This window comes from Anas platyrhynchos, chromosome Z (assembly GCF_047663525.1).
Source record: "Anas platyrhynchos isolate ZD024472 breed Pekin duck chromosome Z, IASCAAS_PekinDuck_T2T, whole genome shotgun sequence".
Classification (NCBI taxonomy): Eukaryota; Metazoa; Chordata; class Aves; order Anseriformes; family Anatidae; genus Anas; species Anas platyrhynchos.
The window spans coordinates 63,914,764-63,986,657 of record NC_092621.1 but is presented as its reverse complement, the minus strand read 5'-3'; the positions used below and the strand labels follow the sequence as shown (position 1 = coordinate 63,986,657).

The window sequence follows — 71,894 nt, the reverse complement described above, 5'->3', positions numbered from 1 at the left end:
AGCTCCACAGACAAGGAATTTCTGAACTGATGACTTCTTTCTTCCTCTGAGACTTTTTGACACAGTGGACAGAGATTTCCCATTATTTACGTTGGAAAGACTATCAAAATTACACGTGGGAAACAAAACTTGTAGACCTTTTTTAAGCCATGAATTTGTCACTCTGAATTATTAAAGTGACTTTTTCCCACAGTCTGGAGCTGCATAGGCAGCTTTAACAGGTGAAATGGCATCTATAGCACAACTGCTGCGTGTAATTTGAAAGGTACACCATGAAAATGCCTTTCTAAAGAGATCTCAGCATTCAGCCCTTAGAAATGTTACAAGACTGAAGCCTCAATGCAATGATACTCATAGCAATTGTGGATTACTTGGAGAACATATTTAGATTCATTTGAAATGTCTTTCCATTAGGAAGAGAAGGACAGAACAGTATGATGCTTTGCATTTAGTTCCAAGTATCTGAAGGATTAATACCTTCACTTTTATGTTGTGTTATCTTAACCTAAGAAACAGACTGTCTTTTTGAGAATAAATGAAATTCTCTAATGAGAAAAAAAATGTATACAAAATCAGGAAAGGCATTACCATAACAATATGCATTCCAATTTCCAAGTTTCAAATTGCTTTACCCGTCCTAGCTTTTACTCAGGCTAAGTCTCTGTGTGAGCATGTCTGAAGATGGTGTATGTAACTCTGGTAAGGTCCCATGAATTTACTTGCACGGGAGATGCAAAATGACAGGTATCTTTATTCGGTACTGATACCACAACTTTATAAGCCTGCTATGAAGAGGTAGAGATTGTTATTATTTGCTGAAGTAATTCCTTGAATGCTTTCTAGCTACTACTTGAGTCTAAGGACGTGCTGTAATAAAGCCATGAAAAGAGAATTGCTGCACCCAGAGCATGTTGGATCAGGCCCTCCTGATATGTTCTCCGATGCCACAACATTTGAGGCAGCACTTGAATAGACATGGCTATTTATTTATTCATTTTTTTTTCTCACTGACACTGCATCTGCCTGTGTAAATACCAGCTCGCTTTGTGGCTGCAGTCCATAATCCCCCAGCTAACATTAAACCAGCTCTAACTAACCACAGGGAAATTAGTTAGTGTGACTCCTCAGGTTTCAGCAACTTAAATAGGATTTCTGGCAGATCTGTGCATGTCAGGTACATTCTGCTGCAGCTGCACTGCTGTCAGTACCCAAGGGCTTAGCATGCAGAACAGAGCCCTTAATTGTTTAGTCACTAGCTATAGAGATAACCAGACCAACTGTGTAGATGTCAACAGGATAATAACAGCCAAGAGACGGTGCTGATTAAATCAGAGAAGCCCACTGTGTGCCCAGGAAATGCATGCTGTGAGGCTAGGGAAGTGTCAAATATACCTGAAAGTTAAAACTCTGTTATTGGTTCTTCAGTCAACCTAGAGGAAGATACTCAGCACATTTACAGCCTCCTAAGGCAGCAGAAAAATTGAGCTGAAACATATCATTATATGCATGTCACAAACTGCATTCAATTCTGAGGGAATCGAAACAATCCATATTCAAGTATTTATCCTAAGTAATTTTTTTGTTTTACTAAGGAAAGCTAGGTTTGGCCTCCAACTTCTTGCTCTGCTGGCACCCAAGTTCTGAGCTTAAAGAGATGTCTTGGGCTGTTCCCTGTAGCAGTCAATAGAACCTCTCTGTAGAGGTTCTCCTTGACAGAGAAATCCATTTCCCGGCCATTTTTCTTCAGAAATTGAATTGCTTCTTGATTTATATATGTATTTATTTATTTATTCAGAGAAAAAAGGCAGGATATCTGTCCCCTCTTTTCCTTTTCCCCCAGCTATTTGAAAAACCATACACGTTGTTTCAGATTCAGGCTTTTATTTTTCCTTTGGAAACAATGTAAATTGGATAGGAACAAGAGAAAGAAGTGTTCCTGTTGCTGCCATTACAACTGTTTGAAATGCAGCAGACCTCTTGCTCCTGTGGAGGTGCAACATGTCGCTTATTAGCCACTTCATTAAACCCTTACAGAAACTGAGAACAAAAAATTCTTTGCTGTTTGGTGTAGAGAAAGATAAATATTTTTTAAAAAAGTCATTTCCCAGAGAAGCACTGGCAAAAGGAACATTCTTGCAAGTCCAAAGTGTTTATTCTGGGAAGCTCTGCTCTCTTTAAAATTTCAGAGCTCCAGTTTCCCTCGGGGAACTTTTGCAGATTAATTGACCTAATGGTAAAGGACTGGTGTGTGTTATCTACAACCTCAATTCAACCCTCACTGGAGTTAATGGATTTACTACTGACATTAAAGAATGCAGGATGGAGCCTGCAAGGCCACCTCTCAAGGCACACAGGACTCCAGACAGCGCCGTGGGACACGGCTCCCTGGGCTGGAGTCTGGTGAGAACTGCCTGAACATCTACCTGGGCTTCCTGCTGTGCTTCTTGAGAGCCCTACCCACCCATCGTGCCTATCTCAGTCCTAACTTACAGCTTATTTCATGTTTGACCTAAGCTCTGAAAGCTGAAAATGTACCCTCGCTTGGTCCGTGCCTGTGCCTCGTCTCTCTCAGGAAACATTGCCATCCAAATATTTGCTGGTCTACGAGCCCCAGCCAGAAAAAGCATACTTTTGCTGGCAAGTCTTCCAGTGTAGACCAGCTCTAACAAACAGTGCCCTGATCTTTGCCAGGGCCTCTGCTCATTGCTGCAGTGCTGACAAAAGCAAGAGGAAGAACATGGAGCTAAAACTGCTGACATTTGTCTCTCCCTTCATTTGCCCAGCTGAAGAGGGCTGACAACACCTCATCAGCAAAAATCCTCTGAACAGTTGAGGATAATTTGAATAGGGTCTTGTTTAAAGAACGCCTATTATAACTACACATCTGACTACTTTTATTATTTTGTGCCCAGAAAATGAAATGCTGAAAGGATATGAGGGCATTGACATGTTTACCCATTTGGAAAAAAATATCTCCCAGAAGGAAAAAAGCTTAAAGGGCTCCAGATGGTAAAATAAAAGCCTTTTTTTTTTTTTTTTTTTTTCAGTTAAAGAGATCAATAAGTGAAATTAACAGATGCCATTCATAGCAGAAGTTACATGATGGGGCAGACAAGAGTGGAGCCCTTTTCTGCAAACATCTGTTAGATGTACAGGCTGGAAAGGAAAAGATACCTGGCACGTGTATACTCAGCATGTTTTCAGTCCATTCCTTTGCTCTTGTCCTGGTGTGAGCTTCCAGGCAAAGGCAGGCACTGTGCTGTATGGTGGTCATTTTCCTGTCAGCTCTGACTGTGTTTTACCAGCTACCCTTCCTTTCCTATTTCCCTCTCTGCTTTTCCCTTCAGAAGCTCAGTCAGTACCTCTAAAGGATTTGCAATAAGCAAGGGCAGAGGGTGAGTCTTGTCTGCTACAACTGCCTCACATGACATGAATATTATCATCTTATGGGGACAATAACTTCTGTAATTGACTAGTTTAACACATTTACTATTTTAGTGTATATTTAAATTTATTTCTTTTTACACTGCAACAGTAAAAACAAAAAGTAAAAAAGCAAAGGCCCATGTATTTATTTAGATAATGTAAACAGCTGTTTAAGCATTGTAATGTTTGATGTATTTTAGAGCAGATATCGTTGCTTTTGTTTAGATATCATGGAATAACAAGTAAGTATCCTAATATTCTTCTTTAATAAAAGGTTCTGAAAGATATTTAATATATCGACAAAAGCCTAGAAAATGATAATGCCCCCAAGACTAATGAAACAGATCATTTGGACTGAAGATTTTAGTTTTCTTCTTCCTGATCCACATCAATACTAATCTAAGGTGTTATATTCTTACTTTTATATAGCCAGAACTTTAAAAAGTACCCAGAAACCAACCTTTTGCTGGTACCAGTGAGACTTAGAGCCCTGTACATTTCAGGACTGGGCATAAAATTTTCATTAGGCAAAAATGCAAGCTATCAGTCCAAGTCAAATTAGATTATTTAATTGAATGTTATATCAATATCAGATTATTCCTTACTTTTATTTTCCAGAAGAGAACTAAAGTTTATGCAGCCTTAATTTTTTATATTGATCCTTATGTTGGATGGTATTTTATTCAAAACATAAATACTGTTATGCTCTAGTCTGCTTATAATCTAGGCGATTATGACGATAACAGCAGTTAAAACTCCCTAATTCTGTATGCACCAAGTGTTTTCAGTCTGGTTTATTTAGACTAGCTGGGATACGGCTATGTCATTAATATTTTTGGAGTGCACAGTGTTCTGGAGAAGTTCTGCAAGCAATGCATAAAATCTGTAATACTGATCCATCCTTGGCTTTTCGACAACTGGCTTTTGCTCAGTCATTTCAATTTAAAATGTAACAATTATTGCTTAAAATCAAATTTTCAATTATATTCACTACTAGTAGTGGTGCAGATGTAGGGAAATACACAATTATTCCTGTTAATAGTCCTGGTAATCAGGGGAAGATCTCTTTTAGTTTAAGCAAGGAGCAATTGAATTTGGAGCACAAGAGGCCAAGTTGGTTATACCACCCACAGTGCAGATTTGAATGGGAATAGGAACACAGCCCTTTAGAAGTCTTGTGCAAAATAACATGCCCAAACTCATCTTAAAAGTGTATTTTTCTACTTGTTATGGGTATTAAAAAATATGATCCTCATATGCTCTTAGCACAGGCATCTGAAACTCAGTAGGTGTTGTCTATATTTTTAAGTAAAAAGTCAACAATTCTTTTGACGTAAAGTCCGCAATTGTATTTCCCAAATACCACTTAAACACAATAAAAGGTACTTTAATTTAATTATTTCTTGCTTCCCATAGCAGACCAGTTCTGTAAAGTTATGTAACACACTGAAATGCACTGGGTATAACACACGCCCAGGTTTCTAAGGAAAGATGTTGCTTCCATTATGTAGGTTCCCATACAAAGCTTTCCCTGTGGGAGGAAGGTTCAGGTGACTGCAAGTGTCACGTAAGGCAGCTATGACACAGGTCACCTAATACAATTTTGTATCACATTTACTTGCAGACCACCTTTTGGGTCAGCTGGAGGCTAGTTCAGAAGAATTGTGTATTGTGAACGATATCTGATTCACTGGGAAGCACATTATGAGTGAAACTTTTAATAATTTTGTTGCTGTGGATGAAAAGCTTTGAGAACCGGATGTTCATGTTTTGGATTACTATGAGTTCCTTTGTGTTGTGACTCAGGAGATGCACTGGGGAGACACACAACCGTCTGTAGATTATCTTACCATTGTTTTTTCCTCTTTGCTGATCATCACCCAAGCAAATGTCTTTTTTTTTCTTTTTCCTTTTTTTTTTTTTCCTTCCCTTTCTCCTTTGGAATCATTTTTGAGAGGATTTCAATTTTTCCTTTCTGCAGAAAGTAAATCTAAGCCTGCAAGAAGACAAAATGCATATCTGAACTTCTAATTCATATTCCTGATACACAAAAATTAAACTGAAATTGTCTAATCACTCTTTAAAAATAGATTTACAAATATAACTCTCCCTTCTGGCTGGACTCACAAAGTTCAGTAGCAGGTTAGGTATGTAAGAAGAAAGGAAAGGTAGACCACAGCTTTCTTGAATTTATTCTTGCACACTAGACACAGCAATAGAAGGAAAGAACTTTGATGTTGCACAACGAAGAGAGATAAGATAGAGGTGTTAGATAACAAATGATAGGCAAGGCTATTTTCAGGAGTGTTTGAAACTATATTTATGTATCAGTAGGTTTCTGAATGAATATGTCTTGAGGATAGTTATCAGCCCTGGGATAGGGATTGTGTAACATTCTCCTCAATATCTTGGAGTCCAAGACTACAAATATTTGCTTTATGGGGGACGTCCTCAACCTTGTCAAGTTACCTATGCGTGTACCTGGTTTTGGGATTTGGCACTTGGACTAGGATTTACATCTGAGACAGATTGCATGTGACACGATCCAGCGGACAGGAACAGGCTCAGTCTGAACGGCTCTCTCTGTGGCCATCAAGCAGCTCTTCTCACACAAGTGGTCCAGCAGCAGTGGCAGGACATTGTTATCATCTGCTGCTTCATCTACAAGGTAAAATCTCATCTGATAAAAGCAAAACAATGTAAAAGCTGTACAAAATGAAAGGGTTAAAGTATATTTTGGTCACTTCTTATTTGGCTGTTTCTAAGACTAACTTCTGAGGTGACAATTAGAGACAGATTTGAAAGGCCTAGCTTTTCATTTTGACTTCATGGCTGTGGACACAGCACTCTGCCTGTCCCTTTAGGCCTACAGAAATCTGTGTTCGTGTAAACATGACAGGAGCAATTGGCACATGAAAAATAACCAAGCATCTAGACAGTCATATCACATTCGGTGCACCCAAAAGGAGACTGAAGGCAGAATAGAAAGGAAAACCACAGATGCTGAGGTGTAGATAAGCCATGCTCCCCAAGGGGGTAACTCATCAAGCCAGATCCCCATCAAGCTCAGCTGCTCCCAGGTGCGTGGACTCCGACACTTCCAAACATCCTTCTCCTGCAGCCACGTGCCCTACGCCCGCAGCTGGGAAATGTGGAAGAGACATGGTGTCAGCTCTTTGCCAGATGGGACACTGATGCATAGAGAAAATCCTTCAGGGTAATTTTAGCCAGCTTTGGGAGAAGACTCAAGGTGACCTTCATGCGTGGTAAGATCTAACACTGCAGACAAAAAGTAGAATGTTAGGATTGCTTTTGTATAGAAGGAGGTACTGAAATAGTAATATGTACACATAGATGTGTTAAAATGTGCCTCCAACATAAGATCAGACATAAGCATAAAATAATGGGACTTTCTGCCCTGCTGTGTGTCCTTTGAGGCACTCAGGCCATAGAGAGATAATGGAGAAGACACACATCACTGGGCAGGTGTGTTCTCCGGGTGGGTGAACTACTACTACAAGTTAATAGAGGGACTATAATCTAAAAAAAATAAGAAAGGGGGATGAGGGTGGGGATGAAACAACTCCTAGTACCCTGTCATGTACATTAACTGTGATTAGCACTTCAGGATACAATTAGGATACTAAAGGTTCTCTGCAGGGTGGCACACCATAATAAATCGTATGATGCATCTGACCTACAGGAATGGTCAGGATCCAGATTTTTTCTTCTTGAAAGAAAACATAATTAATGGGAATAGCTCTTGATAGATGTCAGAAGTGAGATGATGGAACAGAGGGAGCATATCAGTCCTACTGGAGTTCTACAATAAAACAGCAAAATGACAGTAGGAAAAAAAATACTTTAAAAATACCTTAGCTTGGAAATGGAGAAGGTTGCCTGAGAAGGTGTCTCAGAGTGTATAACAGTTTGTTTAGTGGTGTAGTTGCACAGTGAAATGATTTCCAAGGAGAATATTGATCTTGAGGGATGTGTTCCAGCCTTACCATATGCCAATCTGGAATACGTTACCAAATAGACTTTTCCATCCTCTGTGGTTTAATGCCTCTCTCTACATAGATTCAGTGAAACATCTGCAAAGGATGTCAATTTGCATTTTGTTGTGCTTGAATAATAACTACTATTCATTTATCTACAGGACAGTGACAGTGTGTGTGCACTGCCATACAGACATGTGCCTTCTGACAAGAGCAAATCCCTGGAGTCCTGCAGCTCACTGTGGGTTCCCTCTCCAGTGGGTATGGAAGTGATCAGCCAGGAGGCACGGAGAAGAGCAGCATGGGCAAGAACAGCTTTAAGCCATCTTCAGTGCTCCCTCAGTGCTGGGGATTGCTGATGTGAATGGAGTTCAGAAGTGTCGTGTAAATATTTACGTGTGAAGTGGATGCTGCTTGTGACTGGTACCCATGGGAAATACACCAAAAAAGTGGAAAGCTGTGGTTGTTATTAGCAGCAGCAGCGCTACGGAGCAGCCTGCACTGTCACACATCTGTTTGGCAGCTGCTTTTGTGAGCATATTACTCTCACCACATTTAAACCACTTGTAACATGGCCCTGACCTTTAGATTTTGGTCTGTATTCATACATAGTTAAAAACATGTAATTATCCCGATCTGTCTCCTGATGAATCATCCTTGCAAATTTCACCATTAACAGTCCCACCTGCTTGTATTATTCCGAAACTGCAGATTACTGCTCAATGTAGTTTTGTCCCCAGGCTGCCAGAGAGCTCTGTAAGTTATGACCAGGCTTCTCCTCTTCCTCACACCTCTCATTTACCAAGAGTATGTAAGGCAGATTAATTTGTGTCACATGTGTAATTAACAATGTTACCCTTACATGTTTCATTGAGGGAAAAAAAAAAAAAAACAAACAACACCTTATGGATTTCTGCATTTCCTTATCAATTGCCCAAAGTGTGCTTCAGCCTGGTACAAGATACTGTTTGTGAGGGCTAAGAACCCCTCAGTTTCTCTGTTCTGCCCCACTACTTCGTTTGTTTTTTGGTAGAACATATTTCTGCTAATTTTCTAACTAAGGACTGCTGTGACCTCCAGGCTGGCAGTCTGTTACCTAGCAAGGACAGGGTACTATACATGAACTCTACATATGTTTGTGTATTTTTTTTTTTTTTCTAAATCACATATTTTATAGGTGTGATTAACAGCAGTTCAGGCACAAATACAGATGTGGCTACTTACTCGATCTTGTGTGCTGCAAAGTGAGTGGTTAGCAGAATGCTGACTCTCAGGTCTGTCACTCCTACAGCACTCAGCAATTACCCAGCACTGCCCACCCAACCTCTCCAAGCACTATGCACACACAAGGAGTGTATGTTCCCAGTGCAGGGAAGGGAGATGCCTTTGTGACCTGCCACCGGTCCCTCAGCAAATCGGCGGCTGTGCTGGAGGCAGCAGTGATGTCCTCCGAAGCTCCACTGCAGTTGCATGTCTGCTGCATTGCCCTGCCTCCACCATGAGCTATTCCAGTCCAGCCACCTCCAGTGCCTTGCATATTTGATACCACATTATGCATGTTAAAACATTCTGCACCTACATGTAAGTGACTGTGTTTCATACATCCTGATAGCCCATCCAATTTCACTGAAAATAACAGCTTGGTATTTTACTGTTCTGCCAACGTGCAGGGACTAATCAAAAGTGCTCTGCATTCATTTTCTGCTTGGAAAGGGACAAGACTGATATCTCAGGAAAAGCAAGCAAGAAAAAAAAGTGAACGCCACAAATTACCAATCCCAGTTTGACCCTGGGATATTTGCTGATATGGCCTTCACAACTTTGGTGAGCACAACATTTATCTCACAATGAAGGTTTCTGACAGTACTACTAATATTCCTTGGGTTCAGTTTCACTTTTAGCTACTTCCAAACTTTGTCTACTTTCTTTCTACTGCATGTAGAAACCAATCATGCCCATGCTCATACTTCTAAGGTAGTTAACAATCTAAGAAAAAAAAATAATCTTCTCACTTGATGTTCCTTGTTGGCCAAATACGGAAGCAATCAGTGTCTTCAAACAGACCTGCAAATCATCTGTGCAGAGTATTTTCAGGTTCTCATCACAGCCTCAGCTGCTGGAAACAACAAGACCAGTGTCTTGGAGGCTAAAAGGCACTGCTACAGGCACAGCTTTGCTGGAATGCCAAGCAGGCTCTCAGATCAGTCCCTGCGAATATCAACCTGCAGTATCTCCTTGCCTTATTTTCTCATCTGCTTCTGCTTGTAAGGTTTTTCCACTGAGGTTCTTCTGGCTCCAGGTATTGTGTAAATTGTGTAAGTATTGTGTAAAAATGTCTGGCTCCGGACAATTGTGTAAATTAAGGGCTTTGCAGCCTCCTGAACTCTCTCTTTCTTCTTGTAGCTTGTGAATTCTGCTTCTCCAGTATTTGTGATTGAGACCTGACCACAAGTACTCCTAAAGCCCAGAGGTAGTGTTACAAGCCTGAAAAACCTGTCAAAAACCTAAGTAAAATGCATCAAGTTAGACAGAAATGGTGTTTGTGTCAACTTGTTCAGTGACTTCAATTAGTTCTTATCTCATGTGGAGTGTACTAAGTTGTAGGAGAGATCAGTGGAAACATGGCAATGTGTTGAGGATATCCTTTCCTCTAAAATTGTATCAGTATCACACCTTGCACCCACAAAAACCTACTGTTCATTTTGGCAGACCACTTATTTGAACTGATATAGGTACAGACAGGTACATTCTTGCAGCTCCTGTCATGTGTTAGAGCAAACTGTTCTGAGGCCAGGTGTGAAACTAGACACAATGTTTAATACCGTCTGGAAAGTGTTTCTCTTTCACAAATCAGTACAGATGAAAGAATACTCACTAAATGTGAGTAAAACCTGTGAGTAAACCACTTGTTTTCATTGCAAGAGCAGATCTGTGAAACCCTCAGTGTTTCTGTTTTAACTCAGTGTTACTGAAATTTGGAATAATCTGCGAGATTGGCATGGCTTTATGGTGGGTATGGCTATATTAACTGTTGTCCCCATGCAAGCAAAAGTTGTGGCTGGGATTGGCTGTGCATGTTGCTGTACTGGTCTGTGTAGTTACATTCCCAGTTGATACACATGTCCAGCCAGCTGCTTAAGCATGGGAAATTACAAATGAAACAAATATTAGAAATGTAGCTTTTTAACTCTGGTCTCTACTGCTGTAATCACTGAACTCCTACAGCTACCGCAGCAAGCTGTAAGGACTAGAAGTGAGAAAAGTTAGACATAACAATTTAGAGCTTTATTGCGTCCGTTATGAAATCAATGCAAAACTCTAAAAAACTTTGTTGTATCTATATCAGGCCATAAATCTGTGACATTATGCGAGTGATTATCTTTATGGGGGAACATCAGTTTTTTCTTGTACACAAATATCCTTGCGCTTGCTCAAGGATATTTGAGCTAAGCTCCGCCCGCCAGACATTTTCCTGATGTACTCAGGAAACTTTCTATTTCTGCAGGGCACACTTCCCTAGAGAATCTTCATTATAATTTTACATCCTTCTGCTTTATCTGCCTGACTTATCTGAGGTTTTTGGAGTGCTGCTGACGCTGGCTGGAGTTAGTGGATGCTTAGCCTTTACGTGACAGAAGGAAGTAAAGCCCCTGACAGGCCCAAGTGGGCAGAGTTTTTCACAGAAGCTGCAGAAAAGGCCAATGAAAGGGAATGCCTAAGAAACTGCATCGCAATTGACTGCACTAATAACCAATTACAGAAAAGTAACATAGGAGCTGATAATTTAAAAACTCACGATGAAACAGAAGTGGCAGAGACAGCTGCTGAGTAAGGTCTTGAAGCTCCAGCATGACTGATGCTGTCAGCAGTGTGACCTATGCAGTGTGCCAGTTTCAAATACAAGCAGCTGCTAAGGTTGTTGATTGAATATACAAATGTGTACCAGGGAGAGCATTCAATCTCAACATTGCTGTGTTGAGGTTTGGCCAAGCCTAAAACTGTCTGTAATTTTGGCAGAGCACACTTCTATCCTCTGCTTTCCAGATCTAGGATGGAAGATATTTTGGAAGATGAAGCTGAACTTAGAACTATCACCTTAATCGCATTCAGAAAGGTTTTTAAAAAGCCTTTGAGACGTAAGAAACAGATTAGGAAGTGCTGTATTTTACTGGCCTGCCTGCTACCTCTTGTTGTGTGTTTGCTTCAAGTATGGTTGTGGGAAACATTTTCTTCTTCCTTTTATAACAATTGAGGGAGAAGAACAATGAAAGAATCACAGAAGAGTCAGGAACTAAGAGAAGATGGGAAAATACATGAGTAAATTCTAAAGAATGGGGGGGGGGGGGGGGGGGGGGGGAGAGGGGAAGACATAAAAGAATTGGAGGGGAAAAAAGGAAAGAATAAGATGAATTATTAAGGGGTCATTACTTCAGTTCATTTGGGAACCTTGCATTTGCCAAGGTTATTTGTTCATTTTTTCATTTCCCTTTTGATCTTCCATTTTTTTCTATGACGTCTAGACTATTATCAGGGTTCAAGTAAAGGTTTATTTTCTTGAAAGATAAAGTCTATATTTCACAAAAGGTAAAGGAAATAGTAGTTTAGATGAGCAGATATTACTGGGGAAGAAATAAAGACTGCTCTTTTATCTTTCTCATCTTTTCTTTCATTTTTCTTTTCTTTTTTTTTCTTTTTTTTTCTTTCTTTTTTTCTTTTTTATTTTCTTTATCACTGCCATCTGTATTCCATATCTAGAGACATTTACTAAAGCTAACCTATTGATCAGGCCTTTCTCTGCATCTTGTTCTCTTTGTAGAGTCCTTCTGCACAGAATGAAACGTGAAAGCCAGGCTATCACTGCCTACCGTTGTGCTACCACCCAAGTCTCTTCTACCTAAAACACAGATTTACACAAAAATGAGTTGGGATGAGTAGACTAGGTACTTGTCTGGGGATCAAAAAAGGGGATCTTCTATACAGCTACATCTGTACAACTGTCTAGCCTGGAGCTCCTCCACTTCTGACAGGAGAAGGCCATGGGGCTTTGGGCAACCTGGTCTAGTGGGAGGTGTCCCTGCCTGTGGCAGGGGGGCTGGAATTTGATGTCTTGAAGGTCCTTTCCACCCCAAGACATGCTGTGAGTCTATGATTCTACGGTACTGGAGGACAGCGACGCTGAGCTGCAGCTATGGAGCAGCAAGCACCTGTGTGCCTGGGCTACCTCACTGCTAGCCCTGCAGGACAGCTCTCAACAGAGATGATGACAGCTCTGTGCCCACCAGATGAAGGGGAGCAGATGGCTCCAGTACAGGGCCAGGTCAGATCTTTCTGTAAAGAGGGATACAGACTGCCACGGGGCTATGTTACTATGTCTATGTTACTTACAGGCTATGTTACTGCAGAGTTGCTGTTGGTTGCTGGAAAGAAGATATGACGGCCATGCCTTCAGCAGCTATCAGGTGCTTCTCAGATGACACCTGGTGGACAAAAGACTACTGTGCAGAGCTGCATCCTAGCCGATATCTGCACTGCTGCACTTACTGCTGGTGTCCTCGGTATCCTGATGTGTTATTGCAGCACCTCAGAACAACCGAATATGCACATATCATATCTGTATCTGCCACAGCTATTTCTTTTTTCTTTTTTCTTTTTTTTTTTCATATTTGCATTTTTTCATATTCTATCTGATGCTCAGAGTTGGTTTAATTCTGACCACTGAGTATGAGACTATGCTATCAGATTAGGCTAGAATGAACATGTTGTTTTTAGGAATAAAAATACAAGGAAAGCCCATGCTGTTACCAGTGACTTGGTGCTTTTCTAGTTCAGGATACCTAGACAATTTTATAGACCCTTATACAAGTGGATATTTGTATCCACAAGGCTAGACACTTTCATTTCCTTTGATCACTAATGCACACTTTCCTTTTGAAATTGCTTCAAGTTTTGGTATTACTTGTCTAAAAAAACTGTCTTTTCTGCTTGGTGCTTTACAACTGCCCTACAGCATTCTTGTTGAGGATGTGGGGGAAACAATTTAAAAAACAAAACAAAACAAAACAAACAAACAAAGAAAAACACTCTGAGTTCACCTGGAAAGAAACATCTGCACAGGCAAGTCTTTCTTTCTGGGGGTCCACACCAGGTGCGTGTGTGTTGATGTCTCCTGGTAAGATAGGTGGTTTCCCCAAGGATTGCATGGGTGGCAATACAGTGTTATTGCACTGTCCTTTTTCTCTATTTGGCTTGAAGGATTTCAGGAAAATAGGAGATATTGGTCAATTAACACTGTAAGAGATGAGGCTCCTTCCATACAGCACTGGAGCTGTGATCAATGCTTTCATGGCCAGCACTGCATCTTCCAGATGAACGGGTGTTTTTTTCAGTTGTTTGGACTCTTTTGTTCTATGTGTAGCCCGTTCCTTTAACGTTTAACAGTTTTATTGTTTCTTTGTGTACTTTCATGTCCTCCCTCACTACATCAAGTGTCCATTCTTGGGGCTACAGCAGGTTAAAACTTCCTCCCCTCAGGTGCTCTCAGGTCTTATGACACCAACGTCAAAGAGACCACGTAGTTAGTGATATCAAAGTTGTCACCAGTGCCAGAAATAACTGAGGGTGAAGTGGGGTCTGTCTGTGAAAAGGAAGATTGCAGCCTTTTTCAGAACAAATCCAGGCCAGGATACCTCTACTTTTTGAAGTGGTTATTTTTTCAGCCCTCTCCTGGCAAGGTAGGTAGGGCTTTTATGGCCTTTTTTTTTTTATCTTTTTCTCAGAACAAACATGCCTGCCCAAGCTGACACAGGAAATATGTGGCAAAGAGAAGAAGCAAACCCAATTCTCTGAAGTCCTAATCTCAGTTCAGATGCCTTCTGCTTACAGTTATGAGAGTGACAGCGTTCAAGCTCTCTCTGCAGACTTCTCTGTATGCAAGAGTGAGGTCTGTCACTGCTATCCACAGCTGCCAGAGCAATGCAAACATTTTCTGCAAACAGGATGTCATATGTCCAAATTCAGAAACAGTTTTGTGGTTTTCAATCAGATTTTGCCCAGAGAGAGGCTGTGTGAAAAACCTCAGGATGTGGCCTATTCTGCTGAGATGTGAAATGCTATCATACTGTGCACCCAAAGAGATGTACATTCCAGCATATACAGAGGATTCAGATAACCACATTAAAACACTGGCAGCTGCATAAACCCTGTTTGCGCTTGCATTTCAGCCTCTACAGCAGTTGCATCAGCGACAGAAACTGCGCTGGACAGATTAACCAAAGCAGCTTGTAATTTCATGAGAATTCTACTTGGTTGAACACAATTTATCACTTGCTGGTAGGAAGTATGGTTTTCAGTACTGTTTAACTCCTATGCCTTTACTAGAAGAATTATCTGTGTTCAAAGTAGTTTTATTTTCTATTCATTTTTAATAGATTTTTACCTTAATCAGCTGCTGGTCCTGCCTGAGCAGTTCCTGACTTTTCTAAACATCCCTTCACCAGATCTTGCCATCAGGTTTAGCTTGGCACAGACATGATTGGGAAGAGACGGAGACAATGCACAGCTTGTTTTGGATTCCCTGCACCCAACCATTGCCATGCCCAGACCCTAACCCTCTGTCATGTGTAGGCCAGCCAAAAGCTCTTCAGAAGTGCTGAGCATGTTCAGCTTTGCGGGATTTCAGCAAGAGAAACAATTGCTTAACCGCATGGAAAAGTACAGAAAAGACATCTCATGCCAGCAGCCACAACACTGAAGCATTGTACATCCAAAAGTTTTGGCCTGAATACCTCCACCACTCAAATCTTCTTCTCCACTTGCAGGTATTGCATCTCACTCACTCTTAAGAGAGAGCATGAAACTGCACTATTCCTTCCATGTATTTTTTCCTGCTTAATAACTAATAGCAGGCAGTAAACAAAATTATTCTCGTTCTGGGCAAAAAGGGGGAAGGGGGTGCAAAATCTTGAAAGCTTTTATCAAGCACAGCTGTCACAGAAATCAAGGGTTTCCCATAGTAGTTCAAACACCAAACTAAGTGGAGAAATAGAGACTGTGCAAGAGAACAGAATATAATTACATCATGCAATTGCCTAGCTGTTTTCTTGTGGATACAGATTAATAGTTAACAAAAAGTACACAGATGTCACCCTCTGTTGTGCCACATTTTGACTTGGATGAGTCCTATCCCATACAGGAATGATGTAAGGTCCTGGCTCAGCTGAAAGCCAGGGTTTACCCCTATACCAGCTTCACAACTTGAGGCCTGACCCCTCCCAATGCTTAGAACTAGCAAAGTCTATTCAGACACCTAAAATACCTCTGCACATGATTTCAGACATCTCCTACAAAGCCCTCAGGATTCTGAGTTACTCATGAGTAGGATGTGTGGCAAACAGTAATAACATGGATTCACCTTTCAGAAACTGATGAACTACTGAAGTGTTTGAATTACATTATGAGCAGAGTCATTTTGATAAAACTGCTTGCAGAATATGGTAGCTTAACCCCATGCAGTTATCAGTTTGCTGATCCTAATATCAGATACTTTAATAGGGCTCACCAAAGAAAAACAAATACAAACAAGTTCTAGAAGATACGCTTCTTTCTCTTGCATCAAATAATGGAGGAGAAGACAAAGAAGAGTTTGAAACACTGCTACAGAAAGAACACTTCTATAAGCCATTTCAGGTAGCAATCTGTGAGAACAATCCTCTTTAATTTATGCTGATGAATATTTTCAGGTTTTGAAATGTTCTACTTTACTTGTTAATTTCTATTCAGCAAATACAAAGAAATCAAATGTAAGCACAGCCATAAAATATAAAAAGGAAAAATATATCAGGAAAGTGCTTTTAAAAACATCAATTAGGCAATAAAATGTCTTCAGCTTAGGCCATTTGGTTAGCATCTGTGAATGCTTTTGTGTTCTACAGCTGGGAAAACACCAGATCATAAAATCTTTTTAGCTAGCAAAGCCACTGCATGAATAGCTTATTTCTATTCTGCAGAAATGTTAATTAGCAACTCCTTAAAAGTTTGATTGGTATATGTGAGTGAAAAACAAAATCTTGAGAGTTCAAAAATGCATTGAATAATATGAAGCTCTTTATTTCCTGTCAGGATAATGAGGATGTAGTCTGGTCTTCCTGAAGGAAGTAATCAATACAAAACCCTAAATCCTGACATAAATAAAACCTGAGCCAGTCATAAGCATGCTCCATGAATTTGAAAGAGTAAGAAAGAGACTGTGTTTAATCAAACATCCAAGACAGTGAATCAGTCGTAGCCAAATTGCAACCATACACAGCTCGTCCCAGTTAAAACCAGCCCTTGAGGGAAAAGCAGGATACGGTGACACCAGACAGCAAGCATCACTTGCTGCTCTGCATTTGATGGATCTTCATACACATGTCCCTAGATGCGTACACACCTCAGGTCAGCTTTGGCTACTGGATGTTGAGTACATTGCTCTGAGGAGACTCCTGCTTGTGACATTAGGTCTGTGGCTTCAGCTCATCAAACAAGCTCAGGGGAGTTAAATGGCATCGGTCAGATAGTCTGGGGCCTTTGGAGTCTGTTGTCTTTTCCACACTGTCATCAGCTTGAGTATACGCCTGCAAGGCTTGGAAGGTCATGGGCACTTCGGATTACAACTTTCTCACCCAAAGCAAGGGTGGCTGGGAGCATAACGTAGTCACTGTCTGCTGACGAGGTGGTGAAGGCCTTTTGAACATCCCCCCACATGCTTCTTTTGAAATCCCAGGATTTCAGGACTCTTTCCTCAGGTCAGATTTCCCTTTCAGATCCCTGTAGGCTTTGGGGCTTTGGGTGACCACCACTCCCTAAGGAGCCAGCAGGTCTGTGTCAGGACCGCTTGAGTCCCCCATCATGTCACACCGCTTCTTATAAAGCCACAGAGAGCTGGCCAAGCTCAAAAGATGGCCACTGTGGAACCGCGGAAACAGACAGGGTTTTAGGTCCAAAGTATTATTATTTGTTGTTGTTGCTGTTGTGGCTGTTGTTAACTCCTTTCACTGTCCCCCTCAGGCAGCGTGGCTAGAAACGCCTCCAGGGACGCCCTACCGCGGCCAGCCTTTATCACTACGGTAACTACCAACGCCAGGCACTCCTATCCCCACGGAGCCCGGACAGACACCCAGACACCGTGGCAGACAGACAGACACAGACAGACACAGACACGGGGGCTGCGGGGCTCCCCGCCCGCCTCCATCTCCCGGCGGGGCGGGGCGGGGCGGGCGGCGGCTGCCCGCAGCCAACATGGCTGCGCTGGCAACGGCCGTGGCGGCGGCGGCCGGCGGGCAGCAGCAGCAGCAGCAGCAGGTAAAGGCTGAGGGCTGAGGCAGGGGCCGCTGGCTCGCCAGGCGAGCAGCAGAGAGAGAGAGAGCAGCAGGCAGCGTCATACAAACCCGTGGCTGTCAGCAGTCCCAGTGTGTGGTGTCTTCGGGCTGCCTGGGGTTGCTGTCAGGGAGAGGTGGCAGTCTGCAGGGCGGCTTGAGCAGTTTCATCATGCTAAGCGAGTGATTTCCTCGAGCGAGATGAAGTGGGGGTAGTCCGCCTAATGCAGATTAACATGTAGATAACATCAGATTACATAGTCAGGTAGCGAGTTACCTCCGAATCTCCAAAAACCAGCTATTTTGATTTAGTGTGATGCATACTGTGATCAGCAGCACCCGCTAAAGCAAGTTGATGTCGCATTCTTTCCATTTTTCCTTTGAAGAACATATTTTTATGTACACTCATCATCACTTCAATTTTATACCCATGTGACTTAAAATTATTTGAATTACTGTAGTGTAAAAAACAGAAGTAGTGCTTTTGTTATCTGCACTGTGGTGTTGTCCGCTTAAAAGTATCCTGAGTATTTAAAAATAAAATACTGTTTGTGAATAATACTCCATTTTGTTGTGTACAGAATGACAGCTGTTTCAGTACTGCAGGTTCTGGTAAGCAGTGTCAGAACTGGAAGATGAAAGCTGAACAAGCTAAGAAAGCAGAATTCGTAAGAACAGCAGAAAAGCTAAGAACTCAGTAAGTAAAAGACAACCGTAACTGTATTTTCATGCTGTTCTGGAGATAGTATAACTCAAGGTTTAAGGTAAGAATTCATGGTAATAAAATTTTAGGCAAAGGTTTCCTTTTTTTTTCAGGACTTCAGGTAGATTATTACAGTTGTAGTTGTTTAGGATAGGATCATGAGCTTCAAAATCACCCGTTTTTCTAATTACTACTGGGACCTCAGTCAGTTATTTTGTTTAGTTTGCTGTTGCACCAGTTGATAACACAAGAATGAAAGTGTCCATGGCATTACTTAGTTCCCAGCTTTCCTACTCAGCTGTGCAGTGCATGTGGCATTCTTGAGTTCTTAGTTTTCCTACTCAGCTGTGCTTACCGTTCTAATGAACTAAAGCCTATAAAAGATGTCTACAAAATCAAAATTGTAGTAGCATTACAACAGCTTCCTCAGAGAAGATTGAGAGCAATTCTAGATTATCTAGGCCATTGCTTTGGAATATGGGAGTTCAAGACAGCTCAAGCACAGACGTGATTTAAATGTGTTTCCCCACATCTTGACTAATGACTTTAATAACTATACAGGTAGTTGAAAGAACAGTGAGGTTTCTGCATGCACAAATGAGCTTTCTGAGGAAGAGCTGGCCTAGCCAGTGGGCTCAAGGAGGCAGGTTTGTAGTTAGGAATCCTGAATGAACTGTGACACTGAAGTCTCGCAGCAGCATTTTACTCTGACTGAATCCTCTTAGTTCTGGATCCTGGGTAGTGTCTCAAAAAGTTGACTGCTTGGTAATGTAGAGATTCCCGAGCAGTTTTAAATGAGGCAGTTTGGATGCCATTTAACTATGGCAAGTTGTCCTTCTGCAGTTGTGTTCTTAAGGTTTCTAGTGCACTCTCTGAGATTTTGTTACTCAGGTTGGTTCACTCCAGTGAACAGCAAAGCATTTAAGTTACGAAGGCATCTTCATGTATAGGATTGAACTATATAGCAGCAATAGCCTACTGTAGAACCAACCTCCTACTGAGAGACAGAGTATTATGGGTTGTCAGTAGTGCTACTTAACATTGGGAATCAACACATTCTGGGTGGCACCAGTATTGTGCTGCTCTGATCTCTTAGCATGGTGGCACTGACCTACACAGATGCGCTCAAGGCTGCAGTATTGGTAGTCCTTTTGCATCTATGGTTCTCTAGGTCAAACTCTAGTAGACTGCCTATCTGCAGCAAGGAAAAGCAAATCCTACTGTGAGTTGCATTCTAAGGCTTCTGACCTTAGTGAGGAAGCAAAAGTGACCTGTAGACCCGTGTATTATACATAAACTATGGTCAGTAAGGTAGCAACGTTAACATCTTGAAATATGCTGACAGTAATGAACTTGAATTCAAATCTTCAGTTGCAGTAGTACTACCATCAGTGTAACCCTGAGGGAATGTACTTGATTTGTCTGTGCTGGGGCTCCATCTGTGTGTGCAATTGCAGTAATACAGCCTGTGTCCCCTCAGTGCTTTCCAATGAAAATTCTCATAAGGCTGCTTGGTAAGTGAGCATCATACAGATAAAATTTCATGCTGTTTCAGTGTGTGAAGCACTGCTTGTCTGTGAGATAATTCCTTCTTTAACATCTATATCTTGTTCAAGTTCTTGGGTTAATTCGGTGCATAGTCTTGTAACTACAGAAAGGTTTTCCTTGAAATCAGCTATAGTAGCAAACCAGTGACTTGGATAATATCTAAGATGATCCTGCTGACACAGCATCAGCTGCATACTAACCATGGAAAATCTTGTGCTTTGATAAGTATTTGCGGCTTGCTCAGTGTGGCAACCTTGTTTTCCAGGCTTGCAAATATTGAAAAGGGCAAAAATGGACATCTTTACAATAGGAGGAATGATTCCAGGGTAGAATACAGCATACTAGAAGAACTGGAACATAAAATGACTGTCAACAGGAAAACTGAAAGTAAGTGGGTTTTCCTTTTTTCCTTTTTTTTTTTTTTTCTCCTCCTGTTGGTTTACTTATTTTTACTCTACAGTTGTTTTCTTAAATGGTTTATCAATCAGGAATATGGAGAGATTAGTGTGGATGGGAGGTAGATTCTGATAAAAGTGTGGTATTTCACCATGTGTACTGCTTATAAAGAAGAATTCCCCAACTCACTTGCAAAATTCAGAAGCATAAGCATTTTGGGTCTTTTGTGTTATTGTTTCCTTTCAATATTGAATGTAGCAGGTACTACTCACAAAACTTGGTGGAAATTTTGTGTTTTAGAAACTTAGAAGCAATTTTGGATGTGTACTGCAAAATGTAATGTCGTTAGCTAGGTACTGTAAATAGGTACTTAGCATAAAATAAGTTTTTTCCACACTGATTACTGCCTGTAAATAGGCTTTTGAACTCTTCAGTTCTGTGACTGCATTTTTCTACTTTTGAGATAATGGATATTCGTAGTACAAATGGTGCAGTGAGATACACAGTCCGTCCTCTATTATCAGTTCAACTGCCGGACTAATTAAACAGAACAAAAGTGACTGCCTGGATACAGTACCGAAGTAATAAAATAAATCATGCTATGCCTTCTGATAAAGAAGATGAAAAAAAATTAAGTTGAAGGAAGGGGAAAGGACCCAGGGAGACAACTAAAAATACCTTAGAAATGTCTATGTATTAATGTGGGTCTTTTAAGTGAGGAATCCTAAGATATTTTTTACATCTTAAAATCATTAAAAAATATAAATATTTCTGTGGAATGACTAAGCTAAAAAGTCCAGAAAGTTTCCCAAGTGTACAGAGGAAGCCCAAAAGTATGGGTGGATGTGCTGGGATATACTATTATAAGATCAACAACAACAACAAAAACACACAAAAAAAAAACACGAGGAGAGGTATAAGGTACTAAATGTGAGATGTGAATGAATGTTAGAGTCTTGTAGGATGTGTACTAGAACCCCCACGCTTCTCATTTTCTGTGCTGCTGTGTTGAGGTCTTGGAGCACAATCTGTAAGTTTTTGCATTTTAAATAGTTATAATTTGAACTAACAGGGTCATGTCATGGCTCTGTTTTGTTACACTTAGGTGGTGGTCTCTGTTATTTCTTCTTTAAACCAATCCTGTTAAAAAGACAGAGTCTTTAGACTCCCTAGTACCTTAGATGTACCCAGAACTTCATTCAAATCAACACTTTATTTATAAAGTTGTGAGGAATCAATTGGTTAATAAAGCAAATAAGCATATGCATGCTTGGAGTTCCTGAAAACATTAATTCTACTTCACTTAATGTGACAAATATATAAATCATGTTGAAGTAGTAAATTCATACATGCTTTTCAAGCCTGTTTTTTCTCCATTGCTGAGTGTTTTGAGGCTTAGGTAAAAGCCCTTTCAAAACTCTAGAGCTGTTACCTGTACAGGCAATGTTGTTCTCCAAACTCCAGTTACCTCATAAAAGGTTTGAGAAAACTGAACTAATCTCAATGTGACTATACTGTTGAAACCTTTTGAAATGGAACTACTAATTTTAAAATCTGATGGTGTGTGGGAAGATACACAGCACGTGCACTCAGCTTCATGCAGTTAGATATGTTAAGATACTTTGTATTACAGCAGTTTCATATGATTAAACGGATTTTCTGTTTATTAGATGAAATCCCCAGTTTAGACACTTCATTGTTTGTTGTTTTCTGTTGAATTAAATGCACAAAGACACTGTTAGAACTATCATCACCTTATTTTGTTTAACAGAAACTAAAATCCTGCAGCAGCTATCAAAAATACGTAATAATGTGAAGAAACTTCAACAACAATTGAAAGATGTGAAGCATACATCAGAATGTAAGTCATGCTGACAGATTTTAAAACAGTTTTGTTTATAGACAGGTTTCTTGGATAGTTGTACTTGCGATTCTCCTGCAGACTTGGGATACTCCTTCTGTAGTCTGTCTGCCCTTCCAGGAATCTGGGAAGGGGATTGTGAGAAGAGAGAAATACAAGAAAGGGTAAAACCTCTTCCAGTTCTCTGTGGGAACAGATAAACTTGTTCTCTGTTAGAAGTGATGTGGGTTTGTTTGTTCAGGCTGTTGAGTCCAGTATTTTCTACATGCAACTCTTTACCTTATGCAAAACAAAGTCTGTATTGTAGTGTAATGTGTAGATACAGCTCCCTTTCATCCAGTAAGTGGTCACAAAGTATGATCTACATGGAACTGATTCCTAGTCGCCCAGAAGTCACCTAGGTTGAAGTGTAAGTTGGAATGTTCCATGCAAGATGCTGAGACAACTTGTTCAGCTTGGTTGTTTTGAACCTCTTGGGAAATAGTTGGGAAATGTCACAGAATAATGGTTCCTTTACTACCTACCATCTGGAACTCAGGCTGCAGGTCTGCTGCTAGCCGAGGACCTCATGATGCTAAACAAAATGCATGTCATTTCACGTATTCAGCGTCTATTCTATAAAAAATGTATTATCTTTCTTCTTAAACTGTAAATGTATCATCTTCTCTCTTAAACTGTTAGCAAAGGTAAAGGAGCAAGACATGAGAGCTGAGCTACAAGTTTTAGATGATACAACGGTATCAATTTATTATTTTTTTTAGAGCCAGGTTAGTTAAACTGTCGATCAGTATGTGTCCATAGAGGTGTACTGGTTTAAAACACTCAGGTTCTAAAATGTCTTTCTACCATTGCAAAATAACTGTCTTTCTCTCTCTCTTTTTCCAAATGAGGATTAAAGCATTTGAAGTGCAGGGTATGAAGTCTCACTTTGAAGTTTCTTTGTAAGCCCAGTTTTGTAGAAAGTAGTGAGATGTAGGCTACATATGGCTAGTGTGGCCTGGTAAAAAACAAAGATTTGATTGTGCTTCTTAAGTCACTTACTGCATTGTTATAAGAGACAAAAGTGGAAGCCCTTTACTTTAAGATAAGGCTGTCTCATTCTGTGAATCAGTTAAAGATTACCAGAATGAGAGTTTTTGTTCAATTGAAATAAACATTTATACTGGGATTTGCATCCAGTTAGCTAAATCACTGTGAAATCACACCTTTTGAATAAATGAGTCTTTCTTGTAAGAGTGTTTGAGATGGAAATGTAGTCTTTTTTGTACACTGAAATAAAAGCATCCCATAATTCTCTGCAAGTGCTTCATTTCTGAATAGTCCTGATTTACTGGTAAATACTCTAACCTTCTTAGGTGATATGTTCTTCTTTTCGTTTTTAGTTGTTGACAAGCTCAAGGAAATGATGGAAGAAATTGAAAATGCAATCAATGCTTTTAAAGAAGAACAGAGGCAAACGTATGTTTATACATGCTTCAGCTACAAAAAAAAAGTGCTTTCATAATACACAATGACAACTTTGCATCGAGTAAACTATTCTCCTGATTTTTCTCTTCTGCCCATGATTCCTGTTGTATGTCAATCAAAACTCAAACTATCAAGATTTTAATCTTGATACACAACCTTTTAGAGAGGCTGTTTATATAGCTGCTTCACTGACTCAATGTAACAATTATTTGCCTATCAAGAGGCTTTTCCAAGAAAAGCTGCAGAACAGATTATATTGTTCTCATGTTTTTTTTTTTTTTTAAGTGGGTGGATTTTTTTTCCCTCTTTCTTCTCCCTAGTGGTGTCAGGAGGGGACTGAGTTAATTGTTTGGATGCCATAAATGTGAGCTTCTACTAAAAGGGTAACTTAATTCCAGTTGTGTAGTGCTTTATTATGGGATCATTACAACTATGCTGTCATCTGTGTTAGTTACCATTTCAGTTCTTAATCTTTTAAGAATGGCTTTTGTGTGGCATTGAACAATTCCAAAATTCATTTTCACTGAGCAATGAATGCTGGATCTCTTTTCTTACACTCCAGTGTTTGTTCCCTTTTTAGATATGAACAGCTTTTGAAGGATGAAAAAACTGCGGTTAATGAGCTCAGCGTCTTTGAGAAAAAAGTGGAACTGTGGGTGTTAAGCAGCTCAACAACAGAAAAAGTTCTGAAGTTGCCATCAGCTAGGATCTCAGTTGATAAAACACTGGAAAATCATCTACCTGGAGAAGTAGTAGAGTTTGAAAGATTTCTGCAGCGAACAGGGGGGAGGCAGGGAGGCTGGGATGATTATGATCATCAAAATTTTCTGAAAGTGTGGACAAAGCACAAAGGAAAGCTGTCCTACATGGATGAAGCCCTTGAGTATCTCTGTGGAAGAACAAAAGAAGAAGTTGAACAACATGACAAATGGTACCGAGAGTATCTAATTTTACAAGAAAGAAAAAAAGAGGTAAAATGAACAAAAACACCCCCCTTCTAGGACTATGGTAGCTTTTACAAAAAAATATTTGTTTTTAAAAACCCCACACTTATTTTTGTATTTGCCTGTCTGGTCATAATGCTACGTAGATTTCTGTTACAGTTGGCGATACGTAACTGAAGTCTTCTTTAGCATCCTTACCAAAATATTTGTCTTAAATGAAGTATTATCAGTAAGCATAGACCTAGCAACACACTGACGTGGCCTGTGTATTGTCAGCATACTTTGCAAATGCTTATAAATGGAAGTTGTCCAGCAAGTTAGATGTCAATCCCAGAGCAGTAAGTGATCCTATTTGAAAAACACAACTCTTTGCTACACATCCTGGAGAATGTCTGTCCCACTGTATAAGCAATACACCTATCAATTTCTGCTGTAGATAATTATGGTTCCGTGTAGAGAACTGATGCCTTCCAGAACTATCCACCTGCATGCAAAAGATGTACTGACACAAAAATTGGGGTATAAAATAGTGAGTGGAATTGTATTTCAGGTCTTAGTTTTTTCTTCAAAATAGCATTTTCACTGAGAAGAACATTTTACACTAATATTCCTAACTGTTTTAAGATAATATGGCATAACCTAAAAAGTTTCAACTCATGAATCTTAAACCTGCCTGTATGATGCATAAGATAGAAAATTTGATTATGACAAAGCAGACAAGTGGTCTTTTGGCCTAAGTTTTCCCTTAAGTAGATTTCCAATTCCCATCTTCAGTTTGTATCCTTAGAGCATATGTCTTTATCAGATGCAATCAACAGGAATGTATACAGTTTTTATGAAGACATTGTTTATCTCCTGCTGTTCTCTTGCAGTCAATTAAGAAATGGAAGGAGAAGCAGCAGCAAGAGAAAGAAGGAAATTTGAAGAAGAAAGAGAAATCAGAAAGAATGCTCAAGAAAGAATGGCTTCAGCATGAAGAAGCTCAGAAGCAAAAAGCAGAGGAAGAAAGAAAAAGACAACAAGCAGCAATTGAAGCATGGAAAAAACAGAAAGCAATAGCATTTGCGATGGAACAAGCATCACAACTAAAACTAGAAGAAGAGAAGGAGAAAAAGCAACTAAAAGAACGCCAGCGCCAATGTCACATGAAGTTACTCTTGGAAAGGTATACCTTGCAGAAGAAAGAGAGGGAGGAACTTGAAAAGCTTGAAAAGGAGAAGAAAGAGGAAGCTGAAAAGGAGGAGAGGAAGAGAACTGCTGCAGCAGAAATTACAAAATTTCAAGAGCGAGTATGTAAATACCTCTCTACTCATCCATATGATTTTTAAAAATTTGCCTACTTCCTTCTGTAATCTGCTAAACACTTTAAAAAAAAATCTAGATATCCTACTTCTACTCAATCTGTTTTTGATTCACTGTGTGTAACAGCATCTGTCTACACCCAAGAAACAGTATGAAACTTTATTCCAGACTATGATGTTTCTTTTCCTCAGCATTTAAACGATTCTTCAGGCCTGTATCTCCTTGTAAATATATGATGGTTTTGTTTATTTCCATGTGAAGATGATTTGGGAAAAACAGCTTGACTGAGTTGCTCACCGTTGCTAAAGAAAAAGCTGAGATGTGATGATTGTATAAGGGAAAAAAGCTCTTTGAAGATCTTACAGGCTTCATTAGGTGTAAGGTCAAGCCAGGTCCCATCTCAATATAAACACGAGAACCAGTATCACTGTCAGTGTTCACACTAAATTTTGGGTGAAATGAACAGGTTGAATGACTGCAGTTTTTTCTATCCTGTGTAATTTTAGTTTGGACAGGAGAAGCTTGTAGCAAGTAGCTACCTAGTGTTAACTTTACACTGTGGCGAAAGGATTAACAGCAAACTGCTGCATGCCTACCTATTTCAAAGTATTTCAGAATACGTTGAAATAAAACAGGCTTTTTCTCTTCTGCACGTTTCAGGATCTACATAGACTTCAGCTGAAGATTCAACAAAAACAAGTCAAAGAAGCCGAGAAACAAGAAAAAGAACAAAGACTGGCAAAATTAAGAGAGAAGGTAATGTATAGTGTGTTGTTTTGTTTTTTTTTTCAATCTCGGGTGGGCACGGCTTGCTCCTTCAAACGAGCTGTGAACGGGCGGCCCCTCGGGGGCCACAAAACCACCTTCCTTTCTCTTCCCACCCCCTCCCCGCCTGTGTTTTTCCCCCCCGTAGGTCCACGTCCGTGCGGCCAGGGACCCGTCCCGCCTGCTGCAGCCGACGCGGGGCTGGGAGGAGCGCAGCAAGGCGCCCAGCCCCGCAGCGCCGCCGCCTCTCCACCTGCCCCGGAGGTACGCAGGGGGGCAGCGGGCAGCGGGCAGCCGGCGGGGGGCGTCCCCTCTGAGCGCCCTCCCCGCTGCTCCCCGTCCCCGCAGGGCCGTGCCCGCCTGGCGCCGGGGGCTGTAGCGCGCCGGCGCCACCAGCGGGCGCGCCGGCGCCACCGAGGCCACGCCCCCCTCCGCGCGCGGCCGCGCCCTGTGACGCGATCGTGGCGCGCCGGCGGCAGCTTTAGCAGCAGCGGAGGAGGAGGAGGAGGAGGAGGAGGAAGAGGAGGAGGCGGCCGTGTCCGTGAAGATGGCGGAGTCGCCGTCCTGGGCGGAGGCGGAGCGGCTGGACTTCCTGAAGGAGCGGCATGTGCGCTTCTTCCAGCGCTGCCTGCAGGTCCTGCCCGAGCGCTACTCCTCCCTGGAGACCAGCAGGTAGCCGCAGCGCCACACCGACCCTGCCCCTGCCCCTGCCCCTGCCCCTGCTCCTGCCCCTCCGCCTCTCCCCGCCCCGGGGTGCCCGGCAGCACGGGGGCTGTCCCCAGGGGGTCGCCCACCCGCACGGGGCGCCCTGGGAGGTGTGCGCCCTGCTCACCCCAACGCCCCCTGTCCGCGAGGGAAGGCGCGCTGATCCTTTTTTAATCTATTTTCAGGCTTGTTCTTCGCTCCTTTAATCCTTCCCCGAAAGCCGATTTCGGAATAAATGAGTTAAGCCTTCTGTAGCTCCGAGTGGGCGCTCTCGTTAATGTGAGAGGAATCGTTTAAATCTGCATTAGCTAGTGCAAATGGTAAAGCAGTACTGAGAGATGTTATTCGCTGTAATGCAGAGCCCATTCATGGCTCTGGAATGCATTTGTTTCACAAGGCCAAGTGCACGGTGCTGCGCCTGGGTCGTGGCAACCCCAGGCACCAGCACAGACTGGGAGAGGAACTCACTGAGAGCAGCCCAGCAGAGAGAGAGTTGGGGGGTTCTGGTGGACAGAAAGCTCAATATGAGCCAGCAGGGTGTGCTTGCAGCCCAGCAGGCCAACTGCATCCTGGGCTGCATCAACAGAGGGGTGGGCAGCAGGTGTAGGGAGGTCCCCCTCTGCTCTGCCCTTGTGAGGCCCCACCTGGAGTGCTGCGTCCAGGTACAGGGCCCCCAGCACAAGAAGGATGTGGGGCTGTTAGAGCAGGTCCATGGGAAGGACACAAAGATAATCAGAGGGCTGGAGCACCTCTCCTGTGAAGAAAGGATGAATATCCCTAGCTCTCAGCTTTCAGAAGAGAATGCTCAAGGCCAACCTCATTGCAGCTCTTTAGTACTTAAAGGGGGCTTATAAAAAAGATGGAGATTGACTTTACACAGACAGAGAGTGATACAACAAAGGGGAATGGTTTTGAATTAAAGAGGGGCAATTTAGAGGTTAGGGTGAAATTCTTTTCTCAGAGGGTGGTGAGGCACTGGAACAGGTTGTCCGGAGAAGCTGTGGATGCCCCATCCCTGGAGGTGTTCAAGGCCAGGCTGGACGAGGCCCTGGGCAAGAGGGTGATCTAGTGGGTGGCATCCACTGTGTGCCCCCAGTGGCAGAGGGGTTGGAACCGGATGACGTTTAAGGTCCCTTCCAACCCAAGATGTCCTATCATTCTGTGATTCTTAAGCTCTTTACATAAGGTAGTAAGTTGTCTGTGAGGCACAGGAGGATAACTAATTTGATTTTCCAGCTGTCCTTTGTCAAAAAAAAAAAACAACTTGGGGGCATGTAAAAGATTTAATATCTTATTAACCAATAAAATTATCTTTCAGTTTGTAATTACTTGGAAGTCATGCTGTCAGGAAAGCTCTAAGACTTTGGTCATGCCTTGTCAGTACAAACTGTCCATCAGTTCAGAGCACACTTCACAAAAACATGCATTTTTTCACCTGTGAGGACTAGTATGCATGTAGTGTTGAGCTGTATGTATAATAGCATGTGATTTGATATTTAAAAAGAATGTTACAAATTTTTATCTCGAATGCTTGTGCAATACTGAGAAATAGCTGTTTTTTGAAAATTGGGACTGTCAGTTTGAAACTATTTCATGACACCTTAATTTTTGGCTAATAAGCATTCTCAAGTTTAAGCCTTCAATTAGAATAAAATTCACTCATCTCAACTCATGCTTTTTTTTTTTTTCCTAAGTTTTGTGAAGTTTTTACGCAGAAAGAGATTCTTCAGTTCTCCTACACCAATTCTTAGATCATTATTCTGGAGATATCTGTGAGCAAAATTGAAGTTAGTGATTGAACCATAAATATGTGGTTCCTGGTTTGACCCTGAAGATGCCAAGTTCACCTTTTTGATGAGTTCAAGGTCACTGAGTTCCCCAGACCTGCTGAACTGGCCCTGCTGCTGGATGAAAAGCTGCTACCCTATCCTTACCTCCTTTGTTGCTGCGTTTGTGTGGTTCCATAGCGATCAAGAATGAGAACTTCAAATATATTAAAGAGCAACTGGTGAAAAAACTTGTGTTTATCAGTGGGATTGGTTTGGGGTCACTGCAGCAGGAGCAACTGCATTTGTTGTCCAAAGGCAAGGTGAAGTTTTCCATGCAGCACTGGTCTTTAGCACTTAACCCTGTAGTTTGTCACATGTTAAGGGAGTAGGCACAGCTATAAAGAAATCTCATTTCACCTTCCTTGCTGAAATTACTGGCCCAAAGCCTTCATAATTATTTTTGTCTTCACTTAGTGCTTGCAACATCAACAACAGTAGATTTTAAGTAATCTCATACTTGGTCACTCAGTGCCATCAAGTTTGGTGGGAGAACAAAAAACTAGTCTCTGAAGTCTTTCAGATTATGATGTTTTATGTTGCTCTTTGTAGCATGCTTAATCAGTTTCTCACATCAGTCACTTCAAACTGTTTTTGAATTCTACTGAGAAACTGTAGTTTTTCTCCAGGCCTGAAGACCAAGATCTCTGAATCTGTCATCAGAAGTACCTTTACTCGTCTGTCTGGGATGGGAACTTAATACACATGATACCTGTTTCATAAGCGTTCAGTAGGTCAATTAACAAATACATTTCAGCTGTCAAACTTCGATGTTTCACTTTCTAAATTAATATACACACAGTAGTTGAAGTGGTAGAAGACAAGAAGAAAAGATACAGCAGAAGTGATGCCAAACCTGGGGATTGTCTCACAAAGGACTGCTCTCTGTGTGAAGCGGTGTATGTGAAATGATTTGGTTTCGTGCTATGTCAGCTGATACCCTTTGTCTCTTAGTTTCAGAGAGTGTGTATGTGTGTGCATTAATTCTCCGTGAGGCAGGGTGGTGGAGAGTCAGATGTAGTGTCCAGATCGCCGTGCCAGGAGCTCGCTGTTCCCAGTGGTGCCGAATGCTCCTGGCCATCCCATATGAATTCCAGCACACTGCACAGGCTGCTCCTTAATGACGGTGGTACTGCTAACACAATCTGCTCTAATTAAATAAAATGAAACGTATCTATGTCTATAACCACTTGTTACCTTCATTTATTGGACACATTCATATCTTAGTGTAGATAGGGTTTATTGGTTTGTCCTTTAAAGCCTTCTGGTTTTGAACCTAGTTTGCAGCAGTTTCTAGGCCTGGAGTTGGCAGGCTCATGCTTTGCTGGAAGCAGCTTAGCTTAGCTAAGCTGGGCAACATAGTATGAAAATGCCATTAAATATTTGCAGATGAAAATTTTCAAGCTTAATGTCTATGAAAATCAGAAAATACCATGTGCAGGGTTTCAGAAAAGTATCATGCTGTAGCTGAACTGTCTTTTTATTTTTATTTTTACTTTTATTTTTATTTTTAATAGTGTTTTTTTTCAAAGTTGTGGGTTAGCTAGAGTGAGATTTTGGGTTACACAGATCTGATCAATGCCAAAAGTTGATATAAGCCTTGAAGTTTTAATCTTGTGCTTTGAAAGACTATGTCATAACAATCATGTGGCTACAAAAGCCTGTTCCATGTAGAAATAACGTGTGCAACATAGTGTTTTTGTCTCTCTGTACTCCAAAAAACATCAGTAGTAATAATAGTAAAGAGACATGTTTTAGGATACAGTGATTACAAAGTAAATACACACTTCTTTCTGACATGAACACTTGAAGTAACGAGGCTGTGTGTTATTCTGTGTTTGATATTTTTCATTAAGACCTTGTGTTGCATGAGGGAATTTTCTGAACAGGGAGTGTTAATGCTCAGTACCAAACAGGTTAAAGCCTTTTGTGAGCAAGAGTGATGCGAAGAGCAATGCAAAAGCTCAGGGTGGAAGTAAAAGGAAGTGTAAAATGATGCAACCTTAGCTTAACAAGTCACCATTCTTCAAACAATTTGTGTCCACCGCTTGTAACATGTAATCCTAGGTGATAACAGTTTAGAAGCAGAAGATGATGGCACTTGCGAATGGCCACGCGATGACCATAGCAGCAGGTCAGTCCACTGACGGGAATGTCACCCTTCAAGGGTGTGCCACTATGTTGAGATGAGTGTCTGCTGCATCATCATTTGGTTGCTGTTTTAATTGGAAGAATTCCCTTTGAGCTGTGCCTTGAGCTGACTCACATCACCATTTTTTCTCTGGCCTTTCTGTTTGGTTCTCATGCAGAATCGCAGGCAGAAATTAAATGGCTGTAAAGGCTTCTGTTCACATCTGTCCTTACCTTCAGAGGTGCCCACTACTGGTGGCCAAGGTGGCACAGCAGCCTGTGAGGTAACTGCAAATTGTAATTTGTCTCCTAAGGAAAGCCAGCGTTCAGCTGGTGGTCTTCCTTACCACGCTAAGCAGCAGTTTCTGTCTGTTTAGCAGCTGTTTCACAAACCACCACCACATCTGGTAAAAAGAGAGCGAGAATTTCCAGAAGTTTAGGCAGGTGCAACCATGAATGGCACAAGAGACGTTCCAGGTACCATCATGTGAACATTTTCTCTGTCTCAATATACAAGATTCAGTTCCTACCCCAGTGCTGTTCCCTTGGTGCTCTGTCAGTGCAATTCATGCAGATTCATGTTCAAGGGGCTGTTCTAGGACACTGAAATGGTTTGAGGCAAAAACAAACCCCCCAGATAAGTTGTCAGTTAACAGAGTAGCCTTATAAAACAGCTATAAAACAGCTACGGTGGCACACGTTTACGGATGGAAATGAGCTGTGGGCAAGAGAGAACTTCAGCATGCTCACTCCTCCAGGCTTCGTTGTATACTTGGATTTGGCATGCTTAGTTTTAGATGCTCAATTAAGTTAGTCATCAAGGGTCTTCTGTACCAAAGGACAGGAATTAAATACCTCTAGATGGTAATTAATCCTGTCTCCCTGTTTGCACGTTGATGGGTTACAAAGGAAGCCTTGCTGTTTGACAGCTGGCTTCTGAGAGTGGGTTTAGGACACGGTGAGAATTCATGTCCTTAACTAGTGCTCCAAAAGTTAATAACTTACTCTACTTTGGTAGTCTTTCTCAGGTAAGCAGGCCTTTAGGTTAACATCTAAAGTGTCATATCATTACTGTATAATAGGAGGGGTGGCTTGTACAAAAACTCTTTCGAGACAGTGAAATGATTACAGCACAAAAAACATGATTTCGTCCGGTAGATAAATTTCATGCTTTCTGAGCTAGCCTCTATGCATTGCACCGCTCTCAAAAAGGCTGAGAATCATAGATAAATCTGTTTCTGCAACCGTTTGTTAATCTCCCCATGATATTTATGGTGGGAAGTGTAAGTCTTATCTTTTTCTTTTAGGTTGACAATTGCATTTTTCGCACTCTCTGGTCTGGATATGTTGGATTCCTTAGATGTGGTGAACAAAGATGATATAATAGAATGGATTTATTCCCTTCAGGTCCTTCCCACAGAAGACAGTGAGTGAGTTTTTAGTTTTTTTTTTAATTGATATTAACTTCTTTACTTTTGCCTTTCACCTGGGGGAATAGTGTATGGCTTTTGTTCTTTTGTAAATACAAGCTTGACCTTCCAGAAGTGCTGTCCTGATAATTTCAGGTAGTGATGTCTAGCAGTTCCTAGAAATAGAATAGGAATTCCCTCTACAGAAATGAAAGTAAAAGTTAAACTTTTTTTTTTTTTTTTAATGTATTCAAGGTAAAGCTATGAAATTAATACAAAGATAAGACAGTATAAAATAATAATGAAGTTGCACCTTTAAGCATCTCAGAGAAATGTTTGACCTGTTTCTAAAAGAAATGCATGCTATATTAGCCTTATGGGTCTATTAGTGATTATGTTGACATCCACAAATTGTAGCTATGCCAGGAGCTCTAAGAACAGGTGTGTTTATTTAAAACAGGTTTTGGAAAAGGGAGGTGTAAGATTAAGAAACAAAAAGGATAAACACAGCTTAAAAATGAAAAATCTGTTCTTCAGATCAGTGACTTTAATTTACCTGTGTCCTGGTTTCAGCGAGGACAGAGTTAATTTTCTTCCTAGTAGCTGGTAGGGTGCTATGTTTTGGACTAGGATAAGAAGAGTGCTGGTAACATGCGGATGTTTTAATTGTTGCAGAGCAGTGCAACAATTACACCAGTGCAACAATTACACCAAGCCAAGGATGTCTCAGCTTCTCAGTGTCCTGCCAGCGGGCAGGCTGGGGGTGCAGCTGGGAGGGGACAGACCCAGGACAGCTGACCCAAACTGGCCAAAGGGGTGTCCCATACTATATGGGGTCATGCTGGGTTAAGCCACAACAACCTGACATTTTTAGGAGTAATGCTGTTGCTGTGACCCAGCTGTCCTCAGACTGGAAGGCACACAACAGATCAAGCAGGGGAGGGACCATGCAGGACCTGGCTCTCTCCAGGTGACTGCCTGAGCAGGGAGGTGCTGTTTCCATGGGCTCCTTGGTATGCACATTTCTTCTGTGGCAGTGCAGGTGAATGGCTAATAGCAGTGGAGGGAACAGCAGGGAACAGCTGCAGGCAAGACACTGCTATTTTATGACAATAGGTGTTGGCATGTTGAGTGCTGGAGTGGGGATAGCTCCAGGCTGGTCTTAGAGCAGAGGTAATTACAGATGCCTGTCTAAGCTGTTCCATGAATGAAAAGCATTTTTATGAAGTGAGCATATGGAAGTCAAGCTTGCTGATGCTTGATTTTTACAGTAACAAAGAGACCCCTTTTCTTGTTCTGGCAACTTGGAAATCACCAGATCCACTCTAGGCACTAGCTCTAAAAGATTTGTTTTTTCTTGTGTTATATTCCAGGACTAATTAGGAAAAAAAAGAAAAAAAAAAAGTTTTGGATCACATAATTGTCCCCACGGTGCTTTTAATCATGAGAAGGTACTTACCCCTCAGTGTTAGATTTTTTTTTCCAGGGTGTGCATGCTTTGTTGTAGGAGTTGCACACTTTTGATCTCTATCCCAGTCTTCAGGAGTATATTTTTAAAACAAAAGTGAAGTCTACAAGTTTGCAAGAAGAGAGATATAGAGAGGAGAGAGAATAATCATTTTTTGTTTATTTGTCTTTGATACAGTATGCAGTAATTCTCAATGATTTTTTTTTCCATACCTAGCCAATATTTGGGATAGTCCCATTGTCAGGAGCCTTGCAGGGAGGGCAGTATAGCTCTCAACATGCAGATGCAGAGTCTAACAATCCAGGAAATAGATAAGACAACTTTTTTTTTTCTTACCCATCATAAAATTACAGGACAGTAGTTCTGGGGAGGATGCTTTTGGCAGAGCATTCTGTGCTTCTAAATCTGTCTCTCTTTCTTAAGAAAGAAGACCAAAGTTCCCTCAAGTCATCTATCTTTGCATCGCTTTATAAAGAATCTGTTCTTCTTACATTCTCTTGTGTCTACAAACAACAATACTATGTGTGTTCACTTGACTCCTCTAAAACTTCAGCATTATTTTTATTCCATTTCTGTGTTGTCTAATAGATGCTGTAAAATGTAAACGATATCAAGAGCAACAAATCGCATACTGAACGACTAAATGTTTAGAAGGGAATGTGTAGCCTCCTGTAGAATCTACTTTCCATAAAATGTATTGACTTTTTATTTTTAATCTTGGGTGTGTGCATTACTTGTTAGTGGGCAGCATTCCAGCAGTAGAGCTCCGACTCCCTCTTTTGGCTTCTGTGGAGAAGTAGCTAAACTCTGGTAGGCTGCAGCACTGAAGTTTTTGGTTTCAAAGTGTTTGTACATCTCTAGTTAAGTAAAAGTTATCTCTAGTTAAATCAAGATTGCTAGCTTAATGCATCAGAATCTTACCAGGTTAAAAAATGAAATAGTCTCCATTCTGCTTTTAAAGAGATACCTCCTTAGTCGTGCATGCTGATAGATCTCTCTTTCTGGGGAAAATGGTTTTTTAAACATTTAAATTATACCATAGTTAAGAGAAAAACGATGATAAATGTGTGGCTGTGCCTTTTCCTGAGTACCAATTGCATGTGCACTTTAGTTTATATGAGGTGGATAAATATCTGCCTGCTGATGGGAAGTAGTGATAAATTCCTTGCTTGCTTTGCTTGCACGCACAGCTTTTGCTTCACCTAATAACCTGTCTCTGCCTCCATCCACTAGTCTTCCCACCTTCTTCCCTTTTTCTCCCCATCACACAGAAAGGGGGAACGTGTGACTGTCTGGGAGGGTGCTTGGCTGCTGGGCAGGGTCAACCCACCACAGTCAGGTATTGCAGAACTTGGTAGAAGATTCAGCATTTGGTGTTCTAGAAGGCTTGAGTTCAAGTCTCACAATATATCGTGGAAGTTCTGAGAAGTATGTTTCTGTTTAGTGGTGTGTGATGTTTCAGGTGGCTAATGAAAACTTCACAGGATAGTAGTAGCCTCTGAAAATCTTACACAAAACTAAAGCTCATTAGTGCAAGGTAACGAGACCTTAATCTTGCTGACTAATAAGTGAAATGTGGACTTTGTCAACCAAACTGAAACGCACGACAGAAAGCTAAAGATTAAATTCCAGCAGGACAGGTTATATTCTTCAGTGGCTTTACTGTAACTGTGAAACATAGGAGTTTAAAACAAATAATGTCCTTTTAGGTACCATAACTAATTTCAGCTCAGATGTTTTAGAAATTGACACAATGCCAGTTATAAGGAGGAGAAAATGGTATCTGACACATCATAGCTGCCCCTCACACAGAAACTTACATTCTTAGCTGAATGCTCTCATTGCTATCGTCTACTTATTTGAAGGGCCCCTGTCTTCTGTAACTAGCAAAACTGATTGACTTCGTCTTCTGTAGATTTTGGCCATTGTTGCTTTTCCTTCACATTTAGCAAGTGCTCTGCTTAGGTGCATGGCTAATACGTGTGCTTGTTTGGTTTGTGTGTTCACTTTTCTTTTTGCAGTACAAGGGGGGTGATGCTCCTTTACAAGCCTTATTATAAATGATGTATAAGCCATACTTTTCAGTCTTAGTACAGTTGGAAAAGGATTGACAAAAGAGCTGTATCAACTGCTTGTCCTTTAGATTCTTCTCGTTTCAAAACTTTGCTGTTTTCCCTCATAAAGCAGGTCCTAGACAAAGTTTAGAATGTATTTTGACTATCTTAAAGTGCAACTCTTAACAGTGTGAGAAAGCTGTAACCCAGTATGTTGCAGATGACATTTAAAATTGCACTTTTGAAAGACAGGGTGGACTCAATAAGTGTTAATTATGGACAGACAGTGGAGGAGCATTCCTTGGCCACCGTCCTCCCCCATAGCAACACAGACATCTGTTTGAGCCTGCCTGGGAGCTGGTTTCGCTTGCTGAAGTGGCAGAAAAGCATGTATTTATTGTGTTGTGTTGGTGAACCTAGTTGGCGGGGGGTGCTAGTGCCAGCCCAGCAATGGAGAGGGAGCAAGATTGTGCTCTTTGACACCTGGATGTGTCACTGGCTTTGCTGCCCTAAGAAACTGCACCCTAAGGGGAGCTGAAATATCTTTAATTTGCTGCTTTGAACCCCCAGAATCCATGTGTAATAGGCTGAAAACTGTTACGCTATATCAGGAACCTAAAAAGCTCCTTATGTCAGGGTCTGAATTTAGTTTAACAATAATGCTTCTTTCTTCCTTACGTGTCTTACCAGTACTGAAAAAATTGGGAAAGTGCCACTGACTATTTTTGAGATCATTGTTACATGTAGGCTTTTCAGGTCATGAGTTTCCTGAGTAGAAATACGAATTCTCCTCCAAAACAACCCTATTTGATGGTTACTTTTGAAGTATTTATCTGGATATATCATTGGACTGACATTGGAGAGAATGCAGCTTTGCATTTTATGACACATTCTATTGCTTTGATTTGTAAGAACAATTATTTTTAGATCTAGTTCAGTAAGAATTGCTTATGTTTACCTTTCTGTAGGTATGCTGACTGTGTTGGCCAGTGTTACAGCTGTAATCTTTTTGTTTTTAATTTTAAGAATTTAAAAGTGTGTCAGATTGCTACTGTGCTTAGCAAAAGGAGAAAAGAAAGCCTTAGAACAAGAGAAATGAATAGAGAATGCAAATGGGAAGGAATAGTGGTAAAATTTACCACTGTTCTCACCCAAGGCTAATCATAGATGAAACAGACAAATAACAGAAACGTCTCTTCTGTAACATAAATCTCCTAGCTTTTAGGATAAGTCACCTAGGATAGTCACCTGTGATTATCCGTTGTAGCTCTGGTACTGTAGCTCTAAGGACTTCCTGGCCTATGCACACTTAAATGATGTGGTCTTCAAGGTAGTCTCAGCTCTTGACATAAGTGTGGAATTATTTGTTTTGGGGAGAAGGTCAAATTTGTTTATTTCTGAATCATTTTTCTAGGCTTTTTTTCTTTTTTCCTTTTTTTTTTTTGTATTAGCTTGCAACAAGCATGCACTGATTGTTGTAAAGTTTTTGTTTTTGTCAGGCTATTTCAGAAAGTATGCTTAACTCTGGAAGTGAACACTAGGTGGTACCATTTCATAACTGCAGTTTTCCTCAGTGCTTCAACTGGCTCAGCTTGAACTTCTCACTCCAGCAATTTTTTACAAAGGACAAAATTTATGATTCATACACTTTTAAAGAGGGTATGTTTAATTTTCAAATCTGATTCTGGCTGCCTGCAGTTCAGAAAAGTAGGCAAGGGTTTGACTAGCACTACTAAGGTGTTTTGAAAGATGCAATACAAGCAGCTTGCAGTGAGGTAGTAAAACCAACTTCACAGAAAGTGAGATGATGAGCTTAAACTGAAAGGCGGAGTCTTTTCCCTTGTTCCCCTTTAGTTCAGAACCTGTATGTGCAACAGGAAACGAGAAGAAAAGTTGAGACGTGACATCAGTGTGGCAGTCATCTGTTCAGAAATGGGCTGTTTTCACTTCCTGTTTAACGCTTCCTTTATCAGCTCAGCACTGATACTGTAGTTCAAGAACTGCAACCATAAATTTAGCAATTCCCTCGCAACCCTGAAGCTCTTGGGAGAATCTGTTATGTCCATATTAGTGATTTTATTTTTTTTTAAGGAGATATAATTTCATTTTGGAGATTATGCAGTAGTAGGGGCACTGTAAACACAAACTGTTCTTGTGTTTCTTCTAGGAGCCAGTGCGTAAAGCCTGGGACTGGAGACCAGAAGTCACTGAAATGAGTAGTCAAATTTTTAAATCAATGACAGCAATACAGTTAAAAATCCAGCATCTGAAAACTACCCTTGCTGGTTTTTGGTTGGTAACAGTTTAGTGGTGTAAGACAATTTTAAAACACTTCCCCAAAATAGAACAGCTGAAGGGAATAATAGATTCTGATTTCCTTCAAGTAGTTCATTTTTGGTTTCTTTTTCATAGTGCCTGTCATATAAACGCAAGTCGAGGTAACCCACCAATAGCACACTGTACTTGGGATTCATGCTGCCACTTCTGTGTTGGGGATCTGTCTTGTGAGGTTGAATCCTTCCATCCAGCAACTAGAAACTGTATTCTGTTTGACTGCAAAGCTGTCCTATTAGGACCACAACTTTTTTTTGTAGCAGGTCAGACTAGCTAGTGGTGTCAGTAGGCTAAAAACTCTCTTCTGGAAGAAGGGTTTCCATATTTGTACCATTTCAAAGTGTGTTTTGTAGTTTACTTAAGCACATTCAGCACAGGTTGTTTTTTAATGAAAATGGGACAAGTGATTGGTGATTGTTTCTACTATGCCATCTAGGAAGTTTGTTATTTAAGAAATAAGAATTCTATTTCTTTTATGGATTCATTCCTTCCGTGTCATTTTTAAAACTGTGATGCCTTTGGGGTAACAGGACCATAGGTTAGCCTTACAGAGAAATATTTATTGTACTTTCTGGAACCTGTTGCATCACAAAACATAAATCTTAGACTCCAGGAACTAAAAGGCGAAAACTGCCAGCTGATAATATTTAGATGATAACAAAATGTAATGGTTATGTTTTTTTTTTGTTGTTGTGTTTTTTTTTTTTTCCTCTACAGATACAGATACTCTTTTTTTTCTTTGTTAGGAAAAAACAAAGGACTGTAGCATACGGATTTTTTATTGCAGGCTAAACTGACGTTACAGCTTGATTACACCTGCAGAATCATTAAAAAGTACTTATGGTAGAAAGGTGAAAGAACCGGAGAATTGCAAGTATTTTCTTCCTGTTGAATCATAATTCATTCCATGTAAATTAGATCAAAAGATCAAATATTAGATAAATTAAATCCTACTGGTCTCATAGAGGAACTCAGGTACTGCATAGAAGTACTTAGACTGACACAAGCTTCTAGTTTAAGTGTTACATACAAACGTTTATGGAATTTACAGTTTGAAGTGAATGTGTCAAACTATGTTGTAGTTGGTAGACCACATTGCATAGTGATTGTTTCAGGACTTTAGGCTTTATTGTTCAGTTAGTCTGGTGCAGATTTCCAAAATCTCAATGATTTGTGGGAAAAAAAGGAAGGGAAGAGAACTTAAGGACACCTGAGTGCTGTGAAACTCATTAGGCTTCTGCATTCAGAGGATGAGAGGTAAACAATTGAGCTTCAGCTGTGTTGAAACAGATTTGAGCCCTGAAAGCTGTGCTTAGCTCTAAACAGTATATGGTAAACACTTCTGTATACCACAGGCTTAGGTATTGTGATACTTGTAAAGAAATCATACCTGAATGAAGGTGTTTGATAGTTAAAATATTCTTGTACCTGTGCTTCAGGTAAGAAAGAAGAACGGTTTCAATTAAAAAACTGCTTTTTATGTTATCTATCTATATCTCTCTGACAGTGTCAAGTTAAATCAGTGCTAGCTGAAAACTGCAAACAGTTTGTCCTTGTATATGTTGCAAAGTATATTAAAAACAATTCTGCTTGGGAACAGATGGTATTAACAGGCAGGAATCCAGAGAAGGGATAACAATCTGTTATCTCTATGCACTTTTCCAAGGGAATAATCTTTTTTTTTTTTTGTCGTCCTCTTTTTTTGTCCTTTTTTTTTTTTTTTCCATGACTCTTAAGAGCTTGGAATACAGTTCCGTGCTGATACGAACAGCGTAGTTCCACAAAGTTAAAGAAAAAATAATAATCTGTTGCTTTTCTTTTTCATTACAGCAGGAGTTGAGTTTGCCTGTGACTTTCTTTTATTTGTTTGTTCATTTTTTTTTTGTTTCGTGGTGGGTGTTTTGCTGTTGTTTTTTTACTAATCAGAATGATAATGATATCTGAGGTTGGGAACAGACTGAAAGACACATGCAAGTTCTGGTAGTACCAAGAATGATGTTGAACTAGTAGGTCTCGAATTTTACTAGAGATTTGTGCTTAATAATTACTGTTTCAGCAAAAGCAAATTAGTTGAATTGTTTTCTTTTTTCTTTTTCTTATCTTTTCTAGGGTCAAACTTGGATCGCTGTGGATTCAGAGGCTCTTCATATTTGGGAATGCCATTCAATCCCTCCAAGGTCAGTTATGCAAGTGTGGGGAGGAACTTGTTCAATTAGGTAGTAAATGATGATCTTGTGTCTTTTTTATAACAATAACTAAACAATCGTGGATTGTCTGGAAAATGGGGATTTTTGCGCTGTTAATGCATTGAAACATTTGCACAGCCTTTTGGAATTAAAAGTACTACTACAATGGTGGTGCTTGTATTTCAGGAGCAGTGAAGAAAGTAAAATACAGATTGTGGTTTGTTTTAGTGTACTCTGCTTTTCTGAGCATGAGTAGGAAACTTTCTGTACCTCAAGAACTATCAGCAAACTTGGTAGTGAAGGGCAGAACAGCTCAGCATTAAGTGCCTTCCTCAGTTTTCCTCTTCCTATGATGGCAAGTGGATATCTGATTGCACCCACTCAAACATAGGCAAGGCTCTGCTCATCCCAGTTTGTCAGTGACTATAAGAGAAGGATGCTTCATAGCCCGTGGAACTGAGGTTCAAGAGAGGTAAGTCTACACAAATAGAAAGTGCCAGCAGTACACGGTAAAAAAGAGGCAAGCAGAGGCTGCTAAAGATGATACTGAAGGTCTGATATGGTTGTAAGAAGGATGTAGATGCCAGTGTGCAGGAAGGACTGTGAAGCAGAGTATTTTCTATGTTGTGCTTGAGAATGAAGAGTCAAACCTCATTAAAGAGTGGATGAAAAATCTGTAAGAATACCAAATTATATATACTCAATTTTTCTGGAGGACATATAACAAATTCTTAAATGTGACTGAATGAATCCTGCAATATAAAATTGAGAGCAAAACCAAACATACTTATGATATACTTATGATTGTAATGGAGATTAAAAATGTTTGGACTAGCTTGAGTGTGAGGCATGCTTTGGCCTCATTTTTATTTACTCTTAACAGCATAACTTCTGAGTAGCTTGTAGGAATATTAATCTACACTAGATTAGCAACTGCTTAGCCACTTTCGGCACTGGGAGTCGGCCAGGTACTCATGGCAATAATATTCAGAGGTTATGCTTTCTAACAAGGGAGAAATAATTATGAGGAGGATTTTTCTACATCACTATACCAGGTAGTACAGCAGCATGTGATGGGCAAGGTCATCTGTCTCTTGGTTTGCTTTGGTATTTATCCCTTTTTACACTACAGATGGTGTCTGCAGTGAGCTCCAAATGTAGTAGTAAGATGAATTCATCCTGTGTTTTAATTGGAATTAACCTCAGTGGCAATCCTACCACCCACTGTGCTTGGAGGAAGGAAGCAAAACTTCTGCTTAAAACCTAAACTAATTTGGGATCTCTAGTGGTGGTTTACTGTGGTGTGGTACTTTGTTAAAAATAAAGCTTAAAAACAAAAATGTAGACAATGATTTCAATAGTTATATATTAAAACAAAGACTGGGGTTAGTGAGAAGGAAACTGGTTGTCTTCTTTTTAATAAGTCACCTAAATAAGTTTACAGAATCATGGAACATCCCGAGTAGGAAGGGACCCACAAGGATCATCAAGTCCAACTCCTGGCTCCACACAGGACCACCCAAAAGTCAGACCCTATTTCTGAGAACATTGTCCAGATGCTTCTTCAAGCTGATCCTCACACATCTAGCCCTCCAGATCCTTCACCATCTTCTCTGCAGGGCTGCTGTACAGCCTCTCGTCCTGCAGTCTGTACACACAGCCAGGGTTGCCCCTTCCCAGGTGCAGAATCTGTCACTTGTTCTTCTTAAACTTCATATTATTGGTGATTGCCCAACCCTCTGGTTTGCCAAGGTCCCTCTGCAAGGCCTCTTGCTCTCAAGGGTGTTAGCAGCTCCTCCCAATTTAGAGCTGTCTGCAAACTTACTTAGTATACCTTGAAGTCCTGCACACAAATCATTTATGAAAACATTGACAAGAACTGGCCCTAGAATGGAGCCCTGGGGAATGCCACAAGTGACTGGCTGCCAGCCTGGGGTAACCCCGTGTGGTCTAATCCTCTGAGCCCAACTCACCAGCCAGTTTTCACCATACTTATTATGTACTTGTCTAGCTATACGATGGGCATTTTGTGCAGAAGGGTACTTGAGGACAGTAAGTGCCATACAACATTGTGGAATAAAAGCGCTACAAAATGAATAAGGACATAACTGTACCAAACTGAGATAATGAAAATGTTCCATCATATTTTGTCAGAGTTTTGGGTCAGTGCCATGCAGTGTGGTAAATGCAGCAATCCAACAGCATCTCTTAATGAGCTAGCTGGTCTGTAGAGGGAACAAAGCGGTGGAATCGTGTAACCTGTGGAAAGTAGTTAAGTTCGTTTATTACATCTGGAAAACCATTTGCAGATGGTTGTGCTTTTTATTCAAGCATTCTTATGCTTTTCATTGAATCCATGTTAAAGGGAACAGATTTGCTTGGTTTGTTTGGTATACAGAGGTTTAAAGGACCTCCAGCACTGTTCATGTAAACTGTTCTGAAATGACAGAGGAAATGAACAACTGGGAAATCCATTGTAATGACCTTGAGTTACTTTAAAGGTCTGGTCTTTTTTCTTTATTTGTCATTATCCCCAGTGCTGTCTTAGAGTATGTCTTCAGCAGTGTTTTAGTTCGTATCATCAGAGAACTTGGTAAGTGCACTTAAATGTGCAAGCTCCGCAAGAGTGAGGCACACAAACTGGACTTCATGTATGAAACTGAACTGGAAGGAGCACACCAAGTGCACTTATCCATTAGTGGGCCTACGGACCAAGGGTATGGACCGCAGCTGTCCCAAATTCCTCAGTGCACATGGTGTGGGCACTGGGACGCCAGCACTGTGTTGCTCTGCATTTATTCCTTTGTGTAGACATAACCATAGAGGATTAAATATATTTCTTCTAGTTGTTCAGGCTGTGCTTAACAACCATTCCACAGTTTAACAGCTTTCTTGTTGATAGTTTTTTTGACAAGTAACTGCTGTCATTCTTAAAATAACTCCATTTTGCTCTTGGCCCATGAAGCTCACAGCTCCAGGTGATGACAGCAATGTTCTTTTCGTGCCTAGGCAGATAGTTTGCATAGTTGCTACTGTTGCTTTGGTTTATAGTGTCCAGGGAGCCAAAATAGTTCTCTAGCACTAAAAGTAGTCTTTATTCATAGTATAGAACTTAAAAACAACTTCTTTTTACCAGCTCTACAGGTGCCTGTTAAAAGTCAATTGCTTTGACTGTAGTGTCTTTGTTAAACTTGGGACAGGCTTTTGCACAGTGTCTGACTGTCCTTTACAGCAGAAACAGTATAACACCACTTCCTCTTAGCCATGCAAATTTTACAGGTATTAGCAGTTATCTCCTGAAACCTTTGAGACGTGCTGTCATATTTTCTGCTAGAGAAGCCGCTGCAGTCCTGCTTTATGATGTCATGGGGCTGGTTTCTACAACTGCTATGAATTCTCAAATTTTGACTCTTCATATGAAAAAATAGTTTTGTTTAGTTTAGTGGGTTTGCTTGTCTGTTTTCAATGAAACGTCCAATTCTTCTCCGTAGTGTCCCCTCAGAGGCATACTGTAATCTGGGCTCAGGCGTGTCTGTTGCATTAGCAGGTGAACATACTGATGATGGTATATTGGTGTATATACGTACAAAATAAAGTCTGATGAGTAATATCACGGTGAGCTTGAAATAATTATATGGAGTCTTGAAGATAAAATGAATTCCAATACACTTAAAAGTTGGATAACTATGACTAGGGAACAAAATTTATTGCTCTTCTGGTGAATATCTGTATTCGTATTAAAAACAACAACAACAACAAATCATATTGCAAACAAAGATCTGTTATTCCATCAAAAGCTCCCCAAATCCTACCATATTTATATGTATAGAACTTCATCTTGGCCTTTGCAAGTATGCCTTGTAAGTGATTCCTGGATGATCTCATATTTGATTTCTTATTCTTCTGTTTATTTTGATTCTATCATAATACTGGCTATATTTATTGGGATTTGGGACTCTCAGGCAAATGTTTTCAAGTACTGACTGTTGGGCCCTCTATCACTTCTGTTGTTTTTGTTTTTTTTTAATAATTACATACCAAAATATCTATCAGTATACCAACTTACTATGTAAAGGATTGTTTCATTTACCACAAGATAATCCTTTACTAAAGGAGAGCTATTAGTAGTAAGGGTAGTTGTGTGACTTGCTAGCAGCTATTCTCGAATGCCAAGACCACCTTCCTATATAATGATGTTTGGAAATCATGCACCTGAACAGTCTTTTCTGTATTACTTGTACCTACGTGTTTGCATGATCTTCAAAGATAGAAGGGGGTAGCAGGACTAATTTAGCTGTGAACTTCATGACTGTATGTCCAGCTGACAGACTACTATTTGTTTTATATGCATCAGGCAAGTATAATTTTTACACCTTTTTAAAACTACCTCACCTGCAAAAGTTACACAACTCTGGCATTGCTAAAACACTGTATTTGGAGAAGCAGCGTGATACTGCTACATGTTGAAATGTTTGCAAGGAGAAGGAAGTGGGGAGAAAATTTGTACATTATCCAGATGGTAAAGTGATTGATACAGTTTCAGGGAGAGGATGCTATTACTTAATTTATTGACCATACAGTATATATGCTTATAACACTTCTTCTGCAGCCTGTTTTTACTGCAGTGAGTGATACTAGAAATACCTGTATTCAATAAAGAATAAGGACCCAGTTATTTAAACATGTTTGTAGGCTGCCAGAGCTTTACAGGCAATATGGAACTAGCATGTGTATAGAAAAGTAAAATAAAATCTTGTGAACCAGGAGTTTTCAGTTACTTTATGTAGATACTGTATGAAAAGTTGCCACTTAAAGGAGAGTGTTGATAACTGTAGATGCCTTAGAAAATTTCCTGAATATCCAAGCACACTTGTATTAGAAGATTTCGGTAGCATTTTCATAAATACGGTTTTAAAAAGTCTGAATGTCCTTAGAGTAAAACTTACTTGTTTAGTAAATGTAATATTCCTCTGGAAGTAATGTTTTCAGAAGTAAAGTTGAGCTGTTTCACTGTATCTGCTACTGTTCAATTATTCCTGACATCAACATTGCTGTGGAGATGGGCTAGCTATAAGAACATGTAAACAGGGTAGTGGTGCACAGTTAATATTGATTTGCAGGCTCTGTGTGCTCTGTTGTGTGAAATCAACTGAGGCATCTTCTGTTTCCAGGTTATCCCAAGTAAGGAGAAATTAATTGTTCCCCTCATTCCAGTTCAAGTTTAGTTTTACAGATATTTGGAATCTTAGCTTTGTTCATAGCTGCTGACTGAACTGGCTGGGACATTCTGTAGGCAGTCAGTCCTAATAACAAAGAATCTTTACGAATATATTTTCAGCTACTAACGTGTGTCTCTCATTTCATTGGACAAAGCACGTGAGCAGTTTTAACTACAGGCCTGGAACACTGAGAATCTTTTCAGGGCCAGAACTGGTTCAAGTCTGTGTTTTCAGAACAGGCACTTCTTCTTCTCAAAAATAAATTTATCAGCTACGTTAAAATGAATAGTTTTTGTGTGTCAGAACAAGTTTGTATCACCCCATATGCCTGGGTTTCTGGGGCAGAATTTTACAGCTGAAATATATTGGTGCATCACAAGCATTAAGCTGCTATAATTACAATTTTTAAGGGGAAGGTATTCTGAGAAGCAGATTTGGAGTTCTGTTAGATTTATACTACCTAGATTGGTATGATAGGCTGAATTGTTCCTTCTGGGACTAGGTCCTGTCATACACTGAAGTTAGAAAAATGAGTTTGATGACTACAGTAGTTCTCAGACTACTACAGCCAAGTACATGGCTCTCCTCCATCCGTGGAGTGCTCCTTGGGAAGCCTGTCTGGGACTGGAGCATCTTTTCTGGGGAGAGGCTGGGAGAGCTGGGGCTGTTCAGCAAGGAGAGGCTGAAGGGGGTGTCACCAAAATATACACATAGGTGAAGGCAGGTGCAAAGGAGACGTGCCCCATCTTTCAACAGAGATGCCAGGTCTGGAAATCAGGGAGTGAAAGATGCAGCGCTCGACATTCCCTTCTTCCCCTTCTCTGTTGCTTAGACAGAGCTTTTTCGGTGCTGTTGCAGCCACTTGTACTTTGCTTTGTGCCTCCCTTTCCCAACTGTGCGTGATTCCCTAGTGTAAGAACAGTCCCTTGCTGTCTAGTAGGTAGTAGGCATCTTTCTCCCAGCCTCTCATCTCGTAGAATAATAGTCATTTAGGTTGGGAAAGACCTCTTAAGATCATCTTGTCCTCTCTTGAGATCATAGTCCAACCTTTATTTGAAGTAAAGCTTCCTGGCTTTGGAAATAAGCATGATTAAGCCTAAAAAATACCATGTACCTGCAACGCCATCTTATTTAACTTGTTTTTGTACTGTTCTTTGCATGTGTTTTCAGGTTGAATTGCAAAATAAAAAAAATTGCAATTAACAGAGTCCTTGTAAAGTGTGTTTCAAAAGCTTGCTTGGCACAGACGCTCAACATGGAAATGGCTTTTATCATGCTTAAAAACAAAGAAAAAGTCATCTTCCTTTTTCTGCAAACTGGGCCATCCCAAAGCCATCCTGTTAGGTGTATTTTGTGTTGTAATGCAGTGTACAATCCAGGATGTACCTACACCGCAGGGAAAAATAATAAATTTGGTGCAGCTGCATTAATGTCCCCTGACACCCATTTTGTGATTTGTACCATGTGACTTCTCATCATTTAGCTCTAATTGAAGCTTCTCATTTGACTTTATTTGCTGTCTGAATACTTTGTTTAAGCTCTGGTTATTGTTTTAAAGCAGAGATGAAAGTAGCTGAGGTGCTAATTTGTTATTGCTTCCATTTACAAGAGAGATTACTAGTAATCCCTCACACTGCTTTCTACTTGTAGATCATTAGATTCTAAAATGTCTGTGGAAAGGACTTCTGGAGGCTTGGATGTTTATTAGACTGCTTCCTCAACTCCCAGGAAGCTCATGTCCAGTGTGCCAGAACAAATTTTGGTATAGATGACGTACTGAAAGCTTGCAGAAATACCAGTCTTTGCAAAACCTTATTCCAAACCTTGCTATTGACCAGCTGCTTACAATGGTTGCAAACTGTGCAGTAGCTTGGTTTGATTCAGAACAGTTGAGCAGCATGCTTTCAGTTTAACCATAATTAGTCAACAGAAATGAACTTTGTTTACCTTATTTATTTATGTATTTATTTGATTGCCTGACTGCAATATAAGGGCTTATGATGTATCAATGCTTTGTTTCTCCTGTTTTTTTCTAGGGTCCGGGTATATCTCATCCCTATGATAGCGGGCACATAGCAATGACTTACACGGGTCTGTCATGTCTGGTTATTCTTGGAGATGATTTAAGTCGAGTAAATAAAGATGCCTTACTGGCAGGACTGAGAGCTCTCCAGCTGGAGGATGGAAGGTAAAAAACACTTTATATTTTACAACACTTTGGAAGATTAATATAAAACGCAGATGTGGAATGAAACATAGTAAACATGGTTCTTGTGAAAACAATCTTACAATATCATCTTTCTGTCAGTAAATATTTTGGCAAGTGTTAGTAAGAGAACACATGCTAGTGTACAAGACCAAACAGTACTTTGTGTCTAGTTTTTTTTTCATATGTATAATGATGATGTTTGCTTAACAGCTGTGGGCACATAGGATTGGAAAGTTAATGGATTGATCTTATTTTTTTTCTGTGCTGTGTCATTCAGGTAAGTGAGGTGTTTATATTCTCTGTTTTGTTTTTTTGTAATTCCCTGGAGTACTGTTAAGATGGTGTTTGCTCTGCTTTGTGGGACAAAGACCTCCATTCAGATGTGAAGATTTCACAGATTTCACAGATTCAGGATATCTATATACAGGATGAATTAACCAATATTACTTATAATAGTAACATTATAAAGGTATTACTAAACTTCCTTGTGAGATTCATTTACATACATTTTTTAATAGATGGTATATACCACTTGATCTACTTCATGTTCTTTTTCGTGAGTGGTGGTGGGCATTAATGCAAACCGAAGCAGGTAGCTAATGAAAGCTTCTGCTAGGGCCCATGATCTGTCTGCTTTGAAATTTTACTGAATAATTTTTGAAAAAATACTCTAAGAAATTCAGAATTACAAAAATTGTTGATCTTGAAGTAGTTATATTTCACTTCACTAGGAAATTGCTGTCATTTACTCGTTATGGAGCTGTTGTTCTGTTCAAAAGACTTTGTATTGTATAGATGTTTTCTATAATTAAAACTTTTTTTTTTTTTAATGGAACGTAACTATTAAAATGTAGTGTAATGTGTGCACAAGTCTCCAAAATATTCGGAATGTAAGTGGTGAATATGAGCTGTATGATGCACCACAACCTGTTATTTGCAACTGCAGACTGACTTTAATGGGCCACATGTATATGTGTAGAGATACATACATATATATATATATATATATATATATATATATATATATACAGATACGTATATATGTATGTGTACATGCAAATATTTGTTAGTCTGCCTTAGTTTACAGTTTCTTCAAACACATGGAGGTGCCTGTTCAATTCCTCTAAGCATTCATATTAGATACTGGACTATTCTTGTTGTTAAAGAGTCTCCAAAAGCTTGACAAGGGGATGAGGTGCTCCCAACACACTGTCGTCTTCAAGCAGTTGCTTCCTGTCTTGCCTGATCACAGCAATGAGCAGTGTGCAGTTAACCTCTTTTATGTGTTTGTGTCACAAATGGTTTTAATGTGCAGACTTGCACTCATATTTGATGCGGGGTTTTGTATTTGCTGCTGAAGATAGCCAGCTAAACCCTAGAGGTGTAGGAGAGTGCTTTGCTTGTCTCAGGGGTAGAATTGTTGGGCAGGAGTCAACTTATAGTATGACACACTTTCCTACCTACAAAAACCACTTTTACTGCACCAAAATGAAAGGATGTGTGAAGGCACTTGCTTGCATCTTGTCCAGGTAGAAATATCAAATAACCCAAATGATGGAAACAAATTTTCCTGGTGTTACCCTAGTATAAGTATTCTAGTCTTTGGATTTGTTTCTTGTATTTTATTAACTAAAAAAATGGGGTTTTAAGTGTTAGAGTAAATATTTAAATAAAGGTGTGCGTTTCTACCTTACCTTGGCTGAATGTGATTTAAGTATCTGGATGCGCTGTCACCTAGGGGTGGAGAAAAGCTGTACACCACAATGCTGGCATATCTCAAGAAGTGTCCTGGTTCCCAGAATGTCCTTCACCATATCCAGAGAGTGATGGTTTTCATCCCCCATCCAAGCTGCAGAGAGTAGGGCCTGACATGGCTGGGGTTAAGAGAAGTGAAAATATCTCCCAGTAGATATTGGAGGCTATTGTATGCAAAAAGATAATAGGGTACATGCTGGAATCCCAGGGCCAAAGTGGGAGTATCATAGTGGCAATGGTGGTACTTGAAATTCACCTTTCTGTCTGTAAAGTCAGAAGTGTTTTTTGTTTGTTTGTTTGTTTTTGAGAAGAGAGATGACAGGAAGACAGATCAAAATATTCTTTTTATTGTTCTGGCTTCTTGCACCTGTTTAATTCTTTAAAAAAAATATTCCAACCAACCCTTTGAGTGAAACAGAGACTTGTCACATAGCAAATCACAGCATCCATCCTTTTAGGGATCTCAGCACAGGATCATACAGGACAGCACAGGATAGCATAGGTACAACAAAATGTTCTTTGGAAAGAATGTAGCCATAAGAAATCAAAGCCTGTATTGCAGGTAATTTCCAATATTTGTATTAGAAATAGTGATGGGAGTACTATTTATACATACGTGAGAATCTGATCCTGAAGTTAGAGTCAGAAAAGCTACGTAGGCTATGAAGATTTCTAGGAATGCAAAAATATCTGCCAAGAACAGCAAGTGCTACAATAGTAACTCATATGTCAGTATATCGTGTGATAGGTGAAAGAATGTAAGCATTCATTAACATCTTTGGATAAATAAAGACATTTTGATAAATAAAGTCATTGCACGTTGCTGGAAACAGTTCTGCAAGCCCCTAGTTGTTAACAGTTCTGTTCATTCTGTTTGACTTAGAAACATCCTCTGAAAAGAAAATCTAGTGTACCTTTGGATTATAGTTGTATGAATACTGTAAATAGAAGTAGGTAACTTGTTTTGAAAGGAAAGGCCTTAAATGCAATTCCTTAAAAGGCAACTCACAACTTCTAATATGAAAAGCTATACAAGATATGTAATGAGAGAAACCTTTCTTTCAGTTTCTGTGCAGTGCTGGAAGGAAGCGAGAATGATATGAGGTTTGTGTACTGTGCTTCCTGCATCTGCTACATGCTTGATAACTGGTCAGGCATGGATATGAAGAAAGCGATAGACTACATTAGAAGAAGCATGGTGAGTATTCGAAAAGCGTTACTTCTTATTACACTTTAAAGTTATTAGTTCTATTTCATCATGACTAAAAGTCTTTCCATCCAAATTGAAATATTAAGCTAATGTTTCTTTTCTGTTCCTACTTCAGTGAGATGAAAATGGAAAAGTACTTTCCTTTTTGCATTTTTATTTTCATTGTAATATGTATACTTAAAAAAATAATTGGTTGTTTATGAGCACCTTAACCTAATTTAACCTAAGTTAAATTAGCTCTGACCCCTTTTCTCTTTAAAACTTGTTCTGAAGTTGAAAGCAAGATTTTAAAACTGGGGGTCTGAAGCTCCTACAGCTGACAAAAAATGCATAAAAGATCAGTAAAATCCTCAAATATAAATGAGCTGTAGTCCTGCTTTTTAAATGATATACAAAATCAAAGCAAAAACTAATTATTGCCATCCCTTCAAGCTCCCAGTCATGCACTTTCTTTAATTATTTATTAGACATTTGGAATGAAGGAAATACTAGTATGTGACTTTTTTTTCTGTGTCTGTGCAAGCTGTTTTTGTTTGGAGTGAGAGAGTTTTTAGTTACCGTTCGTGTCAGTTTGGGTAGTGGGTATTAAAAGACCACGTAGCCTGAGTTTACTATTATAATGAGAGGCTGCACATGCAGAAAAGCTGAAGAACTAGTGTTTTCTTAGCATACAAATGATGTGAGACATGATCTGTGTGGATTGTAAAGAGAAAAAAAAAAACCTTGAACACAGGGTGGAACTTTTGAAGGTACTTGGCAGTAAACTAATGCTTAAATTCATTAATTCTCTATATATGGCTAGTTCATCTAAATTACTGTGTAACTTAGTTTAAATATGAAAATTACATGATACCTCTAAATACATATATCCAGCAGACTTTCGGTATATCCGTTAATGAGCAAAAATAATTTTTAAATGATGTTTTTGTTGGTTTAATTTTATTTTCCAAGATGAGAACAAATGATTTTCAAAGAAGTGGAAAACTTCCTCTCTCATCCACTTTGATCTTTCTCAGCTGTGTTCCTTTCCCTAACCATCCCGTAATGTGCTTGCATACCCCTGCGTGCTCATTAAAGCACCCCATAAGTTTTATACAGACACAGAATTCTCCTCCCCTGCATCCCATGTGAAGCCATGTAATCCCTGCTTAGCGCTGGTTTCCAGGCTGAGGATATCCCTGCAGACTCCACTCAGTGGGTTTCCCACCAGGGACAACAGTTTCCCTGTTCTCCTTTGATAGCGTGAGGGATAAGCCGAGTCAGGGTGCTCACTTCAGAGCAAAATCTTCACCCTGTTGCTCCGTACATCACATCAGAAATGAGATGATTACATGGAATTGGGCAGAAATATGTAAAGTAAAAAATGGCACTGAAAAACACAGTAAGTACAGAACAACTGTTAGTTTTTAAAACGAGAACTGGGGGGTATCTTATAGGGTTACTGATAAAGCAGGCACGTGGAAAAACCCGGAGGGTTGCTGTCTACAGTGATCTTGAAATGAATTGACAGACTGCTTCTAGACTCTTGGCATTAATTCTTTAACCTGTGAATTCCAACTTCTGTGATTCTGCTGGGAAAAACGACCCAATTCCATATATATATGGAATATATATATATATATATATATGGAATATATATATATATATGGAAATTGAAGCCTGAACAGAATAGAGCAAGAAACCTTTTCCTCTTGGAAACACATATATTAATACTTCAGTCAACCAGTGAAGTAAAACTGGAGTCTGAGCATGGTCAAACTCCAGAAGATGCTGTGGAAAACACTAGATCTTTTCAAGGCTAGCTAAGAGAGATTTAGCCCAGGAGATTTTGTCAGGCAGCAGTCTCCTTAGGGCATACTAATGTGTAGCAGGAGATAAAGCATTCCTGTCCACGTTTACTGTAAACTGGTAAATTGACCATGCTCTGTGTTCAGTAGGACTTACACTTTTTAAAAGTGTTGATTTATTGTGAATGTAGAACAGAGTTGGTATACACATGCACAGTAGTTTTGTTTGTGTTTTCTGGGTGTGCTGCTGAGTGGCCATACCAGTACGTATCTCAGTGCACTAACTGGGTGACAAGGCGCTTCTAGGCAAACACACAAAATCTTGGCTTCATGCTTGGTCACATGGCAGAGCTGAAGATGTGTCCAAAGAACGCTCAGATGTATTGAGAGGGAACCCTTTGTGAAAATCATTTTACAGTGGTTGTGCCTCCTTCCTCTCACTCATCTCTTTGCATGACCTGCCTTGAGATGTGCTCAAATTCAATTCAATCATATCTCAAGTATCACAAAGTATAAAACAGGTAGATTTATTATTCCTTAATACTATATTACTATAGTATAGTTATTATATTACTATAGACTTTCTTGAAAATACTTTCTCCTGTTTTCCTACAATGTTACCTCGTCTTGCATTGCTTGCCAGTAAGCTGCTAAAGGTATGGTTTTGTTTGACTACCCTGTGTCATTGGCAAATAGATGAAACAAGTGTAGTTCACAAACTTTTTTCAGTTATTCAAATTTGCATGTAAGTGAATTACTGCTAATTTGGATGGAGAGTAACATCACTGCTTAGACAGTGAACTGTAAAAAAAGCCTTCTGGATTCCTCGTTAGTGGTGCAGTATCAGAATTCTGACATACATAATACAGCTGAAGGACAGGGAATCCATATAGGTAGGTGCATCAAGTAGAGCAGCAAACGGTAACGTGAAATGATGGTGTTGCTTTACTCTGGAAAGTAACTGTCAAAAAGAATGAAACCTCTGTACAGAAGATTATTATCAATCGACTAAAAACTGTTTATACAGTACTGATCACAAAAATAAAAAAGATCATTTCTATTGTCATCAGAATTGTCAGGTTCTAGTCTCACAGTTTTTATCAGTATGAGTCGATTTCGGCTTACATATTCAAAGGTCAGATGTATTACTAATTTAAAAAGAGCAGACACTCAGATGCTGAAATTTTGAATGACTTCAGCAAACATGCATTCTTAAATGCTACAGTTTTCACCGTTTCTTGATTTACCGCAAATGTGGCCTTAAGTAGATATACTGCAAGAATTTAAGTGTAGCATCTGTTTTTCCTAATACGGTAGAGTACTCTCTAAATGCAGGTATATATGTCTGTTGATTAATTGTGATATAGTAGCTGGTTGTGAAACTTCTGGAGTGAAGGTTTAGAGTGTGAAGTAAAGATTGTCCTAACTGAATCTACATATTTCCTGAGGACAGTATTTTATTATGTAGCATTCTTGTAGTAGAAACCTCGGCTTTTTTTGCGTTTATTTTCCTAGGCCTGTTCAAAAGGACAAAGAACTAAAAGTATTTCTGTAGTTCTTTAACACACACAAGTCCCCAAAGAGTAGCTGCCACCTGTAAATACATAGGCACCAATCAGCCAAAGGTCCACTATTACCTATTAAAATTTCCAGCTAATTCTACAGCCCAGTAAGTGTGCATCCCAACAGCTGTCTGGGATGTGTACTTAACAGCTTTTCTGCAGAGCTAATTACTTTGTCATACATGAAGTAAACCACCTCCTTTTACAATTACTGTTTGTAGAGTTAATTAGCTTACTCAGTTTAGGTTTGCTAATCAGTTTGCCTTTGCTTAGCCATTAATGGGCCCATGGAGTGAGGTAGCACATTTGGATTGCCTTTGCGAAAGGTACTGCAGAGTTTAAAGTAAATTTGCACTGTGTTTTAACATTCAGATGTTGATGGTCATTACTTAAAGTGGGTTTGTACTTTGGAAGTTCAAGCTGCAGTTTGAACTTTGTTGCTTCTAGTTGCTTCAACTTGCAGCAACAACTCAAAAACTGAGAAATACAGTTTTTGTGTGTTGCTTCCACATCTGGTTTTGTTTCCTTTTTCTTTCTCCCTAATATGAGCCTTAAAAACAGACCTACAAAGTAATATAATTCTTAGTTAATACCTAAGGATGTGACAGTTGCCGTAGCCATTGTTTGGTTAGGACTATGGGAGTCATTGGTGGTCTTTCAAGATGTCCTGCATCTTCTAGCCACTATTAAATGTTTTGAAGAAAACGTGAAAAATTCATAGTCCAGAAAAAAAAGTAATTGTTCTCTATCTAATCAGAACATGAAGCAATCATTAATTGAACTGCTGATATGGAAGGAGTAGGATCTGTGTAGTTTAACTTTGAAAGTTAAATATAAAAGGTTGAATTATTTTTCTTCCCACTAAACACTTTGGCATTTGTCCAGTGATAATGTATTGGTTATTAAGTATTCCATAAACACTTGTAAAATAGGCATGTTCCATTTTATGAATAACATACTGTGTTCTCTTGTTCCTTATCATGCAGAATGCTTTAGTGAATTTGTAGTGAAGAGAGATTGTTATTCTTACATTTACAATATTACCCATTCTTAGATTCTTGCTCATAACAGATCTGTACTATAATACTTCTGCTGCTTTGTTCGTCAGAGTGAAGCTCCTGATTCTTCTTTCACTTAACAAAGTGGTTTTAGAGCATTGTGAATTATTTTTTAACAATCATATTTTACAGGATAGATTAAGTTTAGTAAAATAGCATGCCTTTTTATGTTGCTGCTTCTGGTCTCCTCTCACTTCAGCCTGGTGTTCTTGCTCCTAACTAAAACATTTCTTATACTTCAGTGTTGTGTATACAGTATTAACCTGCATTTTGTTTTTTAGTATGTTAATGAGGTTTTGAGACAGATTTCATTTATGTGTTTAATTTTGTTTGGAATTACATGAGCATTAAAGAAAAAATGAAGCTTTTTCATTACAAAAAAGGAAAATGGATATCTATCTGCATCATATGCTTTCCCTTTTTGGCAAAGAAATATTTACCTATTTCTAGACACTTAACTAAAATGAGGTAAAAAGTCATAAAAGCTGTCTTTTATTGTACTGAAACAAAGCTGATCAGTTAACAATATTGTGCCAAGAATTTCTTGAGGCATAGGTTCAGAATTTAACTATTTTTAGATGGTCATTATAGTCTGATGATTTTGCTAGTAAACTGAGAAATTGCAATGTCTGTAAAAGTGATTTGGCTCTGAAGTAACTGGTTTGTACATTTTTTTTCTTCAGTCCTATGATAATGGCTTGGCACAAGGAGCTGGACTGGAATCTCATGGTAAGAATGTTAAAATACTCTCTTTTTAAGACTGGAATTGTGAAATGCTGTAACAAGTTCAGGGTATGTCATGCCTTTCCTTCTTTTTCTAATTTTAAGGAAGTGGGATGAGGAGGAACAAATCTAGAACATGCCTCACCATACTATCTTCCTTCTTCTCTTAGTTTCTGCTTAATATCAGACCAGATAGACACTTGATATACCAGCTCTGATATTTTTACCTCATGAATGTTTTGTTGAAAGATGTTAGATCTGATGTCTTGATGACAGAGCAAACCTTTTCATCGTGTACCATTGCTACTCAGTGCATTTATCTGCATGAGATTTTATGCAATGCACCTGATAATCTCCAGTTTCAGCACCTCTTAGTTAAACCTAGAAGCATTTCCCCTGACAGACTGCACCACCCGTTGGAGGCTCAAATCTTGAAGACACACACTTTTGTAAAAAAGAGGTAACTTCGAAGATAGGAATTTCCAAGAGACTGATATTTTTAAGCAAAGTATTTTTCTATGCTATGAAGTAGTTGGTCTCTTCCTGACAAAGAAAGTTCTTACTTTTATGTGACTGATACTAAATCTCTCAGATGTTTGTTAGTTTTATCCTTGGAGTTGAAATTCTGAAGTATTCCAACTGTGTTCTTCCTGCAGGAAGGAAGACGTTGAAAAACTTAAACTATACCCCAACATACTTAACTAAATTAATGTAGAATGCTGATAACACATAGCATTATTTCAGTTACCCTTCCTGCATTTCAGCATTAGAAAGAAGATAACCTTATAGTTGCCTGTGGTCTTCTAGCACCGGAGTTGTATAAAGAACTTTGAGCCCTGAGTCATATATCAACATCTCTCCTACGTTCTTTCCCCGGGCTGTAACTTTATCATTGCAGATAATAGGCTCAGAATGAGTTTTAGTGGGTTTTAAAAAGTGATAGCAATGATGCACAAACAACGTGAATTTCTCTTCCAATTGCTTACAGATTCCTTGACAACAAAAAATTTTGTAGAAACATAATTTGTGTTGGTGACAACCATGAGAATCCAGCAGTCTTTTCATCATATTAACCATGCCTTAATTTTTTCCTAATACTTCTGGGGCTTTCTGATCATCAGACACTTCTGGTTTTCTTCTCTTGGGCATTGTATCTGAAATTGCATTTGGCATTTCTGCTTCAGTTCAGTTGCTAGCTTCTCAATAGCTTTCTTGTGTAAGTTTAATATGAAGAAGTGTTTTCTGCTGCATTTACTCATCCCCAGGCTGCTGTGTAATGTAAATTATGCAGCATTGAAAGCCTCCAAATTCAGTAAAATGAATTCAAGTTTATTTGTGCAAGAATTGTTTATTCGTTTGTTTGTTTCCTCGATATATGTACTGAAGTATTTTTATTTGTTTGGATTTTAGATGTAAAAGATGCTTTCATACTTGCAGAAATCTATTGATGAAATTGCCACTACTCTAATTGAAGTTCTGACTGAACAGGCTTCCCTGAAAAAGTGCTCATTAACAACCATTTCTTCACAGGTGGCTCTACATTTTGTGGTATTGCATCTCTGTGTTTGATGGGTAAATTGGAAGAAGTTTTTTCAGAAAAAGAACTGAACAGAATAAGAAGGTGGTGTATAATGAGACAACAGAATGGCTACCATGGACGACCCAACAAACCCGTAGACACTTGCTATTCCTTTTGGGTGGGCGCCACATTGAAGGTAGTGTACAAAACAGCCACAGGATAGTTACTGTTTTGTCTTGGTTTCCTTAAACATCATACCATTTCAAAGAGTTACACCTTTGGCATCAGTATGTAAATATGCACAGAAAACTGTAAAGGTTTTATATCATGCAAGAACGCAGGATTTGGAGGTTTACCAGCTTATTGCTCTATTGCACTGCTTATCTACATAGGTAGGCACTGTATTTTAGTATTAAAAATACACTAAGGTTTAGTATATTACTGTAACAGTCTACTTTCTTCTTTTCAGCTGTTGAACGTATTCCAATACACAAATTTTGAGAAAAACCGAAATTATATCCTGTCAACTCAAGATCGCCTTGTTGGTGGATTTGCCAAGTGGCCAGATAGCCATCCAGGTATATTTACTTTTCAAAATCATGCAAGTGTGTTAAAAGCTGTTTCCAAAAGTATGTTTCCAGCAGTCAGATATTTGAGAGGTGTAAGGGAAGTTTTTTCCCCAGTCTCTTTCAAAAAGTAAATTAAAAAAATATATAGTGGAATTTTCATGATTTAAAAGAAAGACAGGGGGTGTATTTTTTTCTTGCTGAACCACTGAGCAAGTGAGCTATTGTTTAGACTAACACTGAAAGAGTATGACTCTGTTCAGAGCTGGACAAGCCTTTCTGAATGTGTTTAACTGTTCCAATTAAGGAATGCATTGTACAATGGGTATCTTCATAAATGTTTTGATTAAAATATTTCAGACCATTCTCTTTCTTAATAAGGGAATCCTTTAAGCTTGTGCAGAAGTCATTGATGTATTTAATCAACTTGAAGCATAGATTGTTATGATTTATATATTATAGTGACTCAGAAAGAAGTAGCATATCTGAAAGTCAATTACTGTTATCATCTTGCAATTGTGTAATTTGAAATAACAAAAAGCTTGAAAAGATAAAAAATCTTCTCATTTGAAATAATTTTGCAAGATGCTAGAGTGCAACAAAGGTATTGCAAAGTTGTAAAAGTTGGCCCAGTAATGTTGCTGAGTGGCATTTTGTACAGGGAAGATAAACAGCCTGTAAACTTAATAAACAAAAGAAAAATGTAGACGTAATAAAGGATGAGACCGTTTTGAATCTGTGCAGATATTTCATCCTTTCCTCACTTCACTTCACTTCACTTTGAGCAACAGTTGAGAATTTGTTGTGGTAGACCAAGACAATGTATGTGATAGATATGTTCCCCCTGTATCCCTGAAAACCTGCTTAGGTTTCCTGAGGACTAAATATATTTTTCCTACAGTAGGTAAATAGTCAGTATCACTTGGAGAAAATATTTCTGTTTATGTTGATGAACCATTTACTTAACAGGCTAAGAAGAATGTACCTGCTTAAAATGCCAGTCATGTGCAAAGTTCCTTAACCCAGCTTTTAACATAGCTGTGATTGAGATACTTGAAAAAGGCAAGACTTCTTATAAAGCTGTTTTGCTTTGATTTGTGTGATGTTCCTGCTTGAACACTGCTGTTTCCTATATAACAAGCTTTTGCTATCTCTTACATTTTCTCATGAGAGTAAGCTCCTTTTGAATGTCCTTTTGAATAAGCTACTACTTGAATGTCCTGGCTGGTCACAGAAATGCAACACAAGGGTTAAAGTAGAGTAGTGATTAACTAGGTTGTTCTATGAACATGCAGAAACTTTGCTGCTATTCCAGACTTTTTTTCTGGTTTGCTCTGACAATTCATACAACACATGTCTTATAAAATTGTCTCTCTTCCTGGATTTTTTGGGGTGGTATTATGTTTGGTACCACTGAATTTAAGTGCTGCAGGAATTTTTCAGGGGCAGGGAAGATTTGCACTTTTGTGATAGGTGGGTTTATTACAGGATTCTTTCCTCAGGCAACTAGTGACTGTAAGTCTGTGTTCAAGTTTTGAAGGAAAGAAAAAAAAGCTAACTGCATCTTTAATCTGAAGAATGACTATAAATGCAGCAATGCAAAATTTTTTTCTATGGATCTGTAATTTCAATGTCATATGCGCACAGTTAAGTTTCCTACAAGTTCAGTCTAGAAACTGGAAGGGAAGCTGTCTTTCTGAATGTTGTATGTCTGCCACAATTAAGATTTCACACTTTGCTAACATGAAGCATCTGTGCAGCTCTGTTGTTGTCAAAAGCGTGCTGGTGGTTAAGTGTACACACTCATGCTCTTGAAGGCCTTGATGTCCACCAGTGCTGGTCATTCTTTAAGCGATGCCTCCTAGAAGCACAAGAACAGGCAGTTCCTAAATATCGCAAGTCAAGCAGGCGCGGCAGGAGGCCGGCGTGGCTGACCAGGAACATTCTTATGGAGATTAGGAGGAAACAGAGAGTGTTTCGCTACTGGAAGGAGGGCCAGGTGACATGGAAAGAATACAGGGATGCTGTTCGTGTTTGTAGGAAGAAAATTCGTGTGGCTAAAGCACACCTAGAGTTGAAGCTGGCTGTGTCTGTGAGAGAAAATAAAAAGGGTTTTTTTAGATATGTGAATGGAAAAAGGAGAACTAAAGAATACATAGGGCCGCTCCTTGATAGGGAAGGTCTCCTCACAGACAATGACATAGGCAAAGCAGAGACGCTTAACGCCTTCTTTGCCTCTGTCTTCAATGCCGATGATGGGCTTCAGGACCCAGGGTGCCCCGAGCTGGAGGACCGGGACGGTGGGGATGACAAACTCCCTACCGACCCTGAACGTGTGCGGGATTTGCTACTCCACCTGGATCCCTACAAGTCCATGGGTCCGGATGGGATTCATCCCCGGGTGCTGAAAGAGCTGGCGGACGTCATCGCGGAACCTCTCTCAATTATTTTTCAACGATCCTGGGAGTCTGGAGAGGTCCCGGTAGACTGGAAGCTGGCAAATGTTGTGCCGATTTTCAAGAAGGGTCAGAAAGAAGACCCTAGCAATTACAGGCCTGTCAGTCTCACGTCAGTGCCTGGTAAAATCATGGAGAAGATGGTTCTCGAACGTATTGAGGCGCACCTGGGGGACAAAGCAGTCATTGGTCCCAGCCAGCATGGGTTTGTGAAGGGTAGGTCCTGCCTAACTAACCTGATATCCGTTTATGATAAGATCACCCGTATGGTGGACCAAGGGAAACCAGCTGATGTGATTTTTTTGGACTTCAGCAAGGCTTTTGACACGGTTTCCCATAGGATCCTACTGGACAAAATGTCCAGCATACAGCTAAATAAAAACATCATACGATGGGTGAGCAATTGGCTAACGGGCAGGGCCCAAAGGGTTATGGTGAATGGGGCTGCGTCAGGCTGGCGGGCGGTCACCAGTGGGGTCCCTCAAGGCTCCATTTTAGGGCCGGTACTTTTCAATATTTTTATAAACGGATGTAGGAATAGAAGGTATTTTGAGCAAGTTTGCTGATGACACCAAACTTGGAGGAGTTGTGGACTCGAATGAGGGTGGAAAGGCCTTGCAGAGGGATCTGGATAGGTTGGAGAGCTGGGCGATCGCCAACCGCATGAAGTTCAATAAGAGCAAGTGCCGGGTCCTGCACCTGGGACGGGGAAACCCTGGCTGCACGTACAGACTGGGCGATGAGACGCTGGAGAGCAGCCTAGAAGAGAGGGATCTGGGGGTCGTGGTAGACAACAAGTTGAATATGAGTCAGCAGTGTGCCCTGGCAGCCAGGAGGGCCAACCGTGTCCTGGGGTGCATCAAGCACGGCATCGCTAGTAGGTCGAGGGAGGTGATTGTCCCGCTCTACTCTGCGCTGGTGCGGCCTCACCTCGAGTACTGTGTGCAGTTCTGGGCACCACAGTATAAAAAGGACATGAAACTGTTGGAGAGTGTCCAGAGGAGGGCTACGAAGATGGTGAAAGGCCTGGAGGGGAAGACGTATGAGGAACGGCTGAGGGCACTGGGCCTGTTCAGCCTGGAGAAGAGGAGGCTGAGGGGAGACCTCATCGCAGTCTACAACTTCCTCGTAAGGGGGTGTCGAGAGGCAGGAGACCTTTTCTCCATTAACACCAGTGACAGGACCCACGGGAACGGGGTTAAGCTGAGGCAGGGGAAGTTTAGGCTTGACATCAGGAGGGGGTTCTTCACAGAGAGAGTGGTTGCACACTGGAACAGGCTCCCCAGGGAAGTGGTCACTGCACCGAGCCTGTCTGAATTTAAGAAGAGATTGGACTGTGCACTTAGTCACATGGTCTGAACTTTTGGGTAGACCTGTGCGGTGTCAAGAGTTGGACTTGATGATCCTTAAGGGTCCCTTCCAACTCAGGATATTCCATGATTCTATGATTCTATGTTGACTTAATGTAAATTCAAAATGAGAAGGTAATGAGAATGGTATGAGTTATCTTGCAAACAAGTGAATACATCTGGTGAGGGTCAGTATGAAATAATTCACTCGCCTTGAAGTATTTAGAGTTTCTAAGTATTTGATAATAGTGGCTTCAATTTGTTTTTGTTACAAAACTCAGATGTGATACAACGTTCAGTAAGTAAGTAGTAAGAATGTGAGAATGTGCCAAGGAAAGGTTTTTATCTCATGAATCTTCTGGATATCACTGTAGTAGCATTATTACTGTTGTATAAAGGGGATATGGACACTGGCTTTCTAGGGAGATTCATAGTTCAAAACAGAATTGCATACCTACTGTATTTGCTCAGTTCTTTATTTACAACTGTCTGATAAACTTATTTGAACATGTCCATATGAGGCAGATGAAAGTGATATTTTCTTTTTTGAAAGTTTCATTCTTAGTAATTAGATTTGCTATCTGAGGTTAATGCCACTTGAAACAAACATTAAACCCCCAAATCCTACAGTTCTACAGAACTTTTCCTTTTTTGTACTGGGTCTGGTGGCTTTGATAAAGTTAATTTTCTTAGCAGTAGCCCGTATGATGCTGTGCTTTGGATTTGTGACCAACACAGTCCTGATAAGACATCAGTGTTTTAGATATTGCCAGACAGTGCTTACACAGCAGCAACAAGGTCTTCTCTGTTTCTCACACTATCCCTTACCATATGGCATCATACTCAGCAATAAAAGCTGGGGGAATGAGGAAGGGAAGACTGTGGCATTTCAGGTGTTTGTTTTCCCAAGCAACCCTTATGTATGATGAGCCCTGTTTTCCTGAAGTGGCTGAACACCTGCCTCCTGATGGGAAGTACTAAGTGAGTGCCTTGTTTTGCTTTACAGGCACATGCACCTTTGCATTACCAGTTGAAATTTTTATATCAGCCAGGGAGTTTTCTCACTTTTGCTCTTCTTTTCCTCTTCTCCCATTCTCCTGGAGGTGGAGGAGGGAAAGAGGGGGAGAAGCCATGTGATGCTTAGCTGCCTACCCAGGTTAAACTGCAACATTTTGCTAGAACATATACATAAACATATTTTTTTTTTAACTTGAGCATAAATCACTACTGGATTTAATAAACCTATAAACTTTTTTTTAAGCTGCTAGATGCACCGCTGTATGCCCCAGGAAGTCATGCAGCAACTGTTATGCATCTTGTTTGTTATCTGTAAATGATAGGCAGTAGAAAAGAAATGGAAGCATGTATGAATTACACATGTTGCAAGAGAAGGATGAAAAGATTTAACATTAATAAAAAAAAGAGCAAGAAGTTGTAAATGTGTGCAATTACTAAATGTAAAACGCTAAAGTGAGTTTTTGCTGTCCTAGTGCATACATTTTGTTGTTTTCTATGCTTGTGAGTTGCTCATGAAACATTTGAGCAAATGTATTTCAGCAGTGAAAAAATGTGTTCTTTCATAGCTTGTAACAGAGTAGTACATAGACTCCATAAATGTGTTTTTTTTTCTAGAATGTGAGTGTTAAGTTGGTATGGGTTTGCAGAACAGTTGAACTTCATAGCTAAACTCACCATGTACGGGTAACTAGGTTTGTATATGATTTTCAGTGCATTTATTACCTCCTGAAGCTGAGTTCACCTTGCCTAACTGCAGTGTTTTTAGTCAGCTGGGCAGCTGAGTTCTACCACAACTGCTATCTGACTACCCCTTCACAAAGGGAGAGGGGAAGAAAATACGATGCAAAGGTCTTAGGGGTTGAGAATAGGACAGGAAGATCATTCAACAATTATCATCACAGGCAAAACTGACTCAGCATAGGGAGATTAATAACATTTATTACGTATAGCTAACAATCTAGAGAAGTGAGAAAAAAGGGAAAGAAACTAAAACCACCCTCCCCTTCCACCCTCTCCCATCACCTTCCCCTGAGCAGCTCAGGGGAATGGGGCCTGCAGTCAGTCCCTGACTCTTCGTCTCTGCCGCTCCCTCAGGGTCCCTCTCTGCCCCTGCTCCCCGTGGGGTCCCTCCCAGGGATGCCGTCCTTCCCCAACTGAGCCTGGGGGGCTGCCCACAGGCAGCAGCTCTTCAAGCACTGCTCCCACACGGCTCCGTCCCACAGGGTCCATCCATCCATCCATCCCCCAGGAGCAAACTGCTCAGGTGGGCGCCAGCTCAGGTTTTTTTCCCCCTTTTCGTAAATCTGTTCTCCCAGAGGCCCTCCTGTCCTTGTAGTCAGATACGACTTCACTTACACGTTAGTAAAAGATTACTGCATGTTGAGAATTTGTAACGGACACATTAATTTGTTAATACTCTCCAAATGTAGTCTGTGATTTCTTGGTCAGATATTCCAATATTGGACTTGCTGTTGCACAGGGTGGGGAGGTTCACTTCTCTTCTTCCCAGCTGGCCCAAGTACAGGTGCATTCTCCTTTCATGTTTTTGCACTAACACTGGTGTATATTGAACCCTTCTGCAAAGCAGTTTCATTCACTAAAATGTCAGAAAACTGTCCGCTTACACTTGCTTATATGTTTCCTGAGTTGCTGTATGTCATGGAGGTTCAGCAAGCTTTAGTCCCTGTGTAAGGCAGGCATCAGCAGCAGAGTGGGGCAGGGGAAAGAACAGCTGTTAGTCATCTGTTACAGCTGATCAAGCCACTTAATGAATTCCTGTTCTTAGGATATTTGCTCAGGAAGCGGGGAAGATAGGTAAGTCTGCACTTCTAAGTCTTGCTGTCTGTCAGCTATTAGTATTACTTTAGTCATCAGTCCACCACATAGCCAAAAAAAATCTTTCATATTTGGGGAAAAAACATTTGCTGTCTTGAAGGAAATTATTTCCAGCTCCTGAAACTCTTTGCTGTTTGGCCTGAGCACTCGGAAGTATAATAATGGGCAAGAATTGTTATAAAATAAAAATGATTCTAGTCTTAGAGATTGTAGACCGTCGGTTCATGCTGGCAGGTTTGAGCAGAAATTGTTTTACTGTGGAAAATATCAAATTTAAAATGTAACAGCTGTGTGTTTTCCTTGGCTGTGATTATTCAGGGGGGCTGAAACCCAGAATACTTGACTGCTACAACTGAAAGACACACAATTCTATTTTTCATATTCTGTCCTCCTTTCAGATGCTTTACATGCCTACTTTGGGATCTGTGGCTTGTCGTTAATCGGAGAATCTGGCATCTGCAAAGTTCATCCTGCCCTGAATGTAAGCACAAGAACCTCAGAGCGCCTTCACCATCTTCACCAGATCTGGAAAACAAGGACTCTAAACAGTGTTCAGACAACACAGACATCTCTACATGACTGATTTACACTTGAATTTAGTTCTGGTAGCATAATTGTAGCCCAAGGTTAAAAGCCATGTATAACCAACGTGCTCTTTTAAGTGCTGGAGTCATGCAATCAGATCTGTGTTGCTGGCATCACTTTGATAGGGGATTATCTTCAGCAGGTTACTCTGCATTATGAAAAAGGGGATATTTTGATTATGTAGATGCTTGTAACCACAGACTGTAAATGGCTCTTCAAATGGCTTTATGTCTAAGAAATCCCTTGAGGCAATTAAACTTCATTTTTATTTTATTTTTTTAAATTTGTGCATACTGTGTCAAAATATATAATGGGAAAGTATTTTCAAAATCTGTTTACATATCATACAGTATAGCACAGAACCTTGGAGTTCTTTATGATCTTGATGTCTGACATATTTTTGGGTAGAGAATATTCCCATATTAAATCTCAGTTAAAAATTACCTTTTATCGTCTACTTTCAGATTCCATAAACTTTGTTAAAAAAATAAAATCAAGTAAATAAAATTATTTTATTCAATATACTGGACTTTCAAAGTTGTGTGGCATCACTAAATGAATTTCATGGTTCTCCTGGGTACCTTCTATACATATGCGGTGGATTGTTAGCCAAAGTGTTTTTATCTGAAATACCATCTTCATGGGATATTAATGAGTGTGTGGTGTTTTGATATATGGCATTATGCTCAAAATAAGCTGCTCTAAGTAAGTCTCTGCTGGCAGACAGACCCAGTATTGATACTTTTCTGGCTGCGTGAGGAACGCTGCATTTGATTATCCTGGAGCAAATCCATACTTGCAAAATCTTGAGCTGTGGCTCCTGAGTTTCACTGCCTGTTACTGTGTTCTCAATTCTAAAGAATAACAGGGTAGAGAACCAGAAGTCATGACACAACAGTGAAAAATCATATTCTGTGGAAAAACTAGTTGATTTCTCAGTGCAAGTAATTTAACCATGTTTTATAGGGCAAAAGCAGCTAATTCTTTTTTTGTTTGTTTGTTTTTGTTGTTTTTTTTTTGTTGTTGTTTGTTGATCTGTCAGCTACTATGCTTATATGGCTTGTTAATATGTGTTTTACATTTCCCCTTGGGCCCCAGTTCTTCTAAAACTTTTTTTTTTTTTCCTGGCTAAATAGCAGCATCTTTCTCAGACTGAATGTTGACAGCAGAGTTTCCCTTTTCTAAAAACTGCAGAAGGCGTATTTGTTTCCCACTAACTCCCACTGTTTCTCAAGCCAGCAAACTGCTTACACCTCTCTGGCATAAACAGAATTTTTGACTGCTTTGGAATCCTTAATCTTTTTTAAGTTGACAAAAATATGTGTTAATAACCAACTCTGCATACATGATTTGCCATTCTTAACATCCAATTCAACATCAAACAAGCAGGTGGTGGGCATTGAGTGTGCCTGTGGAGTGGCTGTTTTGATCCTGACAGACTTGTGTGGTTAACACTAGACTGCATTGCCTTTCACATTTTTGCAGTTACCATGTCTTCTGACTAGAAAATAATGAATGATAAGTTGATAGACGAAAAATTCATAGGTAATGACTTAAAATCCCTTTAAAAACTGAAGTTCAAATGCATGTAAACTTGTATGTGAAATGTAAAATGTAGCATAGCTACAAAAGCTATCCGTCAGATTACTTCCCACCTGTAACAATTTTGCATTAACCACAGCTTTACATTGCTGAGGCTGAACCTAAATAAGAAATTAATTACTTCAGTGACTTTAACATGTCCTTGAGGGTGTAAAATGTCTTGGCTATAAGGGCTTGCATTAATTATGTGGAACAGCTACATTGCCACAACCTTTTGATGTTCCAGCAGTGGTGTGGTACAACAGACCCACTCCTTTATTCTGCCTGCCTGTCAAGACTGTATAAAATTAATGCCTTACGTAAACCTCATCAGCACTCAAAGCTCGGTGATGTTGGCTCAGCTGACAAATATATGTCAGCTGGATGCCCCTATCACTGATTGTTCACAAACAATGTCTTCAACTCCTGTTCTAGAAGAATAGCTTTGAAGTAGCTGGTTGAACGAGGGGAGTTAAATGCATCCTTTCAATAGGATCTGAGGACTGAGGTTTTAAACATCATCATTAAGGCTTTCACAGCAACTTTAATCTCTTGTACGTAGCTGCTGGCAGACATGATAGAACCACTTTGGAGAACTGTCGCTAAGTATGTACATATTTATTTATGGGCTTTTCATCTAGAGGAAATTTGGTTCTAAATGGAACAATTACATGCTATGAAAAAAAATGACTAACAAGTAAATTGGACATTGGAGGAACATCTGAAGTATGTATGTGAAACGTAATAACAGGCTTCCTTGCTCTGTGTTCAGTGCCCCATAGCAAAGTAAAAGACAACCTAAAAGGAGCTGAAGAAGTTAAATACTCTGCTCTTAGTGGAAGCCAGTATCAAAAACGAAATATCCCTTGAAACAGTAGTGTCCCCAGAAAAATACATTTCAGCTTTGTAGCGAGTCCTTAGCCATTCTGTTCGGGGTTCCCTTGTGGTAGAGGGTGAAGGATTTGCAAAGTAAGAGCTATTGTGGACAGCTCAAGAAGAACTCTGATATTGGTAACTGATTTTGGTGCCACTGATGAGGTAGAAGATACGTTGTTGGGACATGAAAAAGAGAAAGAACCCCCAGGTAAGCAGATCCAACTGGAGCATCTAAAACACGAAACATCTCTGAAATTCATCTGTTGAATGAGAATATTGGTCTGTTTTGGTTAGTGTTAAATACTGCAGTCCTGAAAAGTTCTTGGTTTGCTATTGCAAGTAGTCACCATTTAAGCAGTTCTTCTCACTTTCAGCAATTGCAGGGTGAAACAGAGTAAGTGTCACTATCTCTATACTAAATGACTACTAAATCACTCTACCAAGTGATAGCAGTACACTATGGAATTACACTTTCAACACACTGTTCTAAAGTTTGTGTTACTTGTCTCTATTTGTCCAATTAGTTTCTGAATTCAATAAAAATCAATGACCTGTTGCTTTGTGAAACAGGAAAAACTCATGTTGGTGGGTTTTTCCAAACCAGTCACATGCTCTGAGTGACGACTGCACACACAGCACCTTCTCTGGGCACTGAACGTGAAAATGTCCAGAGGCTTTCAAGTTGCAGCACCAAGGGCAGCAAAAATCCCACACTACCTTAGTTTCTGAAGCACTGGCAAAACACCTTGTTTGACCACTGAAGTGTGTGACCACCCTTTAAAATGTACTTTTGTAGGTACAGACCCTGTACTTAGGGACAGGATAAAAATAATTACTATTGCTGGAGAATGCGCAGGATCCCAAGGAAGGAAGAAGCTCTGTCTCAACAAAAACGAGAAGTTCGTCAAGGAAGAGAAAATCTAGATGAGAACAATCTGCAGCAGCAATCTGAGAATTTCAAAATGTGGCTGGGAGGGGAAAGGTTTGTGGTGAGGACATTGCGCTCGACTTGCCAGATTAGGCTGTTTATGTTAAGCTCGCAAGGGAAAGGAGGGAGATGTGTCTATATAGAGAAGCTTGTGTTTTGGCAGCCGTGTATTCATGCAAAGGTGGCTTCTGTGTTAACTCGTAGTGTTAACACAGTTGTGGTGACAACTGGGCTCCTGTTATCAAGGACCAGGAGGCTGCCCTGTGTCCTGCTAAACAACCACTTTGTGAGCTAGCAATGACAGAGTTCAAATACCCTTGTGAGATAGCCTGGAGGCCTTCATGAAGCTAATTCTGCAAGAGCCGTCGCTGAATTTCATCCGGATCTCTCCCCTCGTCCCCTTTGATACAGCACATGTTACACAGGCTCTGCCTTACCCCTTGTTTATGGGGAATCAGCAAAAGGGATGACTTGGCAGGAAAATGACAGAAGAGAAATCAAGACACAGCTTTTCACTGTTCATCACCTCGGTGTTTGTGGAAAAGGAGTGGTGCTTATGCTGCCTGGAAAGCCAAATATGCTGGAACGCTGCTAAAATTGCATGCTGCCCCTGGGTAATTTGAAGGTTTTCCTAAGCACAGAGCTATATTTGTTTGGTGTTGTGCTGCCCATTTAGCAACTTTCTTTAAATCATGACCATGCCTTACAAAAACAGGCTCACTTTACAAAACTACGTTTTAATCTTGAGCCCAGCCTTTTCACTGCTTATTATAACATTTCCATAAAAACCTTATTCAACTTCAAACTTATTTTGGAGGAGCATTGCCCTGAAAGGCATCTCTGTAAACCTATTGCCCTGGGGAAGCTGTGGAGTTTTCAGTGAGGCTGTCCTTTCACATCAGGTCAGACTAAGCCAAGAATGACACAGGGACAGCTTATCCTGCCTCAGGACAGTTTGGTGTACTCTTAAGGACCCTCCTGGCCTATTTTTTTACCAAAACAAGTTATTCAGTGCTGCTTCAACACACTAATTTTTTGCTGGTAAGACTTAAAATACTGAACTGCAAGGTACATAGATGAGTGGGGGATGTTTCTGTAAATAATATGAAGATAATCTAAAGAAAATCAGAAGTTTTGGAAGAACTGAGCACATTTGCACACCAGCCTTTGTGCTCACACGTTACAGATCAGCAGCCCCCGGGCAGTGCTGCCTGCCCAGCATCCTTCTGATGGTGCAGCCAAGGGCAAGATCCTGCCAGAGATGTGTCTGGATGAGGTTTTCCAACACGATCACTGGACTTTTCTTTATTTTTGTGTATGTCTCTCTATATGGCTTGAAGTGTATGGCCAGGCAGCACACATCCTGCAGCGTTGATAAAAAATGCCCTCTGTGGCTCCCCAGCTGCTATAGATAGCTTCATACGCAGGCCGTGGAAACAACCTTACTGGTTGTTTCCAGTACTGTTACTGCTACCAAACCTTTCTGATGGCTCCGTGCCCTGACTTTTGTTTTCACTGTACATAGCCCCAGCCTTGACCAACTTCCTCTTGCAGAATCTGGCACTGCTGGTAGTAGTAGGGCCTGTGACAGCAGACATAAACCATCTCTTGGTAGGAAGGCTGCTGTGTAGGTGGTGACCCCAGCAAGCACCAGAGCCTGCTCCATGCCCTGTGGTGTGCGCTCTTAGCATGCTTCTCCCCCTGTTCTGGGTGCCCCTTGTCCTTCATCAGGCCTTAGGGCTTTAGCCCTCACTATTGCAGGCTTTCACACACCTTGTGTGACTCCAAGTCATGGTTCCCAAGCTCCAGAACAGGGGGGGTGTTTACAGGTCCCCGTACAAAGCAAAGGAAAACACACTGATTTTGGCTGTGGCAGAAACCCGAGCAGACGCACAGTAATATTTGGGATATTACGTGGCATGTAGTCCCCAGGGAGGGCAGCTTTTTAAGCTAAGGACTCCATGGGCTATGAGGAGCAAGCGTTCCCACGATCTCCCTGCTATAAAAGGATATTAAATTCTGCAGCAGCTGCTGATCTGGTAGCCCGTCTGGGCTGGAGCCCCCCTCCTGTCCCCTTCCTGGCTGGCCAGCCTGCTGCAGCTACCCATGGGCCTGCTTCTGCCTCTGGACAAGCTGAGCCTCGAGGTGAGTTTTGATGTCAGCTAGATTTGGAGCGAGCAGGAACACAGTGAAGGAAGTCTTATTTTATTTTATTTTATTTTATTTTATTTTATTTTATTTTATTTTATTTTATTTTATTTTATTTTATTTTATTTTATTTTATTTTATTATTTATTTTAATTTTTTTGCCTGTCAGAAATAAATGCTCTGATGTCAGCCACTGGTGGAAGTCTGTGCACTGCACTAGTAAGGGAAGACCTCAATCAGGAGCAGATTATTCTTGATTAATTTAAACTGGGGGAGCGGGAATCACACCAGACAAAGACGTCCTTTTCACCAACATAGTTTATTTTGCCTGGCACGGCTCTACATAAAGACTAGTTAGGCAATATTTCTAACTAGTGGGAGAAAGGTTTTTCTGGTCTTTAACCATTTTGAAATCCTGGGCTGGGCGCTGTCTGGGGAGGACTCTGGGAAGAGCCACCCCTGGCAGAGCAATGTGCTTTTGACTTTCCTCTATTCACAGCAAGGCAAAGCAAGTGGGGCAACGTGTAAGTTGTGCCTTACAGCTGAACCAGAAGGAAACCCGCTCCCCTCGATCAGGCTGCTGCAGTGCAGAGGCCTCTTTAAACATGCCACGGAGAACTGCTTAAGACATCAAGT

At 40.2% G+C, this 71,894-nt stretch overlaps 2 protein-coding genes across 4 annotated transcripts; both read left to right on the top strand.

The window, feature by feature from the left end:
* Nucleotides 1-17,497: 17,497 nt before the first annotated feature.
* CCDC112 (coiled-coil domain containing 112) lies at nucleotides 17,498-27,248 on the top strand. Of its 3 annotated transcripts, XM_072030983.1 has the most exons (10): nucleotides 17,611-17,762; nucleotides 18,358-18,473; nucleotides 20,293-20,414; nucleotides 22,195-22,284; nucleotides 23,667-23,742; nucleotides 24,332-24,722; nucleotides 25,568-25,984; nucleotides 26,658-26,753; nucleotides 26,911-27,026; nucleotides 27,111-27,248. In XM_072030983.1, the coding sequence occupies exons 1-10, from the start codon at nucleotides 17,700-17,702 to the stop codon at nucleotides 27,139-27,141; spliced, it is 1,518 nt and encodes a 505-aa protein (XP_071887084.1). In that variant the 5' UTR covers nucleotides 17,611-17,699; the 3' UTR covers nucleotides 27,142-27,248. The 3 variants fall into 3 exon arrangements, with proteins under 3 accessions (XP_071887085.1, XP_071887084.1, XP_027302878.2); XM_072030984.1 differs by lacking the exon at nucleotides 17,611-17,762 and adding an exon at nucleotides 17,498-17,527 and having other exon boundaries at nucleotides 26,911-27,141; XM_027447077.3 differs by having other exon boundaries at nucleotides 26,911-27,141.
* PGGT1B (protein geranylgeranyltransferase type I subunit beta) lies at nucleotides 27,183-66,254 on the top strand. Its single transcript, XM_038170626.2, is given in 10 exon segments — nucleotides 27,183-27,434; nucleotides 32,731-32,849; nucleotides 40,798-40,865; nucleotides 48,130-48,281; nucleotides 51,123-51,255; nucleotides 56,358-56,403; nucleotides 57,928-58,112; nucleotides 58,386-58,494; nucleotides 65,539-65,670; nucleotides 65,673-66,254. Coding segments are annotated over 10 exon segments (1,116 nt in total). The 5' UTR covers nucleotides 27,183-27,309; the 3' UTR covers nucleotides 65,720-66,254.
* The last annotated feature ends 5,640 nt before the right edge of the window (nucleotides 66,255-71,894 follow it).

Excerpts from the sequence above, each read along its gene's own strand:
- CCDC112 (XM_027447077.3), top strand. The coding sequence starts at position 17,700 with ATGGCTGCGCTGGCAACGGCCGTGGCGGCGGCGGCCGGCGGGCAGCAG. Across the intron at positions 20,415-22,194 it reads TGTCAACAGGAAAACTGAAA|AAACTAAAATCCTGCAGCAG; the intron begins GTAAGTGGGTTT and ends TTTGTTTAACAG. Across the intron at positions 22,285-23,666 it reads TGTGAAGCATACATCAGAAT|TTGTTGACAAGCTCAAGGAA; the intron begins GTAAGTCATGCT and ends TTTCGTTTTTAG.